General features: G+C 41.6%; 1 protein-coding gene across 2 annotated transcripts; it reads left to right on the forward strand.

Annotated features, from left to right (window-relative positions):
- The first annotated feature begins 29,995 nt into the window (after nt 1–29,995).
- On the forward strand, nt 29,996–59,309 carry ddhd1a (DDHD domain containing 1a). Of its 2 annotated transcripts, XM_042500136.1 has the most exons (14): nt 29,996–31,256; nt 33,490–33,666; nt 39,590–39,691; nt 43,703–43,831; nt 46,460–46,607; nt 50,441–50,550; nt 51,494–51,600; nt 51,686–51,948; nt 52,888–52,963; nt 53,300–53,449; nt 53,680–53,744; nt 54,184–54,356; nt 55,514–55,711; nt 55,821–59,309. In XM_042500136.1, the coding sequence occupies exons 1-14, from the start codon at nt 30,473–30,475 to the stop codon at nt 56,006–56,008; spliced, it is 2,670 nt and encodes an 889-aa protein (XP_042356070.1). In that variant the 5' UTR covers nt 29,996–30,472; the 3' UTR covers nt 56,009–59,309. The 2 variants fall into 2 exon arrangements, with proteins under 2 accessions (XP_042356070.1, XP_042356071.1); XM_042500137.1 differs by lacking the exon at nt 39,590–39,691.
- Nucleotides 59,310–60,948: the final 1,639 nt, after the last annotated feature.

A 60,948-nucleotide genomic window follows, 5' to 3' on the forward strand; every position in this document is an offset into this window, starting at 1 on the left:
GCATCACACTCTAGGTATTCCTCTGCGTCTACTGCTCATGGTTAGGCAACAACAGCACATGGCAGCCAATGCCAGAACATCAACAAACGCACCGTTTGGGGTTAGTTGGACCCATCAACCGCCCCTCCTTCTTGCCCTCTGTGCTCCTTGTGTTTTGTTGTTGTCGGCAGCATTTTAACCCGACGCTGTCCGGTTGTGTTATGCAGAAGCAACAGGTTCCGTCCTGGCACGTTTTCATGTGACACTGCCTGTCCACGTATCAGGCTGCTGCGGTAGGTGCTGTCCAGCCAACATAACATTACAATGTGGCTACTTCTGTCCTCAGTTTATACCATCCAGCTGCGTATCAGGTGGCTTTTGGAATTAGGATCTTACTCCAAAAGCACTGACAAAGCGGCAGTATTTGACGATTTTGGTATGAGAAAGGGCTGACTTATCTGCAGAATCTGCCCTTTGCCCGTGTTTGTCAATTTTCTATTTATTTAGCTGTGTTTGGGACTTTTATGGTTGGTGGCCCCCAGCCAATGACCTCTTGCGGATGAGGCTGGGACTTTATGAAAAGGTAGCAACAAGGCAGCAGCAGCATAAACCAAGAGGAAGCTATGAAAATCATAGCAGCATTGGAATTCATCCCAGTGCATGCTGCTAAGAGTAATCGCATCAGCACAGGGTTTCTCCCCCTCTCGTCTTTTGTGCCGTGCAGGGACAGGCAGGAGTAGAGGAGACTCTGCTCACCATGGGTGTTCCGTTATAGAGCGTTTTTTATGGTTATGTTGACGTTCTTGCTCTCTGGATTTAAAAGTGCAAAAAAGGGATGCACTATATATATGTACTTTAGCTCTTATGCCATTCAAATATTTTGTAGAGGATTTTTTCTATTGCATCTAATCCAGCAATATTTTAACACTTCCGTAAATGCATTGATGTCACCAATATGCAGATGAGTGTCAAATGTCATCTGGCGACTTTTAGTCTCTTTTGGAGCAAGTAATAGAGACTTTTATTGGAAAAGAGTTGGGAGCATTGAATAATGGACAAAGTGCAGCAAAAGCGCAAATATAGTGAGGCAAAACCCCAAGCGGACAAAGCTAGTTCCAAAACCACTACTGTAAAACTACTGTAATGCTCTTTTAACTGGCCTCCCAAAACAGTCAATAGAGAAACTCCAGCTTATATAAAATTGCACAGCTAGACTTTCAACAAAAACAAGGAAGACTGAGCACATTACCCCGACTTAAGCTTCATTCCACTGGCTCCCAGTATCTTTTAGAATAGATTTTAAGATTGTTTTAATTGTTTTTAAAGCTCTTAATGGTTTGGGACCGGCCTATATTGCAGACTCTATCATTTTATAATCCCTCACGAACTCTTAGATCCTCTACTGCTGGGTTTTTAAATACACACAATCATATGCACAAAGAAATAGGCAGAGCAGCTTTTGTTAACTATGCTCCAAAACTATGGAACACCCTTCCAAAACCCATAAGAGCAGCAGGCTCTGTGAACATTTTTAAATGACAGCTGAAAACCTATTTATTTAGTCCAGCTTATAATTAATTGAACCCTTGTATTTATTATTTTATATCAATTCTGCTATTTGCACCATTTTAACTGGTCTCTTTACTTTTTATTTTGACTTTTATTATTTTGTTCTCACCACATCCACGTCCGTTGCACTTATTTTTATTGTGAAGCACTTTGAGCTGCATTCCTTGTATGAAAAGTTCTCTATAAATAAAGTTTATTATTATTATTATTATTAAAACCAGAGTGTGAGGTTGGCTTTCACTTTCACTTTTGATGGCAGGCACTGAAGGAGAGGAAGAAGAGACACACATAGTTATCCCTCTTTTTGTTGGACACATAGGTGCAAGCAGTTATTGTAGTTAGCTAACCAAGGTATAAGCTTTTCTATTACAACAAATGTCATATTTTTGCAATAACACAGTGGCTTGCAGCATACCAAGAAGCAGTGTAAGGAGGAGGGTCCAAGTTTGAATGTTGCCTTTACAAACAGTAACCTACAGTTCCTGCATGGTATACCTTTAAGTTACAGCAAGTTCTGCAACTTATGATGATTTTTGATTAATTGATTAATTGATTTCCCAAACGGCCTGCACAACAACCCACACCTTTTTGCCTCAGAGGCAAAAATTAAACTCCAAACAAGTGACTGGATGGACCCTCAGCATCTGATAAGTCCCACTGTCCAAACAGGGCGATGAGCTCCTATAGGTCGTCCGTCACACCACTCCCCCTCAAGCTCCGTGCATCCTGGTCACCGCCCTCCCTGACTGATAAACCACACTCATCCTATCTGTCCCTCTGAAAACAACAAGCGCTACATCTTGACACCAGTCACCTAAACACACATGCATGTGCACGTGCATACATTTCCACCAGTGGTAAGTGTGCACGAGTTTTAAGAAGCACAAACATTCACAAACCACATACTGCTATAATCTTAATTAGAACCAAATGTTTCTGGATATTTAGAGAATAATTCATTCAACAAGAAGAAAAGGAGAGAAAAATATCATAAAGCCTTCCTCATTTACACTTTACCCAACACCAACCCCGAGACCGCATTGTAAAATCCCAGTTAGACTAATCATGCAATACTTATAATAATGCAATGCCCATAAAGGGTGCAATAAAAGTGCTGGCAGTCATCCTGGAGTCCTTTCATAGGGCATTTCTAATGACTGCAGATGGACTGGTCTCTTTACCTCTTCACTTGCTTGGTGGCACACTGGGTGTTATTCTCCCCCTTGGAAATAAAGAGGCATTTTGTTCTGTCAGGAAAAGCCTTTGGGGTGGTATCAGTGCGCCACTTTGTGCCAAAGCAGAGAAAAAGGAATTGTGAGCAAGTGAGGCAGTTTGAGGAAGAAAAGGTTTAGAGGAGTGAATGATTAATGACAGCAGTGCGAGGAGACCGCAGTCAGGAAGGGATGAGACGACACAATAAGACAGTATGATTAGAATCTTACACATTTAATTAGATAGTTCCCCTCCTGCAGATCTTTTTAGCATTTGAATCCAGGTCACAGCGTAATGCTGCGACACCCCTGCGAAAGGGATATCATAAAGAAAATAGTGTCCAACAATCAAAGAATAGAATTCAAGAGAACTTTTTTTTCTTTCGGCCAAATCGTGAAGCACCTTGGAGCGTGAAATGTGGCTCCAATTGTTTCTCTGTGTGTGTATCCACCCATAGCACTACAGAAGGGTTATTGGCAGGCAGGAGGAGGGGAGTTTCGGGAGGGGATGCTGAGCTGAGAATGCCAGGAATGTCCAGCCCTGTTTACAGCCCGGGCCGGTTCACACCTGCAGGTCAGGGTGCTATCACCAGCCCCGGCCCCTCCTCTCCCTTCTGCCCTCCTCATTACAAGAGGGTCAAGCTCAGAGGTGACCTAATTAGAAGCTCATTACATCACAGACAATCTCCATTAGCATGCCAAGCTGGCCTGTTAATCCATTAGCACCACAGAGGCCCCCAGGGCAGCCTTTACATTCCTGCCCCTGTGGCCCTCACTCGGGGCCCCGCCACACACAAACACACTGTTGCACACACACTTATATCTATATTGATGGGGGGGGGGCTAAACACTTTTGTTCTATCACAATCATGAATAATGGCAGAAATGTCAAAACAATGCCCATAGCCTTATTTACCTGTAAGGGAATATCCTAATTTTACCAATTTGCTTCAAGGTGAGCTACTGTATAAAAATCCAGTCAATGTTTTTATCCTGTTAATCTCAGTTTAACATAGGCATTGATTTAGGGGGTACATAGGGGAAATCCCTGTCAATGTTAAGAATATGTGTATTTATGCCCCCTTATAACAACATTAAAATAAAGGGGAACTTTTACTTTGAAAAAAATAGACATTTATGCCATAAATTGATGCAGACAGGCCCTGACTAACCAAGCCAAAGGTCAGCTGTTGGTCAATGTCAGGATTGATGATGAGCGGCTGTCGCCCTAGTTTTTTGTGGTGTATCCTGCACCGTTTGCACTTGTTGGCCCTTGTTGGCCCTTGTTGGCCCTTCTCAGCTTTTTTAGCTGATTCAGCATGGTGATTCTGTGCCAGAGACAGCTGTGCCAGTCTGTGAGAGAAATCACTCTGGCTGGTAGTTCAATGCAGTGCATGAGAAGAGAAATATAAGTGGGGAAAGCAAACAAACTACTCGGGCTGTACCTGACTCAGAATTATGCCAGTCAAATTGAATTTGGCTGTTCACTACACATATTGCACGATTCATTTTATTTTCCATATAAAGTCTTAGCAGGCTGCGCGGGACGTCCAGCGTGACAGCGGAATTCATGTAACATAATGATGCTGCTAATGATTGATCACAAATGGAAAACATTTTTTCCAACACTACATATACAGTATACATACACACACAAAAGCCAGAGACTGTGTTGTATAAACTTGCTGTGAGCTGTAAATTCACCACCTCTTCACCTTCCAGTTTGGTCTCTCCCTCCCTTTGTGCCTCTGCAGCATGTCCGCAACTGCAGAGCAAAATCTGGGGACCAAAACATCCCCAGAAGTACACTGCACAGGAAAAAATGACTGCTCAACTTTAAGCAGTCTCAATCAACTGAGTGGTTTTCTGACTGATAATTTAGTCTCCGACTTTCAAGAGGCAGCCCTACAAATGACCTGTGTCAAGAGACTGAAATAAACTAGTTATATTTGGTAAGATTTTTTTGCCATTAAGGTCTTTAGCAGAAAAAGTTAGTAGTTGTTAGTGTTATTGTTTATTTTATCCTTTGTTATGCATTGTTAATGTGTTCACCGGCTAACTAGCATTTTGAATCCGTCCTGTTGTTCTTTCAGTTTTCCTCTGTGAATGACAAATACGGACAACTGCCACCTGCTAGAGGAGTTTTCTCTCCCGCTGCAGGGAACATTCATGCTAGTTAGTGCGTTTTTGCGATGTGTTCAGTGCAACTTTTTGGCTGAGACACAGACAAAGTGAGCAATGCGACAGTAATCTTTCACTGCCATTAGTTCCTCAGTGTTGATTTGGTGTGTCTGATCCTTTAAGTCATTATTGTTTGATGAAAAAGGTCAATCTGCTTTAACTAGAATATGGACAAATATTGTTGACAAAATATAAATATGTGGTGCAGTAACTTTTATTTTCTTAAGTAATATTGGTGCTATGAAAGCTACCATTCAGAAGGAAATCTCGATTTGTTTTTGGTGGGACCCGGCCAACATGAAAGTTTCGATGAGGCGTTGATGTCCTGACACTTCAAGGTCTTCAGGCACATTGGGACAGGCAGAGGAGGGGGGAAGTGTCAGCTACTTCTGGGCTTTTATACGACTGTGGTCTCCGAGCAGGGCTCCACCTGAGTGTTTTGGCCAGAGAACAGGCTGGAGACAAACTCAAAACATGTTAGCTCTACTCTGTCTTTCTACATCTGCTGAAGAGCATGTGCAGCTCCAAGATAAATCCTTTCCTCCCCCTTTTGACCATTAGAGAGAAATGAAGAAAAAAAACACAAAACTGAAAGTCATATTTCAGCGAGCTGTTTTTTGGCACTAAAATTGCTAAGTTACAACCCTCTAAATACTTTTGTGTATTTGCCCTGGGTCTGCTTGTCATTACATTTCCAAGAGAAGTTTTAAAAAAGTGAAAAATTACAGATCCTCTCACAGTAAGGTGCTGAGGTGGAGTCAAGCATGTGTCAATGAATTTCCCTGCTCCATTTTCCACTGTTTACCCCCATAAATGAACTTCCCTCTCTGCGCCTTTGTTGGATAAGGCCTCTAAAGTGCTGGGTGCAGCTGTGGGGTTGTGGCCCAGTGCTGCGGACTGAAAGAGTCAGTATCTATCTCCTCACTGGGGACCTGGGAGACACTGAGCCCCACTACCTTCCCTTTGAAACCTCTCCCCTCTGGTGACTGGCAGACCATACAGCGCTCAGAGCTTTGTAAGTGACTCCATTGTCAGGGGCAGATTGGGAGGAAAAAAGGGGGCTAGCCCTAGGGATAGAAAAGCAAGGTGAAACAAAAAGGTCTGGCTCTGTGGTCTGAAGAGGGCAGGAATGGATCAAAGGGCTTGGTGCTGACCTGCGGCCTTTGTCCGTCAGACAGCCCTGGCTTCATTTAACCTCTCTCTGGAGGCCGGTAAAGCCCACTGGGATATCGTGCTACACAGAAGCCATGCCCTATGGGGACATTTCAGTGCCTCCTCTGCAACCCCTCCACCTAACCCTCTGTCTCCTCCTCCACCCCTCCACCTGGGACAATATCACAGGTGAAAGTGGATGGGAGGGGTTGGTCTGTGCTTCGCCCCAACCTGTCAGGGATCCACCACAAAGGGAGCTGAGCCCTCTCTCCGGATGCCCGCCGGCCAAGTCTTACCTTACTACACAGCATTCACATGGCCTTGCTGCCTCCCTGCCCCGGCTCCGCAGGGAGAGCCACGGCATGGAGGGAATCAGAACAGAGAGGAGCTCTCAGTCGCTCACCTGGGGATGGTAAACCTCAGCTATGTGGCAAACAAAGGTGAACTTAGTGGATCTCTGCTGCATTGTTTAGTTGGGGAAACTTAAATCTTCTAGCCTTAATGAACTGTTGAATGGAGAGGATTTTCTATGGTTCAAGGGGCCATGTGTGACTTTGAAAAACCTGTCCATCATGCTTTCTATAGGCGCAGGCCTGACAAACAGGCTGTGCACAATACATCCGAGGATCTGTTCTGGGACAGTAAAATTAAATTTTCAGCAGCTGCACCAAAAGTGCATTCTTAGTACATTATCTGGCCTGTTATCTCACGAATCAACAGTAAGCAAGTTTTTATCACATAAAAATTGCAAAAGTGAATGTCCTGCTTATCTCGTTTATCATTAAATTCAAATTATTGAAGGCTACATGTAAGCACACCAAACTGACATCACAGAACTAGTGGCAACGAAAGCCCCCCTCATGCTGTCGTGTCTTGGCCAAAAAGTTGCACATGTACACACCAAACCGTCAGCAAACCAGCACGTACATTCTGTGCCTGCATGTGAGGAAATACCCCTCCATACCAGCAGAAAACAACTGTCTGTAACAGACAGTTGTGAAACCAGAAAATTGCCGTGACGCTAGTTAGTCAGTAAGCACATTAACAGCACAATGTAATGTTCAGAGAAAAAAACATATTTACCACGCAGCAGTTAACAACAACACAAAACATCGGAATGTCCTGCTAAAGAGCTCAATGGCTAAAGAAAAGCAATCTTATCTTTTATAACAAGTTCGTTTCGACCTAACTCCATCGTGTCTTTAGCTTTTTGTTTACATTGCTCACTTCCATTTCTCTTCTCGTGAGCTAAGCTGGACTGCCAATCAGAGTGATTTCATTCACAGATGGGCTCCATTGCCACTGCTGCCGATTCAGCATGCTTAATCAGCGAAAGAAAAGCCAACAAGGGTCAAAGAGGGCTATCGGTGCAGGACACACCACAGTGACAAGGGCTGTGGTCGCTCGCCATCAGCCCAGTGTCGGCGGATGGCTGACCATCGGCTCAGTGTGTCACTGCCTTCATGGAGAAGTTGTAGTGGTATTTCAGCAACAGGTGGGCAATTCCAAAAGATTTGCCCCACAAAAGCAATTAGCAGGATTACTGGGTTGCTCTGCCCCAAAAGGAAACCAGAGGTCATGGTGTTGAGCTGCTGAGGAGGAAGAAGGAAGCTGGGTTTGGTAGGCAAATGGAAGTACCTGCACTGAGATGGGGACGGGAGGTCTAACTATGTTGGGAACGAAAGCGGCCAAATCGTCCCGCTTTCATTAGTGCGCTGAGTGAAGCCTCTGCCGAGGCCTCGATTCCCAAGACTCTCAGATAACAAGTGGCTTCCCACACTGAGGCTTTCTGTTTTCTGTTTCCTCTCCATAAAACCCGGCAGAGAGCGGGAGAGAGAGAGAGACAGGGGAGCAAGAGTGAAAGACGGGTGGGGAAAGGAGAGAGGGGACCCCCTTGGTCTGCTGTTATCTGTCTAACTCAGTCATCTGGGGGAGAGATGGGGGGAGGCAGTTTGGTTTATTTTCCTGAAGCCCAATGAATGGCTGCCGACAAGGCATTTCTGATGGCCGTGATAAGATATCCCGCCCCGCCGTCCAGCCCCTCTTGCACCGACCAGACCACCAGCTCCGGCCTTTCAAGTAACCAGGTTAACCATCCTTCCAAGAGCTGGTACTGAAAGACAAAGTAAGGTGGTCTCTTGCTGAAATGCACAAATGTCGCAGACTGAGTGAAAGCGGAAGGCAACGAATGGAGGTCATTTATATGACCCCCCACACGCAGTAATGCACAGACCGACACAAAAGCATTCCATAGGCAATGCCAGCCGTCCTGTTAGTGATAGGCTCTAGATAGGGTCCATATAGGACTCTACTCCATGCAGCTGGCTGCTGTATGCAGAGAATGTTGTGTTTGTCTGAGGCCCAGCCACGGTCATATGGATGCAAACATTTGGGATGTACAGAGGTCAGTGCTGTTGACTGTTTAACCAGCTGCCAGCTGCTATCATACTGTATGATCAACATGTATACAGCAGGAATGGAAACAGTAAAAGCATGACGAGGCATTAATGCATCTGTGATTTGTTTTACATGAATGAAAGGAGGTCACCCATTCTTCTCAAGATAATTACACAGAAACTGTTAAGACTTTAGCCCTACATCTGTTTTCTAGTGCCATCCTGCACAGATCTGAGTTACCAGAGATATAGTGATTTAAATCTTCCCTAATGAAATGGGACAATCCCTTGAGACCCCATCATTGGTAGCTGTCGATGCTGGAGTTTACATAAACAGATGTGATGGGTGCCAGACATTGTGAATATATGGTTTTCTGCTTTGGTGATTTCTTGTGTGGGCTGTCGGCATTCATTTGCGGTTGTCAGGACGCTCCCGATTTGTTCACAATTTAAGTTTCATGCGATCGATCAGTCAAGTCATCAAATAAAAAAGAACACCACTAACATTAGTAGCCTGTGCTCTTACCTGATTAGTGATATTAGAGGAGTGGAAACAAGTGCAGTAACTTTGCTGCTGGACGTCCATTAAATTTTGGGCATGCCATCAGAGAGGGGGAATACAATATGGACATATGTCAAAATGTGGGACTGCCATGTACAAATTACCAATAACAGTGTAATGTTAACCAGAAGCCGCTTGGATGAAAGGTGAAACATCCTCAAGACTCACTCTAACAAGGCCAGTTGCCTATGATAGCACCTAGAATCTCAATGGTACAAGCTTTTGAAAGATCTATATATATGTGGTACAGGTGCCGTCATATGAGCCCAACATATAGATGGACCGTTTCCTCTGCTCTGTAGAGTAGGCCTGTTAAACGCCACATAAAAAAGAAGTTAGAGGGAGGCCAAAAAGGGAAGGTACACATGAAATCCAGCAGGGGCAGCCTTATTACTTCCTGTCATATAACATATCATCCCTTCTCCCTCACAGATGATATGACAGGAACACATTCAAATAAAGAAATGTGCATTAAAAAGACTTAAATCAGTAACTGCATACAAATAGCCAATACAACAGGCTGAAAGCAAGAACTTCTCAAGCTTTCTTATCAGCTCTGAGGCTACAGAGGATGGTATTAAATCTAACACACAGTGAGATGAGAGGCAGCATGGGCACAGAAGCTAAACACATGTACGCTTAAACACACAAACACACAGCTGCAGCATACTGAGGAAAGCTGCTTCTCATTTAGAGGTTCCACTACAGAGCATGCACACCACCAAATGGTCCTAATCGAACCTCCCCGCTCTGCCCTGTCCGCTCACCTCACTGATAGCAACTGGAGGGAGGGAGCGACGGAGAGGAGAGCAAGCGGCTGTTTGTGTTGGAGAGGCAGGGTGGCAGGGGGTGATAAACTGTGACCTTCTCCTCATACTGCAACATGCCTAATGGCTGCCCTGAGTGCTCCAGCTCAAGGTGTCTGAGCCTCTAAATGGACGGGTATTTTTATCCTACTCCCTCACACACACACACAAACACAGTATAGCCATAGCTGACGTTCGGGTGCACCACAGGGTGAGCGAGGGCTGGCGAGTTGGCACGCAGCGCTGGCAGTACTCAAGTTCCTGATAGCTTTCAGGGGCCTTTGATGTTCTTTGCATCCCCCGGCCCCCGCGCCGCTCCATCCCCTGGCCTCCCCCTCGCAGGAAATTGCATTCTGTCCGCTGCCATAGCAGATAAATGAGGCAGGAGAGGGGCTGCACACTGTCACCAGCCGACCTGGCCTGTCTCACACTGCAACCTGCAGTGTGTTAGCTGCGTGTGCTCCTATCCAGCACCCACGGCTGGCTTGCTTCGGGGAGAATGCATGTGCACGTAAACACACATGGACAGTACACAGAGCTGTAGACAAGCGTGCCGTTGTATAATCTCACATACACTGGTGTAGATGCTAACAAGCGACATTTTGCAAGTTCAACACATACATATAGGCACTCATGCAGGTATACAGAGAATGGAAATATAGAAAAACAAACAATAGCAGTGCAAACATACTCCATACATCTTCACTTCATCTCTCTGATATTAGCTTTAGCATCAGACAAGGATAACAACACTTTTCACGCTTGCAGCTAGCGTGTCACATCTGATTACATCATGCTGAGATTCCTGCGATCCCTCCGAAGACATTGTCTGGGAATGTCGGGAAATAATACAGCTAAAAAGGGCTGCTCACGCAATGGGGACCCCAGTGGTACTTACGGGGCATGGAGGCGACTAGAAATTTACGGGACGTTGTAGCCTATGAGTATGTGTGTCTGTGCATGTGTGAGATCATGCTTTGTGGTGTTTGAGATTGTATGTAAGTGTGCACATGTGTGCCTATAGGTACATGTCTGAGATCATGGGCGTTATGTGCAAGCGACTAGGCTCAGCCAGCAAGTATGTTTGATTAGTGTTGCACTACATGCAGCAGGGTCCGCTGTAGCAAAATGAGTTACAGCTACAAGGTGATGTCAGTCCTATTGGAACACAATAGTAGCACCCCACCCTCCATGCTTTAGGCTCAGAGCCCTTATACTAGGGGGCCACTACAAACTACACTAGTGCTGTCAGATGTTTAAGTATTTCACATATATATCAAATATTTCAGTCAAATTTAATTTCCATGACCGAGTAATGATTTGCATGCTGCTGACCTTGACTCTTATCTTTCTGAGGCTTTATCAAATTGTTTTAGAGATAATTTTGGATAACTTTAGGGTGTACTGTAACATTTCCAAATGTAAAGTTTTATGTTTTGTATGACTCATAGAGGTCAAAAGCATGTTCATAACATGGAACATTTATTACTTTAATATATTGCCGTTTATCTTCGCACTCAATAGCCCTCCTTTTTTTTCTACAGTCTAAGGACTAAAGCTGTTTGGCCTAAGCTGGCGGTAATCTGCCGCATGTTCGCATCTGTGTGTGGCCTGGACCAGCAGAGGATGTACCAGTCTGCTTAGGACTGTCTTTTCTTTTCTGTTTCTTGTTACTTTTCACTTAAAGGGATACTTGCCAAATGCCAAATTTCAGCTAGCTTTGTATTGTGATAATGTGGGTTAGAGATTTTCTGCCTGTTGAGCAACAGCAAATACCACAGCCCTATTCTCTGTTTTCTCTGGTCATATAGCAGCAATTTTCATCTTTTAACTTCATAGACAGCCTAGTTTTATGAAAAGACCATTTTTACAGCAGTGAAATGAGAAACTTGAATGTCAAGCAGAGTTCTGACCACAAAAATCTAAAAATTACTGCACATTAAATCTTGTGTTCTTCCCCATTTGGGAATGCAGGCAAATATAAATTTGTATTGCCACCTTCATTTGATAAGGCCTATGTATAGATGACAATATAGCTAAACTTCTGATTGTACAGCCCATTCTCCCTCATGAATGGTCAAATACAAACACTTTGTCGTGTCTTTCGGCATCTGATACTGATGCACAAGGCACCCTTTAGCGTCTGTGTAAAACTCCAATATAAAGCCATCCATGGCAGTATTTGATGCTCACAACAACTGATGTAGTATAAAGAGTGAGAAAGTCCATGTAGGGAGAAAGATGTGTCAAACAAACACAGGACTTTCACCCAGGAGGCAGCTGTTTGTGTCCTGTGTGAAACCAAAAGTAAATGCCCAAACCATTATGTTTTCCTAACCTAACCAAGCAGTTTTGTTGCCTAAGCCTAAAAGTCTGTTTTTAAAAAAACACTGTTTTCATGTAACAAGCAGAAAGTGTACATTTCCAGTGAACATGAACATTTATTTTTAAAGGGCAGTGTATGTATGTAATGAGCAGAAACTCACACGTCCAAAACTGACGCTAGAGGGATACCTGGAGCGTTATAGTTTGAAACATAGGCCCACTTAAGTGTTAGTATTTGATGAAGTGGGAATGAAAACATGTGGGAGGTCATTAATAATGCCTATTGTTGTAACCAAGGTTACCCTTTATTAATTTACTGGTGAATGAATTCCCTCTATGTAATTTCAACATTATACTCGTACCTTTATCTGAGTGCATCAACAGATGTCAGGATGTCATTGGTAGTTTCCATAAAAAGTTTGAGGAAATTTTCAGAACATTTTTGCAAATCAAGATGTGAATCAGTGTGTTATACAATTTTGTGTCGCATTTCATAATTTTCCATAAAAATTGCATTTTTGTCTTTTGAATTTGTCTTAGGTCCATTTTGGTGTTTATATAAGCCGTTACTGTAGAGAGGGGGGCATATGCAACAAGTGTCCCCATCTGGAGCACTGCAGTTACAAGCACCCCCCACACCATGCTCTGTATTTACTTTTTTTCTCCAGTGGAGGGGAGGCATATAATATGAGATAAATGCTTTTTTAACATATGAAGCAAAAACAGCACCAATATGTATTTGATATCTGTTTCCTTTAGCTATTACTGCATCTTCTCTTTTGTAGTATGGCAATTTTTTTTTGCAAAATGTCAGCACCATTTCTCCAGTTTCTGGTTTCCCCTTTAGTTTTTATGTATAACATGGAAAAAATAACCTACAAACCTACCTATATATGCACAAACCAACTTGTATTGTCATATAGTTTAAGTCATATCGATGTTATTTAGAGTATAGTTACAGAAAGAGTTGCAGATGACAGAATGTGGGATTCTTGACATTTCTTATTTAATGAAGAATTCACCCTTGTCAATGAAGAATAACTTGAGTTAACATATGCAGTGCAGACTGTGTTTTTAAAAACATTAATTTTGAAATTCTAAATGGAGAGGAAAAAGATGCATTTCAACTCCCCCCCACCCCCCTCACCTCACCCCTTCCTCTCTGCAGCAACACTCCCCTCCTCTCCAACACTCTCCTGTTGATGGGAGTGATCCTGCATGTGGTGAGTGAGGAGAGCAAGGACACCATGTGGTTCTCTCCTGTGTAACACACACACCAAATGCACGTACACACAATTATGTACACACCGGCCCCATTACACACCACCACCACCACCTCCGCAACTGCCCCACATGACCCTTCATGCTCTCCTGAGCTGTAGCAGAGCGCCCCTACACATCAGCGGGCTTCTGATTGACAGGCCGTGAAGATACACCAACATAGTCTCCATTTAGCTCAAGTACCACACCGCCATCACCTCAGAAACCCCCACCCGCCCTCCTCTCACCGTCCCAGGAGAAAACACACTTGAGCCAAAGTGTTTCAGAGCAGGATGTTTCCTGGGGAGAAAAGGTTTCGTCTCGGGTCAGCGTGCACTGCTGTGATGGAGGGTGCTTTTTCACGAGGGTGTGGGAGGGGAGGGGGCGGTCAGCTTATGGTGAGAGGATGGAGGGAGAAGAGGAGGGGTGGTGAGAAATCGAAACAAGGCATGTGGATGTTTGAAGAAGCGAACCATGGCATAGGTAGGGTGGCAGGAGTGTGTGTGTGTGTTTGAAGGGGCTGGAAATGGAAGTTGGGTGAGTGGGTGGGTGGGTGGTGGGGTAGCAGGGTGTCTGGGGGTTAGAGAGTTTGGAGAGGTGAGGTGGTGGAGGGGGTGCAGAGGGTGTTTAGTCCTGAGAGGAAACATTAGCAAAGCGAGGAGGAAAAGCTGCCAAATTAACTTCTCACCCTTTCAATCACACCCCTGAGAGTTCCTGCCCCACTTTACTTCTGCCGATCTGGCTCCACTTTTTGGATGGAGTTTTTTTTTAATTCTTTTTTTTCCTCCACCGTAGAGAAACATTGCACCCTCAAACCAACCCGAGAGCAACCTTATGACCCTCTACGCCCTTCCCCTTGCATCTCATCCCCCCCCCCTTGCACCCCCATTTCACCCGCCGGCCCAAACCGACTACAAACACCAGCTCCGCAGCCAATCAGCTTGCAGGACCTCCCTCTGCCTCCGCTCCTGATCCTGCAGCAGCGGAAGGCCTCCAAACATGCCTGTCCAGAATAATGTGTCAGAAATCAAACTCATACCTTGTTAAATACATCCACCCTCAAACACTGGCCAACAGGCTGAATCGAGCCCTAGAGAAAAGAGAAAATCACTCAAAGTATCACATCATTCCAGGAAGAGAAGAATCTGCATTAATGTGGGTTTAAAAGATCACCAGAGGAGTGGAGCAGATGGTCTTTCATGACTGGTGCTTTTGTAAAGCCATCCATGTGCATTCAGCTCAACCCGCTCCAGCATGAGCAGCGCGGTCTGGAGTGTGGTAATACAGTTCAGACCTCTCTCCTCCTCTCCGTCGTTCTCTCCCGCCCTCCCTGACATTCCTACACAGAGCCGTTCTGCCCTAATTTGTTTGTATTTGTGCATTTTTTTTTCCTCCGGCTTTCTGCTTTGCCTGCTTTCTTTTCTCGCTCCCTCTCTATCATGCACCAGATTAGGTGGTTGGTTCCTCCTCTTTGGGTCCCTTCAATCTAAAATAGATGATTAGAGTCATTCTGCAAGACAAATGTAACTTTTCTGGACGCTCTAAATCTGTTTAGGCACATTTAATAGTGTCAATTATTGTGGGGCCAGACGGGGGACTTGGGCCTTTCTGTAGTCAGGGCCCTTAATAACATTGGCTACAATGAGAAGCAGATGCTGACCCGCTTGGTCCCTTTGAAAAAAGACATTTGAGTAGCTCTGCTTCTAATTTATGAGCCCCCCTCCACATCTGGAATTCTTTATAATTAAAACATAAACCCCAAAGTTCTACTTCCACCTGTCAAACGTTGAGAAGATGAACATAGTAATGGGCTTCTCCTGCACTGGTGGAGAGATGGAGAGACTGGTTTTGCTTGTTCTCTTTTTTAAGGGAGGGAAAGGGGGCAATAAGGGGGTGCAAAGAGAAGCCTTTTGTGATTGTTTTGCTTTACGGCAAGGGCTGATACACTGCATGATTTCCAGCTCTTCAGCTCTAGCTACTACAAATACTTAAAAAAAATGGAGATAAAAGTTTGAATATTGGTTGTTTACCCTTTGAAACGTGGATCAACATCACTTTTCTTGTTCTGCGTTCAGATGCCTTTGACAGGCATTTAAACCTTTAAACCCTGAACAAAATTGTTTGATTGAAAACATGGTATAAAAGGCAATAAGCAACTTCTATTTTAAAATAAATAGGAAAAACTTTATTTAAAATTATCATAATTACATATTTAAAATTATGTTACAGAATTATTATTATTATTTTAAGCACTTTTTTGGGTCATTTCCTTGTTTGTTTTTGTTTTTTTAACTTTTCTTTCTCCTTTCTTTTGCTAAATTTCATGTAGTTCATTGTTACTAATTTCTTGCTTATTTCTGGGTAATTTTTTTTCTTCAATTGCTCAATTATTTAAAGGATTTTTAAAGGAAATTACGCCAATTTGCAGAGTTTTCAAAGGGTTAAAGTGTACAAATTCAGATTTAGAGTCAAATCCTTCGTGGGTCAATTATAGATGAGAAAAACAAGAACAAATGTGCCATTTTGTTTCTTTTGAAGTCTTTTTTCCCCTTAAGAATTAGGTTCAAAGTGATGAGAGACAAAAGCATTACGGCGAGACGGAAACAAAGATTTCCGATCTCACCCTCAATGCGAACAGGAAGCGTCACGTTCAAGCTTAATAGATTTCCTTTCCGTGTATTAGCGAGTAATGAAAGCAAAGAAATGGATTTGCCATGGCTGGTGAATAACATAATTGCCCATAATAAGGTTTGTTCCAACAGATCAATAGGACCTACATGAGTTGAGCGCAGAGTGTGTGTGCATGTGTACGTGCCTGTGGAGGTGTGCGAGCGCAAAGCCTCTCAGACTTAAAGCTCCCTTCATTAAATCGAATTAAGATCCTGCACCCAGCAGATTAATTTTCTTTGTCTTTTTTCTTCTCTTTTCTTCCTCTCCTCCCTCCTCCTCCTCACACCCTCCTTTTTCGGAGCACAAGACAAAAGCAGCTGTGAGAGGGGCCGTCGAGCTTGTGGAGGTTGTAGAGTGCAGCTCGTGCAGTTAATCCTGCTGTGAGTATGGCAATGAGGACAGCATTCCTTCCATTTTCTCTGCTATTACCAGATCACCGTAATTAAGTCTTCAGTGTTAACGGGGCGACCAGGCCCGGACAGAGGGCTGATCCGCACCAGCTTCCTGTGGCTACTGCTAGAAATGAGGAGGGGGTCCCACATGCTGAGTACAGGGGGAAAGGGGCGTCTGTGAATGTACTCCCAAATGCACACCTGTTACACCTGCAGTAAGACTCAAAGACGTATGAGCCTAAATGGGTGGGCACATGCTAGACCATATGAAAGTGCAGCCAGTTTTTGGCGAGCCAACACAAAAGTCTGTCTGCTATCATCACGTGTGACAACTTTGTTTGGCTAATTTTCATAACCACTGTAACATTTGAACAAAAGCATGGTGGAATTAACAAGCTAGCTAGCAAATTTGGAGCCAGAGTACAATTTTCAGGGTATCAGCCTCCAGCCTATACAGCCATCTGACCAATCACAAGCAAAGCTAGCACTCCGATTGGCACACATAGCTGTTAATCATTTCGTCAAATCCCCTTTTTATAGCCTCAAATAACTAATTAAAACCAAAATGATCCTAAAAACAACCACTTAAATTGACATCAGCATGATAAGAACGACCTTATCTGATAGAAGCCATCTTTGGGAAAGATTTATTTGACGTTTACGTTAAGTTATTCCCAAAGTGAAGGTCAGCATCCTGTAGGCATCATGCATCTAACGAGGTCCTCGCAAAATTTCGTCATCATGCTCCTGAAGATAATTGCCCTCTGTTGCTACTGTCAGCTCACACTGTTGGCTGTGATTAAGAGAGGCAACATTGTCTGCAGGTGTGAGGCCGTTAAAACCAGACCAACGTAGTTCCCAACAACGACATAAAATGTACAGCCTCAAAGGAGATGGGTGTTTTTTAAGGGGAGGATGTAACGCTGTTGTCCTGGGGGAGAGAAATGAGCACAATATGTGACAGGTTTTGTTTAGGAGCAGGGAGGTAGGGAGGAGAAAATGAGCTAAACAAGGTGGATGGAGAAGAAGGTGGACTGTGAGTTGTGCACAAGAGAAAAAGGGGGGAGAAGTGGCAGAAAAATAGGGTGAGGGGAGGGGAAGGGGAGCAGGGCGAGCTACTACGCAGGGAGGTAGAGGGGAGAGGGAGCGAGAGAGAGGAGGGCCTCTTTGTGGATCATTGACAGATAATGGGCTCATTAGGCCAAACGTAGCTTAAAAAGGCTGTGGCTCTCTAAACAAACAGAACGGGCGCTGAGGAGACGGACTTAAGGGCCCGACATGGAGAGAGATATAATGAGGCCCTCCGCCCCCGTCCTGCAGAGCAAAGGGAAGCCTACCAACTGGCTGCCCGCTCAAATTCCCCAACCAACAGCCAACCTGCTTCAACCCAGTTGCCCTCAGCTCCCTAACAAATGAACCTTCTTTGATACTCTGTTATATTTTGTCTCTATGCCTCAAGGTTTGTTTGTTTTTTAACATATTTCTGGCGACTTGGGTACATTGAACTATGTGTTTTCAAAATATGCGTACATTTGAAAACACATCTTTTTCTCTCTTTTCTGGCACACTATCAACATAAGCTTTTCAAAAACAGTCTCCACAATGTATAATATAAAAATGCCCCATTGCTGCTTTTCTTGGTTCATCATAGAAAATGAGTGGTTGGGTTTAGGGATAAATCTGGGTTGAGGTTAAGGAAGAGGGAAACACAAATCGATGAGTAAAACAAACTTGACACAACACCACTCTTGTGTACATTATTGTGCATCGTGTTAGCTGCCTCTGACCCTCTCTGATTACTTATCACCTCCTCCATCATGTTGGTTTGTTTGTCACCATAATAAAAAAATAATGGCCCGATTTTCAGGAAACTTGGTAGAAGGGTGTAGCCTAAGCAGAGTAAGAACCCATAACATTTTGTAGCAGATCTGAATTACAGGGCGGACACAAAAATGCCCTGCTAGTTCTAAATGTATATACAGTATGCTTGAGTAAATGACATTGATTTTATTTTGTCATATGGTTTTACAATCATAGCACAGAGAAATTATGCACATCAGGAAAGGGGCTAAAAGACACTCCAAAATCAGGCTAAATTTTGGTGAGGAAACAACTGGTATGGCCCATTTTCAAAGAGGTCCCTTGAACTAACTAACCTCAAGATGAAGTACATCAGAATGCAGTTCTTTAACTCGTCACATTGACATAGCTTTAACTAGCCAAAATACTTACTTGCTCAGTGCAGACAAATACAAACCCTTCACAACTCCCCTTGCTCCACTTAGCGGCCTGCCCCACACATCAGCCACCCGAGTCTTACTCACTGCGAGCAAGTCTGTTTGTTGACGAATGGGAAATACTCATTTTGACTCACCGCATTAGATCGGTTCTCTTTCACAAAACACCTGGAGTTATTTATTTCCCGTCACCCTATAAAAAGCAGTCAACATCTTACTGTACGCCATCGTGCTGCATTATTCACTCATTAGGCTTAGCAATCCAGCACTGTCCTCATCCCCAGCCCTCCCTGAGGAGCAATATTGCCAAGAAAAAACCCTCAAGTGATGCAAATAAAATGTTCCTGAGAAGGAGCAGAAGAAATGTGAGCTGCAGTGTTAAATGCTTGTGGTAAAAGGATGCTGTTCCAACAAAGACGTTTGTGGGAAACTTGAATTCCTATTAAGCAATTGGGATGTGAGTTGCGTTGCCAGAAGGGGATAGGCCTTCAGTTGTGTTCACTCAGAAGCCACTAACAGTAAAGAACCATCTCTATGCAGCAACTGCTTTGGTGAATAACAAATTCCTCCAGAGGTCCAAATTGATATTGTATGACAGCGCATGCTATTGAAGTGCTCCACTGTAGCATACTATTAGGTACCATGGCTGTAAGCAATAACAGAGCACTTTTCCTTGAACTCCTTTGTAATCAACTCAGGAAAACGTTAACACAGAGCATGGCCATCCAACCATTCAAACTGCCACGAGATTTATAGTGAGAAGAAGTAAAGAGGCTGCTGTCTGGTTCTCCAGGAAACCAAAATATCCTCTCCTCTCCCATTACAGAATGTTTGCCTTTGTTTCCCTTTATTAATACCAATATATTACACTGGGAAAAGCAGCAGAGCATTACTTGGAAGGACAGAATAAAAAATGGAGGTATTGTAAAGGAGGCCGGGGCGGTTTCTGTTCATCTCCAGCTGCTTCCCTGCTCATCACGCTGAGAACTAACATGAAACACACTCACGCTACGGCCTCCTCTCACACACATCTGACATCCATTAAGGATACTGATGGAGGACCAAGCCTCTGAGGGGACTTGCGGTCCCATCTCTCAGTTCCTCTCCTAGAAAAGAAAGGAAGAGAAGGGGGAGGACGTAAGAGATTGAAAAAAGTGGATAGTTTTGACAGCTAGTTATTGGTCCAAACTTGGGCTACAATCACTGCTTTTTCTCTTCTAGATGGGCAGCCAACCACTTTAATATCAAACCCAATCGGCAGAATAAATGTTGGCAGTGTATGTTCCTGCAAACCACGTATATGTTACATCTGTACATTTTCTTTGTAGCTCATATGTTGAAACTTAACGTTTTTTAGGATTCAATTTTTATGTTATGACAGTGCTTTGGTTAATGTGTGGTTAGGTTTTGGCACAAAAAGCACTTCTTTTTGTCACTAAAAACACTACTGGACATGTCCTACTGTACATGGGGCGCCTGCTCTACCAACTGAGCCACCGGGCACCCCGTCCCAAACTACTGTTAAAAATATTCACATTTGTTGTTACAAACATTGCTGAATGTGTCCTGAACTCTTGTTAAAAAACACTTTTGTCGCTACTAACACGACTGGACATATCCCAAAAAACATGTCCCAAATTAAGATTATAAAAACCCCACACACTTTTGTCACTTCAAACATGGCTGGACATGTCCCAAAATCTTGTTACAACACCTGCTGTTGTCGCTACAAACATGACTGGACATGTCCTGAACTCTCATCAAAATACAACTGTTTGCCTCGCCTCAAACATAGCTGGACATGATATATATTTTTTAAAAAGCACCCGGTTTTGTTGCTAGAAACACTGCTGTACTGCTGCACTACTGGACACGAACTCTTGTTAAAAAAATCAACAAAAAAAACTCTTCTGTGGTCTGCTGCTGTCAGCCATCACGTGTCACACAGTCCACCATCCCGTTCTTCTCCTGATGAGAAACTCAGCTCATATGCATGTAACATGAATTAAATCATACGTGTAAAATGCACAAATGTAACATATCCATGGTTTGCAGAAATATGTAGTGACAACATTTTATTAAATTATTACAACACGATATGTACAATTTGGTAATACACACATTTTTATTGTAACTCAAAGTGAGAATTTTTTCAGCTGTTTATTGTCCAATCAATTCAGCAGTGCATGGCTAAATGTTCACTACAATGGACAAAGCATAAACAAAAAGGTCTTGGAAAAAGAAATCTTAACTGACAGGGCACCAGAACAGTAACATAAAGTGACTTAAGTACCAAAGAGTTTTGTATTACGTCTTCCTGCTTTACTAATCATCATGGCATGAAGCCAAACATCACATGGAAGCCCTATTCTACTTGAGAGTTTCAGTTAAAATAATCAAATAGACAATAAACAGAATAGATTAATAGACAACAAATAATTGCAACACTGAAACCACTCACAACAAATAGACAACAGGCTTGTAGACCAAAAAAAAATGTGTGTATTTCTTGCTCTAGTTACCACAGCGGCAGAGTCTGGATCATACGTCGTCTTTGAGGGTCCCCGGGCCATTCTGTAAAAACATTCCAAAGCTGTCTGTGGGATATGTCTATTCCCTGGGAACTTTTTCCCCACTCAGATAAGTCAACCCTGACAGTGTGAAACATCATCTGAAAACACTGAGGATCGGCCCAACACATGTAGGTCTCTGTGCAGGGCCACAGAGGTCCTAAGGGCAGAACACTCACCTTGTAAATGACAGGCAGATCTTAAGGAGAAAGTGTTCTTCGAGACAATAGACTTCACCTTTGTGCTTACAGGGATAGTCATCTTTCCTGGAAGAGAGTATAAAAGGCAGTTATTTTGGAAGCAGTGCAGCACAGTCTTTAGTGCAGGTACAGACAGCAACAAACTCACTTTTTGGCTGACTTCTCTGTGAAATTAACTTAGCTAAACTGAAAACTGGAAACAGGCTGTGTTTGATAACTATACTCCCATACTGTCACATCTAAAGCTCACAAATGTCATATTTCCTTTCAACATTTGCTCATACGACAATTTGAATGATATCTAAAGAATGACCTGAATGACATTGCATAATTAATGTAAAGTTACTTACTTAAAGTTATGTAGGTTGGGTTTAGGCAGGGAAAGACACATACGTTAGGTTTAGGAGAAGAAAACATGAAGTATCTTAAAATAACTCATAAAAGTTCACTTGGGACACAAACATCCATCTCATGGGGGAATGTCCTGTGTTTTTTTTTTTTACTTTTGGTCTTTATCCTACTTTGTTCTTTTGTTGTCAGCACATAAGTCGTGAATGACAGCCCTGCCAAGGTGATTACATGGGACACAAATTAATTACTAGCCCAGGTTTGTGTGGGTAATAAAAGTTAGGGTACATCACTTGTTGTAGGCAGCAGTCTATGCAACATGTACTGTACTTATCCCAACATGTCACATTACCGCTTTGCACTTCATCACATTGCCATTTTTCTGTGGACTTCTGCATCTATTTATTACGTTCCCCTTATCCTTCTGCATCTGCTGTTTGCGTTCTGGGATGGCGCTATCGGGATGTCAACCAATGCACTTGGTGGGATGGCGCCACATGTGGCAACAAATGCCGTAACATCAATAAATGTACATGCTGGGCATGGATGGTTAGGCCTAGGGGAAGGAGGCACATGGTAAGCTGTAGAAAAAAAACATAACATTCAGACAGAAAGCAAACACCGGACTCCACCATGAAAGTCCAGGGTTTATTGGTGCCATAATATGTCCAGTGGTATATCTTGCATACAAGAGAGGTGCCTTTTAGCGTCACAGACTTGCGCCAAAGCGCCGTCAAAGTGACACTGTTTTACGAGCAGGCTGGTCCATGAGAACAGCAAGCTCATTTGCTTAATGCATACAAATGCAAAAGTGTAAAAACAAGTCCTGCCTTATCATTGGACAGACCCATGCTATATGTCCCCCCACTGTCTCCAATCTAAATGCTAAGCTAAGCTAAAAAGCTGCTATCTGTAGCCTTATTATTAATGGACATACTGTATATATGAGACTGGTATCAACCTTCTCTTAGCTAGAGTATTTCCATAAGCATATTTCCAAAAAATGTCAAACTATTCTTTAAATATGTCACTTTTGAAAAGAAAACAAATGTAGCTGGGGAAAAAAGAAATGATTGATGACAAGTGTGTGGATTGAAGAGGCAAGCACTGGCAGAAAATGAGCTGGCGAAGGTGTTTGTCTAAACAAGGTAACACTAGCTCCCTGTTTGATGTGTATAGAGCTGAGTGAGAGGAACATCACCCTGCTGTCTCCTCTACTTGTTTACCCCAGCATGTTACCCCATCGGGCCACCCCACATGGACCCCCACACACATCGACCCACAGCCCACACAGACAAACAGAGGGATAAAGAGAAGGATAGTGTGAAAGAGAGGAAAGACACACCTCATTAATCTTCCTGGCACTTTCCACTCCACGGCTGTCTGTTTCACCACCAAGTTTACTTTTACGTGGAGGTGAAAGTGACTGATACCCAAACGGACGCCTTAGAATGCAAAATGTTCAGCGTCACCCACAAGTAATAATTTACACAGTTTGTAATTTAAACGCTGTCCTGTTTTCTGAACTCTTCCGTGCCCTCTGCATTGCTCTTAAAATGGAATTCCTAATATGTTTGGACACATACTTTCCTCTCCTGGCTGGCATGTTAAGAAGTGAGGCTGGTCTATTATGACGTGCTGAAGAGAGCACATCAAAACTTACATGTACAGTTACTGAGTTTTCCCTGATAAGTTTTGTGGTCTAAAGATGGCTCTTGTGAAGTGTTCTGACTCACTCTCACCAAGTTATTTTACTCAATGAAAGACTTCTGTCTGCAGACACAAACCAGGCAGGCAGACTTGTCCACGATATAAAAAGGTGCAGCATGTCCATTTGTTCTATGAAAGCAGACAACAACAAATCTTTCAAGGAAGCAGTGGTCTGGTGGTGTGTTAACAGAAGTGTCCAACATTTCCGGAAAAATGCTTGCTCGCTCTCATGCAAAGAGAAAAAGATTGCAGTGACTCTTTTGAGTCTTCGCACTCCCAAAGCATCAATATAAGCCACATTGGCAGTGTCAGTGTTAAGTTTTTGTCTGTGTCTAGGCTATAAAGAAACCTATCTGTGTCATTATTCGACATTTAGAACAATGGATGTAGTTTAAAAAGCATGAAAGTCCGCTTAAGGTTGGGGGGAAGGGAGGTGGATGGGTTTGTCAAACTCACTCAAAGCTGACTGTTTTTTAGTGCATCACACTGCCTTTCTAGCTGTGTTTGTGACACCTGAAGCCAAGTGTTTTTTAGAAACATCCCCAATCTTTTCCCAGCCGTAAAGTAGTTTAGTTGTCTAAGTCGCCGTACATGAAAAACAACCACAATCTTTTTTCAACCATAACCAAGTAGTTTTGTTGGCTAAATCTAACTGCTGATAACATCTTGCCACTGATCCCTTCTGGCTCAAGATACACTGCAAAAGGCTGCATTTTAACACCAGTGGAACCTGCAGTGGCTGCAAATGCATATAATGACTAGGGGTGAGATCAATGTCAGTTCTACTCATTTAAATCTCAGCAAGAAAGTAAAGTGCATTTACCAAAATGTTGCACAATCTTCCTAACATTGCTTGTACCCACTCCTCCTAAAGATTTAGGCGTCTTTTTTAAGTGTTTTTTTGAATTGTTTTTGATTCAAATGACAACAGAGAAAGCATCACAAACACAAGAACAAGAGGTCTCAACTGTAAGATCACTTTGCAATTAAAATACCATCACAAGGCTTATTATTCTTGACATTCTCTCACACAAACAAACATGAGGACAGCAGTCAGGCAGCCCAGCCCAGTCCAGGCTCCAGTGAGGAGGGATATCAGACCTGTGAAGTGTTGTGAGGAGTCTGAATGACAATGGGAGCCCTGGAGGAGATCGTTATGGGCAGCAGGACCAGGCAGCAGCTGCCTTGTGCTGGAGTCAACAGCCCCAATCACCCACCTGGAACCTGGAGCCCAGACAGGCGAGGGGGGGGCGCTGGCCTGACCCCGGCTACAGGCTGCGGGGACGGAGGAGCCCCAGCCCAGACGGATCAACCAGGAGTGTGATGTCTCTCTGCTTTAAGTCCCACCCTGTTGGTGACCTGCATGTGCCCCTCCCTTCCATTATATTTGCCCAAAACCAGCCTTGTTAAATTCCTCTCCATTTACTCCCATCTACAACCAGCTCCTCCTCTTCAGGACACTTTTGACCACACCCAGCCATCCCCACCTAAAACTGCTGCTCCACTTTAATCACCTCTAGATGTGGTGGGTGGGGGGTTGGAGGCAAAAACCACACATTACATCATGTATTTACTTATCCAGGGTTGGGAGCGACTGACATGGAGAGTGGAGCTGGGGGTGAAAGGTGAAGGATTCGGGAGTAAATGAGTCATGACCAAAACCAAAGGGTTGGATTCTGGGGACAAGGTTGCTTAAACACCAAAAGGTACAAAACACCTTCGCACGGACGCCAACATATCTGTGGTCGGAGCGTAAACCCTTTACACGAACACCTGGAGTTCATGTGATTGCTGTAGACAAATTTCTAACCTAATCCACAGAGGCTTCCCAGATGTACACATCTTGAACATAACACCATAATGTTTCCCAGAATACGGAGTAAGCACTTTGAGATTATTTGCTATTAATGAAAACAATTAGGGGCTCAGGCTTTTGGTAGCCTGCCAACTACTGTTTCAACATTTTTTCCTTCCTTGCAAGTGGAATTTGAACTCTCTAAATTGCTTCCCTTTAGTAACAATGCCATAAACACCCTCCAATCCCCTCTGAAACATCTGCCCATGGTCAACATCACCTCAGTAACTGCTAGTGACATGTGCCGCGGATTGGCCTTGTAGTGCGTCCAACCGCCCAACCTTAGCGAGGTGGTGCAGCTCAGAGAGACCAAACAGACCCAGTGAAGTCGATCAGCAGACTGTTCCATTTAGTGTGAGTGTGGGATTTCTTTATTCCAATCCAGGGATCCTCCATCCCGAGAAAAAGGTGGCTAAGTAAGGGTGAAACAGAGGTAAAAATGAAAGATAGAGGAGGTAAAGGAAAGTAAAAAGAAAACAGAGCAAGGGTGGATGGACTTCCACTCATTCATCTCCCATGTCCCAGCAGCCTGTCTGTTGGAGCGGCAATGGCCCGCGCGGAGACATCAAGCACATTCCAAGAGTCGGCCCAATTACGGGCAGATGAGGGGCAGTTCTCTTTGTTTAAGAACAAAGCCAGAAGTGACACAACTGGTCTTTAAAGGGAGCTCTCGCAGCCGTGGCTCAGGAGAAGGGGGCCCAGTGGATGGGGGGAGGTGACCAGCTGGTTATAAATATCTATTTGGTCAGTTACTGGAAGGAAAATTTGCAGTTTGTTTGTCATCCACTCATCCAGGTGGTGGGCCTGGCGGTTGCAAAACATCAGAGCACAGAGAGAGAGAGAGGGAGGCCAACCTGTTTCAGTTTGACTGCCAGAGATGAGGAATTTGACTAATTCCTATATGAAAGCCACATGTCATCCTGAGGTGTAAACCTGCAGTGAGAGAAAGCTCTTGGCAAGATCTCATCGCATATTTAACCCAGTAATTATTTTGGCCTTTCAGATTAGATATTACTGCAATGTGAATTTGTCTTGCGCTCATAATTACGCAATGGTGGAGCTGTTTTTAATGACTATCATCTGGAAAATGAAGATATTACAACGTTCATGTTGGGATTGCAGAACATTGTCCATTGAGCAATTTATAGCTACGAGCGTCTTTGCATATGACGTCATACATCAACAGGCTGTCCAGATGGAAGGCAGGCAGCTGGAGGCGAAGATTACCAACCCCGCACAAATGTCTGTGATTTGCGCTGTTTACGGCTGTTCCAATTCATCAAATTGGAAAAAAACAGAGACTGCTTTAAACTCAAAAAGTAGTAGGACTTAAAGGGACGAAGTAAAAAACTAAATAATGTGTCAAAAACCATCTTTAGTCTGGAGGAACGGGGTCAATCAGCTAATGTCAAACTTTGATTTTAAAGTGTTAAACATTCTTTAAGTTGGATGCAGTTACAAATTGCTGCGACAACGTCTGAATGCTTTTACCCACAACCCAGATTGTTGTTTCACTAAATCTCTGAGAACGGTTGACCTTGTAGCCTAGGTTGAAAATAGTAGCTTAAGTTAGCAAATGTTAGCTAGTAGCATTAGCCGGACAGCATCGCACGTGCAGAGTTGAAATACATTTAAAAGACAGTTATAGTTGAGCATGTTGAGTCACTTGGCCATAACAAGACAGCAGTGATTTCAGTCATGGGCTGCATTCAAATGTCGTGTTTACCGTGATCACAAGAAGATCTGAGCACACCCCCTAATGTGATATTTACGACCTCTACAATGTTTTCAGAGATGGCGCAGGCTGTGAATTTTTAATTATTGTAATTTTACTTGTATAGAATTAGTAATTTTATAATATGTCTGAAGAAAATGTACACATTCCCAACAGCCTCATCATTTTCCCCTGACGCTATGCCTTTGCATTGCCTAAATTACGTGACTCACTGTAGTTTTATAAATTGTTTGCCTTGTTGCCTAGCAGCGGTGTTCTCACGACTTGAACCCCAAGCATGACATGTACACAGCTTCCCGTGTTGTAACTATGAGTTCACCAGCGCCATTTCAACACAGCAATGGACCAACCGCACACAAAATAACGTGAGTTATAGTGCACTAGACTCTTGTGCACTTTTAACAGATTGCTGTGTATCGTTAATAACATCAGGAGGACAAGGTAATTTGTGACAGTGATCGTGTCTGCAGCAGTGGGCAAACTGGCCAAGTTGTGGAAAACATAACATCTTTGTTCTGTATGGATCACATCTAGTGTGAGTTTCAGTTTTTGGATGATTTCCTGCTCTCTGCAGGTTCGTCCAACCCTTTTATAGCTATGTTTATCTATTTCTAGTTGACACATACGTATTAATCACTTCCTGTCCTACATCTGAATTTTGCACATCATAAAAGTGACGTTTTTTCCAGGGTTTTGGCCTTAGAGTGTTCTTTTCTACTATATAAACTTTGAAGTGCAATTATAAGATTGTGTGGGCTATGGATTGTGATAATGATCCTGGGATAACTCAAGATTGTTCTGCTTTTAATTTATCTTTTGATTATCAAACACTCCCAATGGATAATAAAGGTGCCTGTAAAAGTTTTCTTTTTAGATAGTCAGGTACAATAATTTCCAAAAGTACCACCTTTTTAAGGTGTGAAAAAACATTCCTGAAACATCTCCACTTGTGTCCATCAATAATCCCAGTGTGTTTCAAACTATCATCATTTTTGTCTAAATAGGGCTACATGCTGCTTCCACATCATTCTGTTGCCCTAAAAACATCCAGACCTCCTCCATAAACTGCATCTTGTTGTGAAAGACAACATTTTTTACAACCACCTTTAAAGCCTACAGGGGGTGCGAATTCGATACTAAAAAGACTGATCTTGGGTGGAGAAACACTTTAATAACGCACATTGTGCAAGTGGTTGTTGATGGCCAGAAGCGTGGAGTATTGGACTGCAGAGGGGCGGGACGAGTTTAAAGTTTAATTCCCACTCTGCAGTAAATTAGAACACAGCAGGGTAATGTCTGTTTATCCCAAATACAGCTGCCTGGGCCTCTCTCCTATCCCTCTCCTTCTCTCCCCACAGACCACACCATGGCCCCAGGATCACCTGGACCAGCAGTACACACACAAATGGCGCTACGCAAAACACACATTATGCAAACACATGCACTTGCATAAACAAACAAAGCGGCACATGCATACATGCATGCATATGAACACAAACTGTACTCATGCACGCAAACACAGAGATGTAAACACTGGTTGTGCTCTAGAACAGATACACTACAAATAGATTTTGGAGTTCAATGACACCAGTGTGGGCTGAACTTAAACTTAGAGGCAATTACAATGTGGCTACTTGCTTCATTTTGATTTTCATTACAGAGGATGGTTGTATCTATCTAGATTTTATCTCAAAAAAAGGGACTTTTCAGTGAGACTGTCAGAACGGCAGCGGTTTTGCTTTATTTAAAATGTTGTGGCTGCAGGAAAGTTTGTATTTATTCTGTATTGGGCTCTTGTTGTTATTTTGTCCACCCTTGTGACAACAGAAGTTTTTGTAGTTTGTAAGAGTATTTTTAGACAGTCAATTCATTCCAAAAGTAACAGGCCAGCTGGGATGTTGCTTTATTATGAGTAGGTATTTGCTGTCCTCTGGTGGAAAACCAAGTTATTGCAGCCTGTAAGTATTTAACCCTTTAACGTCCTGCTCAACCATTTGGTGGAGCACATTTTTAGTCACTTTATCTAAAAAATGTGTTGAACTCCACTCAGTCTGATTAAGCTATCTCTACCATTCAGTTCAGACACGATGGCTGTGTGTGGTGGGATTTTCAAAGGTGGATTTTTTTCGACGTTAAGAGTTTCACCTGTTTTACTGAACAGATGTATGTAACTCTATACAAAAAAATAAAAGTGCAATGAGGATCAAATATTTTTTTTATAAAAAAATCTCTATAAATAACAATTTCACGAGGGAAATATGAAAAGCAAAGGCCATATACCAGTTAAGTCTACTTTAATGGGATATGCATTAAGATACATGTTTTCAGCTTGACATGCTGGTAACACCAGCATGTCCGGCTGTTGGCTGACCCCGCTATACCATCTTAAACCAACTAAAACCAGCTACCAGCATAAGCTTTGTTTTCCAGCATGGATGAGGCCACATCTTTGTTTGGTAGAAAAAAATAATACATTTTTTTAAATGTATAGGTAACAGAATTCTACATATATTTTTCAGGACATTTTTCCTCCTTTTTTAATGTCTGATGATTCACTAATTTTCAAATCATTTCCATGTCACCTTTTACTATTTTTTGCAGTTTGCTCACTGTTCAAAGAAATCAATTACATTTCCTCAGGTTTTAGAGGTTTAAATGCTAAAACTTCCTGAATGCAGCACAAGAAAACTGGTGTTGATAAAAATTAATAATTGTTTGTCTCCATCTAGTGCACAGTAACAAATAGTGCATCGGATGTCGTCATGTTCGCGCAATTTCTACGTGCGCGCTCCCGACAGGGTCCTGTGATCAATGCGTCAGCTGTCAAGCCATACACACGCACACCACAGTGCTGTCTCTATGCAAGATTTGTTTGGACAACGAATGAATCTGAAATTCCTCAGAGACCGGAACACACACACAAAGTATGGTGACTGCAGTACTACGCCTATCAAGCTGGACTAAAGCGTCTCGGTGACAGTAAAGTATTTTGACAAAGGTTTGTGTTAACGTTAGGGAGAAGGAGGATAAAAGAGGGGAACAGGTTTTCTCGGTTGCTACGTTGCGGACTTGCTAATAAGCTAGCATCGGAGTTCCACAGCCGGCTTCGTTAGCTTAGCTAGCTAGCAAGCTAACAAGCTGCGGGACATCTAAGGAAATGAGGTGGGATCTTGTCAGTGGGAATTTTATTTTGTTGATATTTTTCAGATTAAAACTGCCCTGTTAAATGTTATAATAGCCGTTGCGAAGTAATGCTGAGAGCTGTGTTGATGTGAGGTGGCAGCCGAGGAGGTGGTGAGGTTGCTCAGGTAGTTATGAGCAATTTCAACATTACAACCAAAACCTCCACGTTAAGATCTTCTTTGAACGCAGACAGTAAAAGCGTCGACGCTACAAACAACAACAAGGAGTGGGGTTTGGTAAGCGATGTGTTTTCCTACTGTCACAAGATGAGTCCCATGGATGACACGATGCAGGCAGGGATGTCCTCCGTCCAACCGGGACTGGACGGACACCTGCCGTTCCTACACACCCGGCACCACAGCACCCAGGACGGGTTGTTGTTCGACCTGAGCTCCCCGGCCACCTTCCTGGACAGCAGCTCTTTGGACTACAGCGACAGCGACGGGAACAACGCGGGTCCGTTGTTCGAGAGGAGGAAGAGGTCGCGGTCCAACAGCTCCAGACACCGCTTCAACGAGGTGGTCACGGAGCTCGGTCCCGAGGAGGTGCGGTGGTTTTACAAAGAGGACAAGAAAACTTGGAAGCCCTTTGTGGGACACGACTCGCTCAAAATTGAACTGATGTTTCGGAAATACTGTGAGCTGAACCCTGGTAGAGCAGGCTCCCAGATCAGCGGTGGGGAGGAAGAGTGCGGTAATAACGGGGTGGAGAGCAGAGGACTGAACGGTGCAGTGCCGGTGGAGACGAGGACCAGCAGTGTGCACGGTGGCAGGGGGTCCCTGGACACGTCCACCGTGTCCTCGGAGGAGAGAGACCCTGACAGCATTGAAATCAACATGGAGCCTGTGTGTGTCCGGGGAGGGCTGTATGAGGTGGATGTTAAAGAGAAGGAATGCAATCCTGTTTACTGGAAGCGTGAGTATCATAAAAACAGATCCATAATTCGTTTTTTTGCTTTGCATCAGTCACACCATATGTTGCATCACTGGGTGTTTTCCAACAGGCCCTGGTTCCTGTTATGTACATGTGCCTCATGTATACTTTATATTCTGCAGTATAATGTCTGACAGCATGCAGATCAATGAGCCACTCACAAGCTTATTCTGAGACTCATTGTGAGCAACATCCATCCCTGCTCCCTTAACCCTTTGAAACCACAGCAAATTGCTTTCATTTCTTTCAAAAACATGATCTCAAAAAGTTGCAAGAAAGTAAGTCAATTTTATTTTTAAAGCCCAGTATAATAATAAATCACAGATTTCCTTTACAGCATCCCTTTGTCCTTGGACCCTCACAGCGGATAAGGCAAAACTCCCCCCAAAAATCCTTTAACAGGAGAAAAAATGGTAGAAATCTCAGGAAGAGCAATTTAGGGGGAGGGGGTCCTCTTCTAGGACAGACAGATGCACAATTAGTAAAAGGCTACAATAAAATAACATAAACTTGGCACTAGAGCTGCAAATTGTAAGCACCTCCCTTAATTGATACAGGTAAAGTAAACCATTATTTAAAATTTAAAAAAGCATAAAAACTTTGCTCATTTAAACAACACCAAGTAAGTTTTTCCTCAATCGAAGCTCACAGCAACACATTGCATTATTGTATAGCTTATTAATCGATTAAATGTCACCAGTGTGATTCAGTTCTTAACTGTCAATTAACTGATTAGTGATTAATTGTTATCATCCCTACTTGGCAAAAAAAGTCACGTAAGGTAAGGTATACTTTTTTGTGCCACAGGGAAATTTGCCAAGAAAAAAAAAAGCCAAGTTGCTGGTTGCCTTTCTTCCAATGCTTTTGACAGATATCAAACCACTTTGCTCGCATTACAAAGGTTTAAATGATTGTCAAAGGCACCTGAATGCAGCACAAGAAAACTGATGTTGATCGGGGTGTCCAAGGGTTAAAAGAAATAAACCAGGATATAATTATCCACTCATTTGCTGAGTCCTGCATTGTTTCGCAGATCTTTCACTGGCTACAACCCAGGAAGTCAGTCGATTGGCCTCAGCTGATCTGTGCTAACTAATTCATGGATATTTCCAGGAAAAGGAGGCAGAGTACAAATGAGGGCGGTCACTACAGAGCCACTGCAAACCTGACCTCGATGAAAAGGTTCACGGGTAGCTGGTTCTTTTGAAGGTTAACACCAAGTGACATTTAGAGAAGCAGTACATTTCGTCAATGTTCATGCTGTGGATGTAAGTCCATTTGTAGTCCGCTCTGCTCACGCTGTACCATTTCAGCTTGGCCTATAGCGCTGCAATCACAATGTAATGTTTGCATTTAAGACCTCGATGCACAACACTTGAGTTGGAAACTAATGCATATCAGTTAGGAAGAGAGAGGACAGTTTATGTAATGGGAGACATGAAGAGGAGGGGATGTTGATGCACTGTAATAGGAAGTGAAGCATCTATAAAGAGACAAAGAAGGCTTTGGAAGGTGTAATAATAGCTTTATATTCTAACAAGATGAAGAGGTCACTTTTCACCTCATGAGAACCTAAAACACCATGTTATGTGAAGAGTTTGGCTTATCTTCTCTGACCAGACATGAACCACCTTAACAAATGAGTGAATAGTTTCCGCTGTGAGCCTTTATCAGTGTGTCTTATATGTCTGTCTTTGCCTTAGCATTGTGGTGGGCCTCTCTTTCTATAAGCAAGAGTCTGCTTGCGTGTTTTTGTCCAACTGAGCAGTTTCAGTCTGTGCAGAAAGAGCCCTGTCTTGTGCTACATTCACAGCTCTTTAACAATCTTATTCACCACCAGAGAATCAGTTAATAATGTCACTCAAGACTGTAATCAAAAGTGGCCTCGCTCCGAGAGCCACTGAGACTTGTTCCTCCTGGATTTGTCAGACTTGAGTTGAGTTAAATAGAAAGCAGTTTACGTCATCCAGAGCACATTCTGAAAGGCAAAGTGATGCACACAGTTACTTAAAAGTGACTATACCCAGCATCGTTACATCCATTTTTACAAGCTTGCAGGGCCTTTGTTGGCACATCGTTGCATGTCTTGTCTTGTCATCACCACCTTCACATCAGTGGGATAGATTTAAACCTTTGACAGGAGTGTGCACCATGTCACCTGGACCCACACGATAGAAACTATAGGTCACTCTTTTCCTCTATCTCTGTCTTACAGAACAAGACCATATTCCAGTCATGCGAGGTCAGTGGTTTATCGATGGCACCTGGCTCCCTTTAGACGAAGAGGAAAGTGACCTCATCGAACAAGAGCACCTGAACCATTTCCGAGGACAGCAAATGCAGGACACCTTCGAAACGGATCTAGTTGTGAAGACCGTCGATAGCAAAGACGGTGAGAGAACTGGGAAGGGGAAACATAGAAAAGTAAGGTTGTATGATTTTTAAGAATAATGTGGCAGAAGAATCCAGAAGAAGATTGTTTTAAACAACGCAGCACTGAAGTGTCCATTCTGGTGACTAAAGTCTGAATAAATAAACGCAGCTGATAGCTTGATTATAACTAGATTTTAGAGTGAATGTTGTCATCGAGTCAGAGCATGGTTTGTGATAGAGACATAAGGCCAAAACACATTATTGCACACTCACCAGTGTTCACTGCTGCATTCACTAACCCTGCAGTATTTTTTATTGCAGGCAGGCAGCATCTCGTAAAAGAACACCTATATAGTGCTGTGTTGGGGCAGTGTGTCTGCCAAAGGCCCTCATTAGTGATAAATTCCATGAAAAAGTGAAGTCATCATTTTCACCATAAAACCAGAAGAAAAGCATCGAAAGTCACAAATAGTGAGCCCTGCCTGCTGTAGTGTCGATGCACAGTCGAGAGAAACAAATGGAGCAGGTGCTTCCATTCATGTGAGTGCAGGTTTTGTCATGTCATCCTCCCAACGTAAAGCAGGTGCAGTTCGTACAATCCGGCACGTCTCTCTGGCTCAAGAGAAAACCTAGCAGGCTCTAGCTGCGAGGGGCAATAAGAAAGAAGTTCTTTGATTCAGCAGTCTCCTTAAGGCAGCCAGATATACAGGACCTTCACTTGTGATGAGTGTGTGGGTGTGTGAATGTGGCAGAAAGAAAAAGATGCAGCAGCAACCTGTGAGACAATATTTAGTCTGCATCCTTAAAACAGAGCAAAGATGTGTGAGAGACATTGCGAAGATAATCTGGAAGATTTATCAAAAATTTGAAATCATCAGCCTATTTTAATTAATTGCAGTTAATCGTGGAATTACACTTATTCCTCAAACTCTGATTGGTATATATTTTAATAATACCTACGTGATGACTGAAACTGTTAAATTGCTATTATTTGCACAGAGCCTCTGCAAGTTTTTTGCTTGCCTTGTTTCGAGCACACTGCACTGTAGGTCACATGTCAGGGTTTTGTCACCCCCCCACTCAAAATAAATTAAGGCCTATAAATAAAGCCATCAACAGAGCAGAAGAAAGTGACTACAGTAGGTCGATCAGCCTTGTTCACATTGTCGCTTTGTGCCATGTACTCAAAGCTACTGAAACTTTTGGTGAGCGAATCGCCATTTTACATCAGAAGCGGTAGGTCAGGATTTGTGTACATGTACACATGGACACTATATAAGCAGTCACAAAGGACAAAGAGGAAGGGCACACAAACTGGTTGTGTGACACTTAAAGGCTCCTCTATTGCACAACAGACTGATCATATGGCCTTAGCTTGTCTAGAGGTTGAGCTTCTGCTCGGGTAAATAATGCAGAAAAGACTGAGTCACAATTTTTGTTTACAATAACTTCCACGTAGAAACTTCCCGTGTCATGTACATAAAAAGTGGCACTGAGCAAACGCTGCCTCAATTATTTACTTTTTAGCCACCAAAAAGAAGCACACCTAAAAAAGTAAATGGCAGTTTATGTGTGTGCTATATTTAAAATATTTTCACCGTGTCACCTTGTTGTTGGACAGCTTTTTGCAGCGGGTAACTGAAGCAGTTATCGAAAAGCCACCAGGCTCCACTGACAAAAAACAAACAATAATCTTACTTTGCAGAACACTGTAGTTACTGGTCTTCTGCGACATTAATTGGTTAGTGTGTAAGCTAAAGCAGGGAAAATATTCCAAATATAGAGTGCATTTAAATTGATACAGATTATTTTTTCAGGTGGGTAGAGTCCATTTTGCCTGAGCCCCGTCCATAGTAGCACATTGCTTAGCTTTTGAGACGATAGATTTCATTTGTCAAAGACATTAGAAAAGCAACAACAAATCAGTGTTTAAAATAAGCACAGCAGAAATGTCAGATAGGTTGTACCAACATGTTTAACTATATAGCTTTACCGTTATGGCTGTAAATGACAACAGAAGTGATTGTTGTTAGCGCAACATCACAGTGATTTGGTCTATAATTCTCTTCACCATATCATGTGCTAGATAAATACATACTCTTACACAACATGTGTTTTTTAAAGCGTAATGCCTGCTTTATTTTTGCACAATCTTATGATATCTTTTAATGCACGGGACTTGGAAGAGCGAGCATCTGCTTGAAAGCCTCCTGCTGCCTTTGTTGGCACATTATTTTCCACTCCTATATTTAGCAGAGTGTGAAAGCACAGTGAGTGATAGATGCTGCTAATTCACCTTGTTCAGTCTTTATCACAGGGAGCCTTTAGAGTAGAGTATTTCATCTCAGAGCTAATAATCTGAAGCAGTTGGAGCCATAAGCGGGCTACCTTGAACTGCATTACAATTGAGAAATGGACCATAAAGCCAGGGAGCCGGGCTCTGACATTACTGCAGTACATACATTTCCCCTGCTATGTCTCCCCCGCCCTGTCTCAGCTCTCTTCTCCCTTCTGTCTCTTTGTGTCTGAGACTAAAGATTAGTAAAGCAGAAGACACATGGTAGACATACCAGCATGCCATGCTGGCATAACATCGTAATGTGGGCAGAGGCTAGGTACAAAAAGTACACAGATGTCCTTTTCCCTCATGATGCATGATGCTTATTATCATGAATCGTAAAGGAGGGAAGAATCCAAATGCATGACAAATTATGTTCTACTGCAAAAAAACAGTTTTCATATGTGAACAGTGGTTGTTTTTCACAGCAGTTTTTCAGATATAAAAAGAAACAAGGATTGCTTTGATAGCTTTTGTGAATATAAAATGTTGAATTGTCCTTCAAAAATGTTTTTCTTACTCAAAAAGAGCACCAGTGACTGTTCAAAAGTTGTATCCGAAAAGACGTTTTACAATTGTCTCTCTCCTTCCAAATTTCTCTTCCTTTATTAATATTACTGTGGCTAACTTTCATTAAAGAGTGACTGCTGCCATTTGACTGCAGAGGGAAGTTGACAGTTTCCACAGATCGTGAGCTTGTGGCATCAAAGTGGCACTCACAGCTCTTTTTTCAGTTATTGAGGCTGAAAATGGCCACGAGGGCATTACTGTTGATGGATTTTACAAACTGTCTTTTAATGTTTTGATTTCCATTGGCCAACTTCGATCAGCAGAATCTTTTCTTAGCATAATGATTGCAGACTTATTTTCCAAGCCACGCTGAGGCAAATGTTTTTTTTTTTTTACAGAGAGCTGGATATGAAATAGAATTTCTTCAAACATTTAACTAGAAGATGATGCCATGCATTCATTTTAAGTTCCTTTAGTTTGTGTGTGTGTTTTCGTGTAGAGCAGTCAGCTTGCGGTGGAAACTGTAGGGTGTGTCCCAGTCTGTCAGGCTTCTCCGACGTCAAAGGAAAAATAAAGCCAGCAGGCTGGACACAGTGTCATCTGTCAGCATAATACTTTTGGTATGTTTGAGGAGGAAGACCAGCACGTTGGTTTGTGTACATGACATATTCAGCTGCGTATTTATTTAACCTCCACGTGAGGCTCGAAACACACTGCACGATTGATATCTAACACATGCTTTAAAGAAATGGAAGTTGCTCATATAATAATGAGCTTTTAAAATGTTTTATCTAGCCTCATTATTTCCTTATTTTTGTGCCAATACCTTGAGTCAATATGACATCATCTAAATGTGCCCTTAGGTAACCCAAAAGTCATGTAATGTGACCTAAACCTCTAGGATGATCATAAAAAGACTTGTTCCTCAGTAGATTCATATTCTGCACATAGTGGACATTCCAGTCATTAGGGAACACCTATTTATGGATGGATCCATCAGTGTTGTAATGCACAAAAGGACTTCACTGATAGCTTTTGCAGCAAACAAACTTCTTGTGCACTCAGCAGCTCTCTGCTCCTCAGCCCTTTCACCTCTGCAGAGGAAGACACTGCTGACATTTGCAAGTCTGATGTCGGTGTTATCACGGGCGTGAAGGATTTAGTCAGATAAGGGACTTTGCTGATTTGTTTAACAAATGCCGAAGAGGTCCTTTTAAATGTCAGATCAAGACATCCCTTTACACCTGATTCAGTGATTTGCTGAACACTGATCTGCTGTAAGTGAGATTCTTATTTTAACCAGTATATAATGACCAGAGGATGATCATTTGGACATTCATTTTACTTATTATTAAAATACAGCAAACATTTATCAATATCTGTCACATTTTATAAATAACGCATTTAATCTCCATCCATTAGTGTTTATATATGTAAGTGTTGCTTTGTGTTTTATTGATATAGTACACTAACTTGTTTTGTTTGGGTATTTTAGACTTTTTTTTAAAACAAGATGATAAAATTAAGATTTATTGAATTAAAACCATGCTCACTTGTCAATATAGAAATCCAGGTAATTTAATTCAGTATTAATATAAAGTTATTTGTATTTGTGGAAAAATGCTTTACCATTGTATCTCATATAGCAGTGCCTATATTTCAGACTCTAGCTACTGCAATAACAAAGCACAATAACAGGAACTGCACATTTATAAGAACTGATAGATCAATTGTGTTTTCAAAATTATTCTACACCAGCTTTAAGACAATATAAATAAGAAATTAGCAATAAAAAATCATCTTTCTCTCCTCAAAGATCATATTTAACCAAGCTACATATCATTTCTAATTTGTCAGACTCTTAGAGTGACATTATACTCTTACAGATCTGTTTGTGTGTTTGAAGTCAGTTTGTTTCTTCCTCTTTGAGTTCATTCAGCATCGGTTCCTTTAAACATCCCTAATATTGAAAGTAAAACTATTTATTAACCCAAATAGAAAGATAAGTACTGCCGGATGCTGAGGGTCACTTTGCCCCAAATCAAAAATACATCTTTTTCCTGTTATCTGTAATGATATTTATCACTTTAAATTGTTTTGGTGTGAGTTTGCCGTGCTGGAGATATCAGCTGTAGAGATGTCTGCCTTCTCTTTAATTTAATGGAGCTAGTTGACACTCGGCTTTTAGTGCTCGAAGCGACAAAAACATACATTTTAAAAAAACTCAGCAGCAATGTCTCTTACCGGAAATCATGAGCCAGCTGCTCAAGGTAATCCGCAGATTTTGCTGTGAGCACTTTCATGTAGGAACTATTTTTATGTCCACTTAACTACACTCGCCAACTGTATCATCACGCTGAAGGAAGCGTGCATCTACTGCTAGCTCACCTAGCACCACTGAGCTAGCTAACATTAAAGCTCAGCTAAGGAGGACGCCTTTAATGTTTCTTGCGCTGTCAAGAGCATGAGCCTCTTGTCCAAGAGCAGAAGTATGCTGCTTTCTTCTTTGAGAGAGGGCAGACATCTTTATAACCAATATCTGCAACTCCCACCAAAACAACCTATACTGACAAACAAAACTACAGCTAAGAGAAAACGTATTTTTGAGGCTTTGGGGTTACCTGTCCCTTTAAGGGTTTTTTTTTTTGTTATTTGTGTTTCTTTGCAAAGGCTCTTTAAATGTTCACTAATATATTTTTTGTGCAATTTGTTGTACAATATAGATTTTTTTGTCATAGAAGACTAGCAGTGTATTATACATTCACAAAAGATTTTTTAAAAGTGCTTAACTTCATGGCATTTTAAGTCTTGACAAACAAGACAAAGATTTATGATGTAATGAGTGTAAAACAGATGCTACCTCAGTCATCTTAGGCATGTGTCAAGCAGCGCTGCATTTTGAGCTGTCGGCTTACCTACCTGCAGCCTACAGGCTCTGTCAGTAAACCAGTACGGCTCAGTGTCCAGGGCCTTCATGTGGTAACCTGATAGCAGCACTACTTGATAGACTGGCCTGTTCAAGAGTGATGACAGTGGTAGCCTGTGTGACTGACACCAGGGTAAAAGCCATTACTCACTCTCTCTTGGTTGTTAGTTCTCTCCCACCTGCCCCCTTTCTACCTCCCTTTTCTGTTCAAATGGAGTGGATATCAGACGAGTGCTAAAACTACATGTCACAAGCGCAAACGCTGCCAAGGTACTGTAAAATACAAAGTTCTTTTCTTTTTTTTAACTTCTGCTAGCTTGTTTCCTTTCCTGGTAGATCCTAGGTCCTTATGGAACTAGATTTTCCTTTCTGTTGTTGTTCAGACCTGTTCGTTCTAAGATTTAGAACTAGACCTAGGCTCAGTTAGAAACGGTTGTATTAAAATGGATTTAGGCTCCCCTCCCCTCCATTGCAGCCTTAACTGGGCCTAGTCGCTAGAACTTCTCCCTTTTGTGCTGTGACCCAGAGTTTGGTACTGCTGTTGCTGCTTTTTGAGGAAACCTTTGTATGTGTCTCTCATCTCCTCGCTGAGATATAGAGCAGACAACATGATTCACTCAGCTACAGGGGCAAAAGCCCTCAAACCAGTGGATGTGAAATAAATAAGCTGGTCCTCAAAAAGCCACCCTTCTTTGCCCCTTTTTTTTCTTTCCAGCCCCGCCTTCCACTTTCTCTCTCATTGCTCCCTTTTTCTCATCCCTTCTGGCAGTATGACCGTCATTAATGAACCACCATCGCCCGCTCTCTCTCTAAGAGCTGGGAACAAAGCTCTCTGTTGAGAGCCAAACACAAGTGATGAGCCGAACAGTGGAGCCATTGTGGCTCTTTACTATAGCCTTCTAACACGTTGTGTATAGAGTCGCCCTCTCAGAGGTCCATCACCGTCCCAGTTCTGGGTGTATTGACCCTCTCGTAAATGCTGAACAGAGAGGTCTCGGGGTCTTCATCTCATGGTAAACCCAAGCGAGCATTGACCTCAACAGAGACCTGTGATTTTCCTGCATAACCCATTGCCTGGGTATTGTTCAAAAAAAGTTATAGCACCACTATCATACCAGTATCCTTTAAGTGATACAGATACCTAAAGAGTACTGCATTCAGTACCTTCTTCCGCTACTTCATTTGATACCCATCATGTGAATGGAGTACATGGAGACCACAGGCATGTTGTATAGCCATACTTTTATATGTGTTGGTAGCATCTCGGCACACTGAACTGCCAACTTGTCAAATGCAACACGCTTGACTTCAGCACACTGCAGACTGCCTGAGTTGTAGTGGCTGTGGTTGTGGGACAATCACATGTCACCCAGAGTCAGAGAGCACTTGCTGTAATTGGCTATGAGCAAAACCATACGAAGAGTCATTTTTTTAGACCTGGGTCCAAAATGACTGAGTGCAGCTATCGTTTGATAAGTTTCACTGCTTCTTGGTACTTTGTTATTTCAGTCAATACTGTAAAGGTATGGAGCACCAATACCCAGCCCTACCTCTTGGGTTGAGAGTATTACAGTACTGATAGTAGTACACTTAAGTGACATTAAATTGCAGGGATAGTTTGTATTTTCTGAAGTGGAGTTTAATGAGGTACTTATCCATAGTCAGTGTATTACTTACAGTATATGGCTGTCAGCTATGCTTTCTTCACAGCCCCTAATTTACTTCACAAAAAACTTAATTTTACCCCACAGAACATGGGAGGTGCTGGTTTACTGCTACCTCAATTGTAAAAATTGAAATTGAATAAAGTCAACCAATCACATAAACAAAATAACAAAATAACTCGGCAGCAGTACATCAACCAGCTTCCACACCAGCACTCCTCACTGCTTCTCCAAACTGGGGCCATGCCAACAGACATGTACTGTCGGGAATACGCTGACTGAAATCCTGCCTTGTCCTTCTCTGTAAGAGGAGGGAAAACATTATGAGGGATTTGTAGGTGATATTTTTATCATGCTACTGCTAAGAAAAAGTTCTTACTGAAATATTGCCTCACATGAGATCAAAACCCAGTACCAGACCAGCATCATGGCACATTGTTCATACAGTTAGTTTGAAGAGCCCATCCTTTTCATTTCACAACTAAACTTCCTGCATATTTCCCAAACTCTCTCTTCTTTTTCTTCTTTTACTACAGCAGTTTACTCAGTTCCTCCCCACTCTGTCACATTCTCCGCCCCTCATCCCTTACTTTTTAGCCCTCCTCCTCAGTCGTGGTCCCTTTTGCCGTAGCTGTGTTAGAGAACTCCCTCAGTAAACTCTTTAACCGTTTTTGGTTGACTGCCAGTTCCTCTGTACACTTTGATCCCTCTGCATTTCCCTTCCTTTCGCAATGCATTGCCTTTCATTGTAAAACAGGAAGTGACCTTGTACAGCCTAAAAGTATCACTTCATTTTACTGGCTGCACTTTAACCAATATTTTGTATTGAAAGAGTTAAACTAAAATACTCTATTGTAGCTGGACTAGTATCTCCTGTTTTACATTGGACCAGGCTGCCAGTGAAGCTCAACTGTAGTGGCTTGAACAACCCTATGACCCTGTAACAGTGTGTAGTTCTCATGGCAACTGCCACAGTCCTTTTCTTGTGAGTTCATGAGGTAGATGAGGAAAGGAGGCCACTCTGAAGTGTTTAAGATGAATCCAAACCAGGTGGTGAAAAGATCTCCTCTCTGAAGAGTTGATTGTTCCCCTCCTCTGCGAGTCATTTAGTAATAGTTTGTGTGCTGATAGAGGTTAAGCCTGTGTTTGCTTTGCAGTTGAGTGGTTTCATTTTAGGATCTGCAAAGATAAATGGAAATGAGTGACAAAGGAGACTCTATCTTTCACCTGAGGTTCCTCGGGACATCAGTTTCATTGTTTTATGTGGTTCGGGAAAACAATTTCCTTACCTTTCTTATTCCAAATGAATGCCCTTTACTCCATCACTTTTGTTCCTTGTGGCAAACTCTTCCTCCAAACCCAGCTTGTCCTTCTCCTTTAGAGGCAGCCCTTCCAGCTCAAACTGGTTGCCCTCAGAGTGAATAGCTAAGGTGCAATTACTGCTTGGCCTTGAATTACCCACCGGTCATGCTTTTCCAATAAAGAAATTAGCCTGCTGGGCTACAGAGGCCCAGCTTAACTCCACCATGTGACTCACGAACACATAGGCTCTGATTATATATCCTATTTAATAATTCATATGGGTAATAGAAAGAGAGAGATGGCTAAATTTTTGAGCTTCTTACCTCATCCCTGTAGAACTAGCACTAAGGAATGAGTAATAAATGTCCAAATATTAAAGGATGAGTGAGAAGAAATTAAAAGGATGCACAGGTCTGACATACGACAAAAACAAGTCATCTCTATGAAGGATACTCAGTATGCTGAAGCACCATAGTAGGACAGTGATTATATTTCTTGAAGAACTTCATTTTGCATTATTTGTGGGTCTGTATATCTACAAGTTTAGCAAGTTAATTAAAAAAGCATTCTGGAGCGTTTTATTTCTCCAAGTACTTTACGCTGTTCTTCAGGGTTTTAATCTCCAGATTGGTTCAGAGCAGTACACAAAGCAGTGACTGTGCACTGGACCTACGCCAAAGTCTGCCACCAGTCTCATCCAAATGAACTTGACTGCACGGTACATTTAAAGGACATGCTGCAGAGACATAAATAACTCTCTCAAGTCAACCAGTTTCATTTATTGCTCTTAGCTTCTGTAGCAAATGTCTCCTCCCTCGCCATAAGTCTGCTCTTACTTGCCCTTGTCACTGCATTATAGTGTGAAACAACATTACAGAGAGAAATTGAACTGAAAGTGACTTGAATTTAGAAATATATTCACTGATGACACACAAGCAGGACGGACAAGCAAGAGCTGAAATATGCAATCATGGTGTGTGGTAGTTTGGTGTGTTTTTCTTTCCAACTGCAGATCAATGCTCCAGACTGCATTTGATTGAGCTCTGTGAATAGATTGATCCTATATCTTTGCTTTTTTTTCACTGTGTTTGCGATGATCACAATTCATAATGTCTTCAATCTCTCTCCCTCCCTCTGTGCTCATCTTGAAAATTGTAACAACAAACCTTTGTACTGTTGGACCTTTTTCCTTCACCCTTTTCCCTGATCTTCCCCTCTCTTTGCCCAATTTCCCACACTGTCCTCCAATGCTCTTCTCTCTCTCCTCTGTCCATTCATTCACTCACTCACCTCTCACTGCCAACCCCTCAAACAGCCATCCACAGTCTGAAGCTGAGTCGGACCCACGTGGATTGGCACAGCGTGGATGAAGTATACCTCTACAGCGATGCCACAACCTCCAAAATTGCACGCACAGTCACCCAGAAACTGGGCTTCTCCAAAGGTCTGTAACTCACACTTTAATTATTTTTCCAAATAATAAGGCGGACAAACAGTTCCTTGAATATATTGTATATGTGTATTTGTACGTGTACTAAAACTGAATCAGTTTTAAGCCACTATTGGGACATTTAATGGTTTAAATAATTTACTCAAACTGTGTTTACTCAAAATTACATTACTGAACACATCAACTACAACTTAAACATATGGATGATGAAACCAGAAATGTAAGGAATTTTTATTGAACCAAGTTAATGCTACATGTTTTGAAATATAAACTATTTGTTTTGTTTTAGTTTGAAGCCAAATATTGAACATTGGGTCAAACAAGACTAAGTCTGCAGCCACACTCTTGGTGAGGCTTTACTTCTGGTGATGGTTGAAGCTTAATGCTAATGTCAGCATGCAAACATGCTCACAATGACAATGTTAACATGCGGCTGTTTGGCATGTAGTTATAAGAAGGTCACCATCTTAGCATGCTAACACATGTGCAGATTAGCAGTACAGCTGAGACACATGGCAATGTCATTAGGGATGTCCTGACTGAGTTTTTTTTTTTTTTACCCTGTTACCGATCTGAGTCATTTAATACTGAGTGTCAGCCATCACCGAATCCTGATCAGATACTTATTTTCCGAGAAACTGCAGTTGCACAGTGCACATTTCAAGTGTATTTAAGTTATTAATTAATCTAATGTACGTTATGTACAGCTGAATAGCTCTGCAATGCCTGCGTCCAAGCAGGCATTTTTAATTTAACTTAATTTTATCTTATTATTTTGACAAAATAACAAAGTAAATAAATAAGAATTTTTATGGCTCTTATCACAATTCCAAATCCAATTTTTTTTTTTTTTTTTTTTTTTACAAAATAACCAAATAAACAAATTAAAAGTCAATTAAAATGTCTTTACAAATAGCTCTTATCAATTCCACTTAGTTAGAGCAGTTGCAGCAGTTACTTAAATGTAGCGTTGAGAGAAAAGGGCATAACCATGGCTCTGAAAGCTCCAAAAGACGCAAAAACCTGTATTCTCTACGACAGGCTGGTCATCTTTTTGGCCATTTCACTGTCTGGAGGAAAATTCTCTCCCCTTGTAAAAGTGTCCTCCAGTGTTTGTTTCCTTTGTGAATCTGTATTTCAGTGATCGTTTATTCTTAAGGTGCTGTATAGGTGTAAAGGTGTTGAATGCTTACTGAAGCTCTGTTACTGCCACCTCACAAAATGTACACATTGCAGACATTACAAGTGGCTGTTGGACTGCTTTTGTATTCCTATTTAAAATGTTTCCACGCTGTAGACATTTTATCCACATCCTGCCATAAATTGTGCTTTCAGTTTATGACACCTGTGTAACAGCTGACATTTAAAAAAAAGATCAAGCGCAATGTAGTCGACACTGATCAATTAAAAAAAATACCTTGATGAGCCCCGATACTGAAATTCAAGATTGGATCAGAACATTCCTAAATGTCATTAATTTAGCAGGTATTTGGTCATTAACCAATGTATTCAACAAAGAGAAATTTTGACCTGATAATGATGCTAGATGAACAGCCAGAGAAAGTTAGAGCAATCAGAATCTGGTTTTTACATACATTTACATATAGAAGGAATATGACTTGGTGTTTTGGTGCAAAACAATTAACATAAAGGAGAGAATAAAAATAGAATAGAACATACGATAAAAAATATAGAAGCAACCTTAATGTATAAAATGACAAAATAGAATATAAAGGACACAAAATGTATGTACAAAAGGTGCAATGGAGGGTCTACTATTTCAGACTGGACCAAAGTGGTGGCCCAGCTGACCAAAGAGCAACATTTCCATCTATAGAGCTATAAGCTTCAAACCTTTGCACCTGTTCCCACTTTTCTGCCCATCTAATGCAGACATGATATAGCTGCATTCACACTGTCCCACCATCTGCTATTATTAAACAGTAGTTTAAACATGGCTGGGTACAGTTCAGTCTCTTAACTGGATTAGCGCGGAGAATCACGCAGCGTCCATCTGTTGTTCTCAGGGTCTAGTTTTGATCAGATGGCCCAAGTGTAACAGAAAAGACGGCAACTGCAGTTTGACCCCGTGTCCGATGTTTGATCTTTATGGACGACTTTAATCTGATCTACAGTCTCCCAGCCCTACGGTGCATTTTCATCTCCTGCTCCCAGATTATAAGAGGAGGGGGTGGCACCGGCTATGTCAATCTCTCTTGACACACAAATGCTCAGTGATGGGAAATCTCCTTAGTGCTATCCAGACAGCAGCAAACTCCACTGGCTCCGATCACCTTGCTGCACAGCACATGGCAGGATCAGACTATAGACTCTAAATAAGGACACACACTCAACCCTCCAGTCACATTTCAAGTGCTGGCACAGTCTCAAGCCAGATTCGTAGCTAGACTTTGTGTCTCACCTACTGGCCTCTTTGGACTCAGAACAGCATGTTTCTTTAAATGCAGTCACACAGATATTTATAGCTTTCTAGTGAACAGTGTGGGAATTTCTGTCTTGAGCAATACGGCATATAAAAATACTGTGAAAATGATTTTCGTAGTGTGCAAAAATCACAAGCTAGATAGTTATCATCCAACCCTGTCCTCTGTCGTCTTCCAGCCTCCAGCAGTGGAACGAGGCTCCATCGCGGTTATGTTGAGGAGGCCTCACCTGAGGACAGACCCCCTCAGACTACGCACATCGTCTTTGTGGTCCATGGGATTGGGCAGAAGATGGACCAGGGACGAATCATTAAAAACACTGGAATGTGAGTTTTTAAAAAAAAAGGATTATTGAAATTAACATTTGTTGATATGCATGTTTCTTGTGGAATATAAAACACAGAGTTGTTCACTTTTGTTCCGTTAGAATTTGTAAAGGCTCTAAAGCAGGTTTTCATTCATCTGCACACCAACCGAATCCAGTCGAAGTTAAGAAAAAAAGTCTCCCTTTGATGATGTGATGTTTGTATTGCCATGTTTGTTTGCTGTTCCCTTTCTCTTCTTTACGAGACACGGTCTGTCTCTCACACTTCTCTTTCTGTCTTTGTGTTTGTTCTGTGGCTTTTAGAAAGACAGCTCACTTCTTCTTTCTTTTTACTTTGTTTCTCTGTTTGTCACAACAAATCGTGATTATGTCTTGCTCTTTGAAGAAGCTCTTAACTGTGCTATAGCATTTTCTGTGTGTTCTTTGGCCTTCTGATAAAGGTTTTGTTACATGTTGTGATTTTTTTAACTGACAAAGGGTTTTAGATAGCAACCTGTGTGACCAGTTCTTGTGTTTCCAGAAAGCTTCTTCTTTAAGCATCATTGCCAAGTATGTAACTAAGTGTACTAATGGAATGCACAACTACAGTCCTCACAGAAAAATGTAGGCACAACTCATTACATAACCACAGCTATTGTTTAAGCTTTGCCCTGGTTCTGTTGACAAAAAGCCAATGAAAGTTTTCTATTGGATTTTGGATTATTACAGAATATAAGATCTGTGACAAACAACTGCTCATGATACTTAAATATTTTGATATCACAAGTGAAAGCCGCTTTTATTATTTTTATCGGTAAATGCAATTGCTAGAAGTAAAAGGCTAATGTTGGGCCGAAACGAACTTCATTATGGTCACATGACTTCAACATAACCACCACAACGAGCCTGTGAAGCCGTGTTCATGAGAGCGGTATTTGCTGAAAATTCATTAAGCTGGGTATTACCACAGACTTTATTTCAGGCATCTAACCGAAAACAAAAAAGAACATTAAAAAAACATTGACTTGATGAGGGAACTGTAAGTGCAAAAATGCAAACTCATTTCAGGGTTTTAGGACTTTTTCCTGAAGCACTTTATAAACCCAAGAACATTGATTCAGTGTTAATACAGACTGTATTAATCACTGCCCATTAATAATTATCATATTTTCCTTCTTCTGGGAATAAATGTAGGGTGAAATATGTACGAATATTTTCACCACAGTTAGTGTGGCCAGAGGGGAGTCCAGGTTTAATATTACAAGCACTGCCGCCCCGCCTTAGAGCCGCTGTTGAATGTCTCACACTTTTTCCCTCTGCTTTGTACATCCAAGGCCACCTATAGTGGAAGTTATTTCCAGCATTCCTTTTGATAACACTGCACCTGCAGCTTTTGTATTTTGTTCCCCTCACCAACGCCCCTCTCTTTCCATCTTTCTCACCCTCTTTGTCTTCTCCTGCTGTTCTCTTACAATATACGTTGGATCATTAAATTTCCTTCTGTGCGGTTGCCAAGAAAGCACAAAGAAATTTAAGGAAACACAAGGGAACAAGGAAACATAAATATGAGTGATACATTACTGGAGTGAGGCTCTGCAGCATGAGCAAATGCAGAATCAGTGGAATACGATGCAACAAAGGCACTTTCCAAAAACTTTTTGAATCACCAGCTAAGGGGACAAGTACATGAAAAAAATCCACCAGCAGGCATGTTTTTTACTGGTCAAAAATTACTATTCAGTTTACTGTGTGTGCACCAGCCAGGACTGATGGGCGCAAGCTACCTGCAGTTACCGCTAGTAACACCAACCCTTTGAATGACAGGGCCAGCTGCTGCAGAAGCAAACTTTTTTACTTTTACTGCACCTAGTGATCCACTGCTTAGTGCTCTGAGAGTGGAACAATCAGTAATCAGACGGTATATTCCAATTGTGCTCCTGATGAATGGTCCAGCTGCAAAAATATAAATTGCCAAAAAGAAATTATGTGTGGGGAAACCCTGCTGTAAACCTTCAGCTATAGATTAGCATGGTTGAATTTGTGTGTGTGTGTGTGTGTGTGTGTGTGTGTGTGTGTGTGTGCGAGCATGTGTGTCAGACTCTGACACAGATAGTAGAGGACAGAAGCAGGGTGCCTATAAATGACACCAGAAAGTGATAGAGACTCTCAGCATAGTTTATTCAATTTCTATCTCTGCACAAAAATGTATCCGCCAATGTGATGAATAGCCTCCCGAGAATTGCTAAATGGAAAAACCTACAGAAGGGAAACATTATTTGAATCTAAATGAGTTGTCCGTACAGCTGGCCATTATGCTATATTAGCATTAAACATAAGTAAAGTTATACCAACATCATGAATTCACATTACAATCTTTGCTGCCATGTGTGACAAATTAAAGTATTGAAAGCTTTGAGAAGTGCAAACAAAAATGTGTTTCCTCTCATTTTATTGGGGTGCTGGCACAACTTACAGAGATGGATATCTCACAACCTTGGCACACAAAACCAAAATTCAGCCAGTCAGCTTGATACCGCTGGCAGATCCTGCCGAGTTCCCTTTGTCTTTAAAAAGCTTGATGTTTTGATGAGGAACTTGTCAATAGTAGATATTTGTCCAGAGGCCACAGTGGAAAATAACAGGCAACAATAATCACTGTAAGAGACCTGATGGAGAAAATCATTACAATGTTCTTATGTTTTTAAAAATGAAACACCATTGTGTCGCTGCAGCTCATCAGTGAATTGATATCTAAGCTGGGAACAGTCCTTTTCTTTGTGTCTTTGTGTTGTGTACTGTAGACAGAGAGCTCTACAGGCAGTAGTACTGAACATGTGGACTCGAGCCATGTGTGTCTCTGTGTCACAAAGTTAGCGTCAGTCCACTGACTGCAGCTTAGGCCGGCTAAGCAGGTAAAGTAGACCAAGTCAAGCTGCGGAGCACTTTAAGCCTCGCTCCCAGCTCCCTGTAGATTACAGCATACACACTCTTCCCAGCCAAGAGGAAAGCTCAACCTGACACGTCTAGCCAGTTCCTTGTTTGGTTTTTATTTTTCTAACCTAAATAAGTTCAGCTGTGTCTTTTTGAGTGTCATCACCGGCTGTGAAAAAGGAAATTGTGGCGTATTCTTATGCACTAAAACAAAAACAGAGTATCTATTCGCTACGTTTTTTTTAGCTAAAACTATTATGTCAAAGCTCACTTCCCAATTAATGCCAACATAAGAGCGAGGGACTCCTTGTGCGGGTGCAGCACAGAGAGCTCTGTAATGCAGCGTTCAACCCTGTGAGCATTTCTTTCCCCTGCTGACACACTAGCCTGCAGATAGTCCTGTCAAAACCTGCATTAGGTACTCCATTTACAGACCAGCCACCTAAAAGCCTCTCTCAGCCTCCATTTGCCCGTGTAAACACCCAACCTCACCCTCTCTCTCTCTCTCTTTGTGTATTTAGAGTTTCTTGTGAGCTAATGCTGCCCCATATAGGACGAGTAGCATTGCAGCCACTCTGTGTGTGTGCGCGTTTGTGTGTGTGTGTGCATGTGCTGCATCAGGATATGCAAAACTGGTGTCATTCTTCTCCTCCTGACAGTCATTAAAGTACATAAGAGAACAAGTACAACCCCAGACTCCTTAGTCTGTCTGATAGAGCATGTTACTCATTCACTCTCCAGCTGTCATTATAATACGCTGCTGCCCACAACACGGGGTGACGACGTTGTTCCTGAACGAACCACCTTCTCTAAATTTCCTACCTGAATGTTTTAGCATATCAACCAACCTGTGCCCTCTAAACAGTCTCAGCGTGCATTTGTTCTTACATACTGTATTGTTTTTATCGTTGTGTGTCTGTTCAGGCTGAGGGAGGGTGTGAGGAAGATGGAGGAGAAGCACTTTTCAGAGCACAATGACGAGCATGTGGAGTTCCTGCCCGTCGAGTGGCGTTCCAAACTTGCACTGGATGGAGGTAAGTGTGTGTCTTACAGACTGCTTATGCCTGTGTGCATGTGTTTATTTAGTGTGTTTGCTTTGTGCTTCAAGTGAGAGCAGTTAGTGTGTGTGTGTGTGTGTGTGTGTGTGTGTGTTGTATTTAAGTTGTTCAGTCTTTCCTGTTCTGTTAAAAAAGATGATGATGCATAGCCAGAGTCAGAGTGTGGACCCGCTTCAGAATCAGAACTGCAGCATGTAATAGCGCTGCAGCCCCGCGGCCCGCACATACGACCAGTTAGTCCCACAACATGCAAATACTGTAACAAGTATGAGCTGTTCAAATATTTGCTAAGGCAGCACATTTAAAGTACTCCCTTTGGGACATTTCAAACATTTGACACTTAGATAATATATTTAAACAAAGGTAATTCAGGAAATACATTTTCAATAATATTTTTCTGCTTATTTCTGCATTATTCTCAGCACAGCTCCACAGTTAACCTGCCTGATTGAAGCAGCTCTCATATTCCAGCTGGCACAGAAGACTAAAAAAATCTGCAGTCAGAGGATCAATACATGAAAAATGAAATTAAATAATTATTATTATAATTTCATTCAAAATATTTATCATTGAACACTTGGATCTGACCCACACATTCTTTTTTTTTACCCAGAACCAAACCCAAAAATAAAATTACAACAAAATCTCACCTGCCAATCACCTTTTTGTGGGTCACCTGCAACACAACTGCAAACTAAATAATCAACATATAGTTAAATTCATATTTCCTTGATGGTATCAATACAATTTAAACATTATTATCTTTGTAAAGGTACAATTTATGGCTTAGCTGTTGTATTGGATTGCATCAGCAGTTACAGGTGTCGCTAATAGAGTGGCCGCTGAGCGTATGAATTCTGTCTCCATCATGTGGCACTAAAACTCTGTTTTTGATGATGTCGGTGCTTTGTTTCTGTAGATACGGTAGATTCAATAACCCCAGACAAAGTGAGAGGACTCAGAGATCTACTCAACAGCAGTGCCATGGACATCATGTACTACAACAGCCCCCTTTACCGGGATGAGGTGAGTCACACTCCTCCAGACATCAGAGTTCTCCCTGGACCAATATTTCTACCAAACGCTTATCTACTCGCCTGTCTCTGTCCAGATTACCAAGGGCCTAACGCAGGAGCTAAACAGACTCTACACACTCTTCTGCTCCCGGAACCCCGAGTTTGAGGAGAGGGACGGCAAAGTGTCCATCGTGTCTCACTCCCTCGGCTGCGTCATCACCTACGACATCATGACTGGATGGGATCCTGTGCGCTTCTGTCAGCAGGAGCATCACGCTGTGGAGGAGGAGCTGGACCTGCGCTGGATGTCCTATGAGGAGAGACACGTTTTAGAGCAGCTACGGATCACAAGGAACAGGTAGAGAATCCTAATGTGGATCCTCAGTGACTCATAGTTTGGCCTCTGACATTTACGGCTGTAAGGACACTCGAGAGACATTTGGGGAGACAGTGGTCAAGATCTCAGGGAGGCTTGAGATATAACTTTTGATATACAATAACATAATTTGAGGAAGTGGTTAATGTAAGTTTCCTTAGCACAGTGTTTTCATGGTCATGGAAAACTTTGAGAAGTCATGGAATATCACAGTCACATTTTCCAGGCATGGAAAAGTACAAGTACAAATTTAATTAGTTTAATACAACATAATGGTGAATTTATTTTCTGTAGCTGACTGCGTAATGATGATGGGGTCCTTGAAAAGTCATGGAAAAGTTTTAAAATGTTGTCCATGAGAATGTGTGGGATCCCTGTGAGCACAAAATAGCAACCAGTGAACAAAAATTACCTCCAGATTACCTCAATTTCTCTTGATATTATCAAGAAAACAAGCTGTTCCTACCTTTCAAAGCACCGTCTCCTAGATTCAATATTAAAACTTGCAATTGTCTCTTTTTTATGAGCATCACATCTCATTTATGTGTGCTGCTCATCAAATGCCCCATTTTCAGATGGCAGGTTGTGTTTCCTGTTTATTTTGTGAGGCATCAGGGTATTGTGATATCTCATGATCAAATGAAAGGGAAGAGACTTTTAATATATCTCCTCTGCACCACCCATTGTGCCGTGTGTGCAGTATCTTTTAGTGTACGCACCATTACCTCAGTGAGATAAGAAACTGCTGGAAAAGAGGTTGTTGATCTGAGTGATACTTTTCTGCTGGGAAAATGGGTATATGTGTCTCGGTAGTTAGAGGTTTTTAAAAATGCATACAGGGATGTTAAAATCAGTGTTTTCAAGCTATGGCTTCAGAGAAGTTTTTCATTTATTAACACTTTCCCTTTCTGCCTCTAACAGGTTACAAGAGCTGGAAGATAAACTCCTCACACTGGAGGCCTCAAAACCCCCGGCACGCCCAGCTCTCAAATTTAAGGTCAGATGCTTAATTATTTTGAAAATACTTAATGCGTACCATTACAATGTGATATTACTCAAAATCGATAAATGATCTTGTTGTGAAGGTACTTGCATAGAAAGACTAAACTCTGTTCGACAGCACACCACCAAACGCTACGGCTAAAGTTTTGACTTCCTCGCGTAATGTAAATATTTGTGCTACCTTTAAAGGTGTGTTAGTTTCATGTGTTTATTTTCTATAAGACAAAACAGAAATGGTTACTGTTCAAAGCATCGCTCAAATGCTATCTGTGACAAACCCAAAGACCCCACTTTACACATTTCTATCATCTGCGCACCTTTCGTTTCCCAGGTGGAAAACTTCTTCTGCATGGGTTCTCCTCTGGCGGTGTTCTTGGCTCTGAGAGGGATCCGTCCTGGTACCAGCTGCCACCAGGACCACATCCTGCCCACCTCCATCTGCAGCAGGCTCTTCAACGTCTTCCATCCCACAGACCCTGTGGTCAGTCTCTCCTGAATTCCCCGTCGCATACAGATGCTCTTTCTCACTCAGGGTTTTACACCAAATCTAGATTTCCGCTTCTTAATTTGATTATTCTTACTTTTAATTTCAACTTTACTCACACACACCAGTTAAAATTTAAGACGTGCACTGTACGTATTTGACAACTTGAAGAAGTGAAGGCATTTGTCTGTACTATAAGCTAATTGAAGTTTTATTGCTCTGTTCAGGCCTACAGACTGGAGCCCCTCATCCTCAAACATTACAGCAATATTGCTCCTGTTCAGATACACTGGTAAGACTTTTTGGGGGGTTTGTTTGGGGTAACACTAACAAAAGCAACTTACAATCAATATGCATACTTCAAAAGAAAGCAATCAGGATAGTGCATAATGTGGGATATTTGGAGCACACGAATACACTGTTTTTAAAGTCACATGCATTGAAATTCATAGATCTGGTCAAATGTAAGACTGCAATACTCATGTTTAGAGCAAGAAATAATTTTCTTCTGGTCAACACCCAAAAAATATTTTGTGACATGGAGGCGGGGTTATAATTTAAGTGGAGAATTTGATTTTAAAAAACAATGCGCTTGTGCTTGAAACATTTCTTTTTGTGTTATTTGTGCACATTAAGCCGCTGAAAAAGCTGTGCATTCTTTTTATGTATTTGCCTAAGAATGTTTTCAGAGTATGTTTGTGCGTATTGTTTTGGGTTTCTTTTCTTATCAGGTGTAGCGCCACTAACCCCACACCCTACGATGAGATCCGGCCTACCTTCCTGAACCCAGTCAAAGACCCGACGTCCGACACTGAGAGCATCCCCAGTCCGAGCACTTCTCCCGTACTTAGTCGCAGGCATTATGGCGAGTCCATCACCAATCTGGGGAAGGCCAGCATACTGGGTAAGACACGACCACAACTCTTCAAATTATGGTCTAGACTTCACTCTGATCGTGTACATAAATGACACAGCCTTTAAAAGTTACCTCGTGGGGAAGAATTCAGTAAAATACAGTATTAAGGATCTTAAAACTGTTTTCTGTTTGTCATCAGTATGATTACTCTTGAAGAGTTGTTAAAATGTTGATTAAAACCAACCACCTTATTTAGCTACTTAAAGGAATAGTGTGTAAGATTTAGGGAGATTTACTGGCGTCTAGCGTGTTTGGATTCCTCAGGGTTCATTGTTACAAACAGACCTTGTAATTAAAATGCAGTAAAAACACTGTATAAAGCAGTTTCATGTTACAGGATGACTTCATGTTACAGTTACTCCTCTCCAAAACAGACTTTGTGATTTAAACAGCCAAAAACACTGAATTAGCAGTTTCTTGTTTAAAAAAAATCAATGTTTTAGCAACACTGCTCGTTGCAGAAGGTCTTCTAAATACAGTACCCAATCAAAAACACGCATGGCCTTATCTAGCTCCATCATTTGTCAGTGGTTTGTTAGTGGTTAGGACCTGCTATGGAGATTAAAACGGCTCATTCCAAGTTAAGGAAAACACAGTGATTCTTATTTTCAGGTGATTATACACTAAAGAACCATACTTAATATATTATGATGTCCGCCAATAAATTCCCATAAATCCCACACACTGGACCTTTAAAATTGTAGAATAGACTGCTATGATTGTAAGTGTCTTGGGTGGAAAATAAAGGAGATTTTCTTTTTTTAATGCACATCATTTTTCTACAGCTGACAAAGGGAAATCATTTTCTAGTTCTGATAGCAATGAGACACCCAGAGAGAGAGCTGAGCTAGTCAAATTTCACACTGGAGATTGTCCATATTGCAGAGGTAAAGTCTGTTCTCTCCTGTGAGGTGCGATATTTGGAATAATAATGCGCATGTCAACAGTGCCACCATGTGGACAGATAGAGAATGAGCCTCATACACTTTGCTTGCCCTATCCTTTGAAGAAAAGAAAAGGAATTAAAAAATAAAGAAATAAGAACAGAAAGAAAGGTGTTAGTAGCATTACTTGTGTCTTGTTCTGAACCCCATCCCGCTCAGCATTTCTCTTTTGTTTTTCTCTTTTTTCCGCATTCATTGTAGGAGCTGCGAGCATCGGGAAGGGCATCGGAGGCATCCTCTTCTCACGTTTTTCCCGCTCCAACAGTCAGCCCTCGGTTTCTTTAGGACTGGACGGAGGGGCGAACGCAGAGGACGAGGAACAGAAGCGCACAGAAAGCCAGTCAGCATACGGCCTTTCCACCATGATTCGGCCCAGCATACCCATCAGTGACACGTCACGTTAGTTCACTCACTTTTTTCAGCACAAAACAATCATAAAAAGTCAAACATTTGTCATTTGGTTGGGAGGATAAAAAACAGTTGTAACGTCTCTATTTCTGTCTTACAGTGGAGCTGGAGCGGCGCATCGACTTTGAGCTCAGAGAAGGTCTGGTGGAGAGCCGCTATTGGTCGGCAGTGACCTCCCACACAGGTTACTGGTGCTCACACGACATAGCACTCTTCCTGTTGACCTTCATATACAAGCAGAAGACGACGCCTTCTGACCCAGAGGAAGATGCTCCGGACCCAGACTGAGGCAGCACATTTGTGACAACACATACTTGACACTTGAATGGTGTCTTAAAACCCAAAAGTGGGTGTGTCGCCTTCTTGACGAGACACGAAAATAAACCTCATGCATTTATTTTTCATGCACACAAACTGCTCAGTCACACTAACATTCTTCGCCCCCGATATCTCCCTGTGATCCAGCTCTTTTAACTCTTGGGAATCGTCATCGACAAACTGACTTCATTCCAAGATGTGCATTTTTTTTGTCTCTTTTTGTGTAGTTTGTACGCACTTGCACACCCTAAGGGTGACAATTTTGGACAAGGAACCCCTAAGGAGGTGCACCCTTTGCCAGTATAACTACGAGCTACATATAAACATGGAACAAGATGCAGGAGAGTTGATCGTTCACCCTCAAGTCCTCAACCTTAAACAGCTGCAGCCTGTTGATAAAGTGTCCATACGTTTCCTGTTCAATGCTTAAATCCCGCTCGCAGACTCATCATGGAGCCTTGTGACACTCTTGCCTGACCCTCGGTCACTGAAGTTTCGAGTTCTGTGTCTGATCTCTTTAACTTTTTTTTTTTTTTTGTCTTACATGAAGCAGAGAGAAATAGAACTGTCAAAAAATTTAGTGTTATCTTTAAAATAAACCTTTAGCTACTACATCTGAAAAACTTAATGCAATGCCTTTCAAAATTAGCCAAATAATATTACTCATGTAGAATATTTCTCTTTAGTTTTTCGGAACAAAAACTCCGGGCATTATCCCTTTAATAATGTTTTGGAAGTGTGAAAAAAGACATAGCAAACATCACATTTTTAGTTAGTTTTCCTTCTCTTATTTTTACGTTTGCCTCTTTTTAACATGACTCTTGAAATAGATATGTACCAAATATAACAAAAAGCACCACTTTTATACACAGTCAACTGAAACAGAATTTCCGTTTGGTTTCCTGCAACTAAACTGTGCAATTTTTGTCAATATACCAGGCACAAAATGTCTCTTTACGAACAGTTACAGCTCAACATCCTGCAGGACATCATCAGTTCCCATGTGACATTACTGTACATACAGAGGTTTACAGCCACATGAGGCTTGTGTCATGACGTTCTTTATCTAAGCTCTTAAACAGGAGTCATACATGCATAGTTATTTTCTTACACCCGGCTTCATTTTTTAAAATCTCTTGGTGATGTCATTTTCCAGACAAGAGGTCTCACCCGCAACAGTCATTACAACAATGCTTCTTTATTAAGGATAAATCTTGGAGATAATTTTCTGTGCTATATCTTTATATTGATATCCAAATGAAAAAAGTGGCACTAGATGTATTTTTTCTTAAAAAAAACCGAAATATTTTTCCAAGTGATTTTCAGGCCCTTGCAGATATAAACCTGGATCTCATCTCTTGGAAAATGGGATTCAAACTGGCGGCCATATGACGTTTATGTGTCTAGCTTATTAGCTGCTCGGCAATAGTAATTCTAAGGCAACCTCCAAGAAAAAAATATGTCTAGGGTAAAAAAAAGCTTCTTTTTAATTTTCGTGTATTTATGATACACTTTAAGCAAAAGTTAATAGTATCTCTTTTGCCTTTTCTTGTGACCAATTCACACATTTCCTCATTTGAGCTTTGAATATGTCAGCGTGACTTTTTTTTAATGTGCGAAAGAAGAAAGAAGAGTTTCTTTAATCTTAAAAAATAGTGTATTCTTAAGCTACTAGACATGTGTCATTGCTTAATTGGCACTACTTGCAAATTTCCTCCAAAATGACAATTGGAGACGGCAAATCATGACTTTTGTTTTCTAAATATAACTTTTGCTGCCTTTGCTTTGTCAGAGCAGTTACTTTTAAAAATAATACTCCTGTAATGATGGATCGTACGAATGTCGTCCTTCAAAAAAAAAAAAAACACACCAGTCATGATTCTGCAGAAGTTCGAACACGTACTCACTTTGCATGGGGTCATATTAATGGTGTCATATTAATAGTAGATGGATGTTGGAACAAGAAGACATTGCAGAGAGTGCCAACACACATTTAACAAACTGCTCTGTGTTCTTTATTGATTGTTTAATGACTAATAATGAAATAATTTGTTAAACATTTTGCAAGGGATAAAGAAATGGAATCACGGCCAGATTGGAATTAGACACACATAATTATTGCCAGTGTCAAATTTTCTTGTGACAATATTGTGGTTATCAAAGAGCTTATTTTTGATTTTCTATGGTGCAAGCTGCTGCTTTACTGTTCCACACAATCAAGGGCTGTTGTTGACTAGTCCACCACTGAATGGAATCCATTTATTGGCATTTAATGTCTATGTTATTTATGCAAAGGCCTACTGACTGAAACCAGGCTGCCTCTCAGATGACCGGAGAAAGCTGGGAAGTGGAAGTAGGGACAAATAAGGGAGTGGAGTAGCAAAGTGTTTCTATATTTGACCTGGTGGATCTTGTCCATTCATCAGCCATGAATTGCACAGAAATTCTGCAGAAAACGGCCCATTGTTGATGTTTGTTTTCGTTGAGCATGTGTAACTCTGCAGCAATGGATGCAGAAAGCGATTTTAACGTGTCACATGGGCAGTTGGCATGCAATTTCCCTTGGGGACCTGAGACACGTAATGCAAAATACAAGGACGTTGTTGCCTCTGCATCTTGTGTGGGTTCAGACACTGGAAATATGTAAGAGTGCGGACAGACTATAGTAACACTAACAACAATGTTTTTGCTAGTGTTTCTGATTTGGTTGAGTTTCCAAAATGTACACGAACTTTGCACATTTTCCATTATAGCAATTCAAGCACAGATTTTTCAACTGTGTTCACGCTGCTTACAAAAAAAACAGCAACTAAACTGGAGAGCATTCAAAAAATATTGAAGATACATTGTACTTTTGACCATATGAGCATTTAATGCACAGCATTTTGAATGATGACAGTATATTTTTCTTGTTAAAAGCACCACAAGCATCAGGGAAACGTCTACTGTTATGTGTTTTGTCGATTCAACATTGCTGTTGACACCAGTTTGAAGCCATTATTGAGTAAAAGAATTTGACGCAAATGAGGAAGGGCCTACAGCCATATGTAATCAGTCAGTGGGTGAGAAAAAGAAATGAGCAGTGAAATTAATCGTCAGTGTGTTGAATGAAATGTGTTTAATTTGTGCTCTAACTTTGAATGGATGTCTGGAAAAGTGTTTTTGTCTGTCCTTAGAGCTGTGCAATAACCCATGCCTGTAATGGACTCTAACTGCCATCCAAAGCACTCTATTTATTTCCTTTTATTAAAGCGTTTCCTTTTTTTTTGGATACGATGACTACTTTTTTTCAAAGTGGAGACACCCCAGGTGTATAGGGTAAAATGAACATATAGATATCACCATGACAATTCCCCAGTTGATTACTTACAACAAGACAATTATTTTTATGCTACAAGTTTTCTGAAATGTTCTGTTTATATATGCAAATTATATATGATCTAATAAAGTATGTGCTGATTTGCATACATTTCCAGAACAAAAATCTGAACACTGGAAAAAGTCAGGTTCAGTATAATTGTTTTATTTTATTGACACATAAGAAAGTCCCTGCAGGATTTTGCAAGCTGATTTTGGGATTGTTGCAACCTGAAATAAGTGATTTCCATTTTGCCACGCATGTTGCAGCATTTGTAGGTGGGCGGTTTTTGCGATGAAATTGCAAGGGCAAGTGAAAATTGCAAAAATAGCTACAATGCTTTCCTGGATTTGGAGCTTATTATTATGGACATTCAGTCTGAATGCTCATTATAGTTTAAATACGCAGAAATTAGATTTTACCTGTTTTAAATGTGTTAAATTTGCAGATAAGTTGATGGACACTGTTTTTTTTAACTGTTTAACTGTTGCAATTGCAGCATCCTGGACAAACTAATTAGAGACAAAGGTTTTTATAGAGGGGATGTGGGATATCTTTTTCTATCACTCCATAAATCAGAAAATACTGTCAACAACCCCCCCCCCCCCCCCCCCAAAAAAAAAAAAAATTTATCACCATGTTGTTAGCAATAAAATGTCTTATAAATCAGGCTATAAATGATACATTAATAAAAGCACTCTTATAAAAGCTTTAGATTATGGAAGTTTGGTGTATGTAAGTGCTACTGAACTGGAGATTTTTGTATTGTAAAATTCCACATATTTTTAGAACAAAAACAAGATACTACAGACGTATAGGGTACTTTTTTTTTTTTTTTTTAATTAAATTTATTGAATTAGGACAATACATATTAATCAACATACCAGCACATCAATGTAAATTTGCTGGAATTAGCACAATAGCTAAATTTCATCCGTAGTCCTAATAAATATCATCATGAAACTTCTCCAGATATTAAGATCATTTTTAATTTCATTAGTAATAAACATAATATAATATGTTATATGTAACATATTATATTATGTTTAAATATGTAAATGATTCATTATCTAATTACATGTACACTTTTTACATATATTTCCAAAACTAACCTAAATGTGTATTCTTGACGTTTTCTATCCACATCTGTAAGAGGACATGTCATTAGAGGCAAAATAGGTCAAAATCTTAAAATTGACCCGTGCAATCATGTTGTCACCTGGGATGACTCGCCTTTATCTGTCATATGAGATGAATAATAAGAGGGGAAAAATATCTGAATTGGACTCTGTTTATGCTGTTGCATAGAAGGACGAGGAGGTTGAAATCTCCAGAGGAAGATGGTCTCATTGCTCATTTCCAGACTGATTTTGGAGGACAATAGAGCTATTTGTTCGTCTGAAAGTCAGATCAGATTCCTTCCGAGGCCCCCTGATGTGAATAACAAAGCTGACTTTGTTATTCACAAGCAGCCATGGCTTCCATATGAGTTACTGGTGCTTTAATGCACTTTAGCAACATCTGCAAAGGCAAGGCTCACAGATGGGGCCAT

This window comes from Plectropomus leopardus, chromosome 14 (genome assembly GCF_008729295.1).
Source record: "Plectropomus leopardus isolate mb chromosome 14, YSFRI_Pleo_2.0, whole genome shotgun sequence".
NCBI lineage: Eukaryota > Metazoa > Chordata > Actinopteri > Perciformes > Serranidae > Plectropomus > Plectropomus leopardus.

What these genes read in the sequence shown, in the direction of transcription:
- ddhd1a (XM_042500136.1), top strand. Translation starts at nt 30,473, where the DNA reads ATGAGCAATTTCAACATTACAACCAAAACCTCCACGTTAAGATCTTCT. An exon ending in GAAACTGGGCTTCTCCAAAG is followed by an intron (nt 43,832 to 46,459) that starts GTCTGTAACTCA and finishes GTCGTCTTCCAG; the next exon opens with CCTCCAGCAGTGGAACGAGG. An exon ending in CAAACTTGCACTGGATGGAG is followed by an intron (nt 50,551 to 51,493) that starts GTAAGTGTGTGT and finishes TTGTTTCTGTAG; the next exon opens with ATACGGTAGATTCAATAACC.